The sequence below is a fragment of the Seriola dumerili genome, unplaced genomic scaffold, assembly GCF_002260705.1.
Source record: "Seriola dumerili isolate Sdu_G_001 unplaced genomic scaffold, Sdu_1.0 BDQW01000025.1, whole genome shotgun sequence".
Taxonomy (NCBI): Eukaryota; Metazoa; Chordata; class Actinopteri; order Carangiformes; family Carangidae; genus Seriola; species Seriola dumerili.
In genome coordinates this window covers 11,143,570-11,215,658 of record NW_019174280.1, presented here as the reverse complement: position 1 = coordinate 11,215,658, position 72,089 = coordinate 11,143,570, and the positions used below count along the sequence as shown (strand labels likewise).

The window sequence follows — 72,089 nt, the reverse complement described above, 5'->3', positions numbered from 1 at the left end:
CTGTTTGTATTGGAAGAGCATTTGACCTCACTTCACAAATGTAACCCACTCACTTCAGGCTGTAGTTCTTTGACCCACGCAACAGTACTCCTGAGGAGCCTCTTTCATCATCACCTGGCTTGGGTGAGGGGGAAAGGGAAGTAGGAGGCAGAGAGTCAGAAAGAATAATAAATAAGCACCGTGCGCTGATTGCTCCTGATGCCGCATTAGATTCCTTCTAATGTGTCGTTATGCAGCATCTTTTTTCTTCTTGTAGCCTGAGGACAACGTCTACGCTGACACAGACAGAGCATTTTCTACATACACAGTCCTGTTTATTAATGTCCTGTTTTGACCATCTATCCTCCCTCTCTCGCTCTCTATCTCTCTGTCTGTCTCTCTCTCTCTCTCTCTCACACACACACACACACACACACACACACACACACACACACACACACACACACACACACACACACACACACACACCCACACCCACACACACACCTAAATTGACTGCACACACCATCATGGCCATAAAATCTTGCCGCAATTTCATTGGCTGAGGCAGAACACCCCTTGAACCAATGAGCACACAGGACAGGTCTGTGCACTGGTGGCCTGGTGAAACTACTCAGTGACTGAATCCTCTTGGTCATGTGCATGTACACAACACAGACAGACAGACACAGACACACACACACACACACACACACACACACACACACACACACACACACACACACACACACACACAGAGGGCAGATGAGGGGAAGTGGGACATGTCTGGCATACAGATCAGCCGGAACTGTCTCAAAGAGAAAGAGGGATACATATATTGGGGGGGTGTGACATCACTATTATTACTACTGATTGCTTGACTCTGTGTGTGTGTGTGTGTGTGTGTGTGTGTGTGTGTGTGTGTGTGTGTGTGTGTGTGTGTGCTCTGTCTTCCGTCTGCTCTGTCTCCTCCTATTCTCCTTCTCCTCTCATCATCAACCAACCAGTCATCAATTGACTCCTCAATGTCAGCTACCATTTCTCCCTCCCCTTGCGTCTATCTCTATACTTCTCTCTCCTGTCCTCATTTTGCCTCCAAATTGTTTATTATCAGGGTCCAAATCTTCATTATATGCTACTCCATCATTCTCCTCCCTTTGTTTCTCATAGTCACTAGCTGCTTTTAAGCTTTTTTGTATGATATAATAATTATTTCTGCTTTTCTCTCCCCTTATCCCATTTCCTGCCCTTATCTCATCCACCTCTTATGCCTCCTCTTTCCCGCTCCTCCACACCCTCCTCTTCCTCCCTGCTCTTGCACGTTGCTTCCAGCTGACTGAGTAATAAGTTTCTCTGGGCTGGCGACCAACCTGTATTCCCAGCAAGGGAACACACATTCATGAATCAGCTGTGTGCTCTGTCTGTTTGTAAGATTAGATCTGCAGGGGACACAAAGGTAGCCAAAGAATTGATGGAAAAAGATTGAAGTATAGAAGAAGAGATGTAGGATAAAAGAGGGGAGAAAGAGGTTGGATGTGATAAATGTGGGTATGTATGTGTGTTATTTTGTTATAAGTTAATGATGTAACCTCAGATAAACCTTTCCAAGTTGTGATTGGACGATCAAGAGACCACATGTGCTGCAAAAGATGTGAATGATAGGATAAGAAGAGGTGGGCACCAACTTACCACACACACACACCATTAGGTTACATAACAATTGAATTCAATCATTTTGTCAGTTCACATTCTCCCTTCCTGTCAGTGAACATTAACGTCACAGTTTGACATTCTTTTTATTTTTGCGAAAGAAACACCCGTGCTAAAGGCTATGACTGCAGTTACCCTGACATTACATCACTAACTTGGTGGTTGCATCATGGGAGCGGGCTGGATTGGTGTTTGGACTGACGGGATGAGGGTCACTCGTGTCAGAGAGTGTGAGCAGTGTTTGCATATGTATGTGGAAGACATAACAATTTGGCAAACGTGCTTTTTACATCTCTGTTTTATTCACTTGTTGGTGCCACTCTCTTGTAACGCACCCTTTATAAAAACATATAAAAATATATATATATATATATATGTATATACAGTATATACATTCTATCATTACCTCTTTATATGTGACTTTTTAATTGTTTATTCTCACACAGGATTGAAATTGGGTACCTATGTAAGAGGGATTCACAGGAAACAATACATGCTTGTTTGTTTCCAGCTGTTTGCTCTTTCTCCCAGCTGGCACCAGCCATCAACGTTGGCTAACTGACAGTGTGACGTGTAGCAGATATTCACTAGATGTTTAACAGACATTGGGTTTTTGTCACCATACCTCACAACAAGTTTGTCGGTATATGTCATGAGACATTTGGTAGATGTTGGATTTTGTTTGCTTAAAGGGGCTATTTTTAAGTTTTGTTATTGCTACATAGCCAATGTTAGCATTAACAGCTGTTTACTTATCAGTCAAGAAGAAATGTTGCGAGTTCACTATCAAACGTCATTGCTTTACTCACCAAGAGCTGTCTCCAGTAGTGGAAAGCAACACAAATGCAAACTCTTGTCTATATCACGTCTTATCTTCTACTGAAGTTAGCATGCTAACCGCCTCAACACTTTCCGATTCCGACTCACTGCAGCCTCCAATCTGCTCTGAAGACGTAGCACTGTTCAAAGGGTGTATTACAGCTATTGTCAGTATTCTACATTGGCATTAGTTGTCCTGACAATGAATTTTGGTCACTGCTTACATCCAACCACATATCAACATCTAACAATGTTAGTGGCCAGCTGTGTGCCTGCTGGGCCCACAGATGCTTTACATTAAAAGTATTTAATTAGCAAGAGGTTTTAAAGTAGTCACAGGAAACACAATGTAAATGAAATTTTCTTCTCAAAAATGCATCTAAAAAACAAGACTGATTATTTTCAGCATATTTCATGGTTGTTCAATCATATCAGTCAAACAGCTAATAAAGCATAGAATTTCATTGTAATATCTATTTAACACCTCACAACCACCCATAAAAATCTTCACATTATTTTACAAGGTATCATTAATCCTCCTTATGAGCCAGATGGGGGATGGTTTGCCTCACAGGACGATTCAATGAGTCATAAAGTTGAGACAATCACAGGAAAGTAACTGAGAGACAATTTATTTCACCTTTCTTTGTCCTGGCACTCACTGAGGATAAAAAAATGGAAGAAGTATTTTCAGTAGCGCTCAGCCCAAGTTTGAGTGGTTGGTTTCCAATTCAGAACAACACCTCTGCTCAGATTCTATTTTCTTTTATCTAATCTCTGAGCTGGCAGCAAGTTTCTGGTTGAAAACAGACTTTTGTAACTCTGGCATCCTGTACCTTTCTCTCTGTTATCTACTGCTTCTTATGGAAAGATTAGAAGTGGTGGCACGCACACACACACACACACACACACACATGCGGCATGTTTCAGATTGTGTGGGTGTTCGCCGTAATCTTGCCACTCCGTAACTCTCTCTTAGTTCTGCTTGATATATATCAGCTATTATGTAAAGATGCTGACTGCCTCACCGTGCAAAGAAGCAGCGCTGTGCTGACTGGCTGACTGAAATGTCAAGTGCTGTCAGGAGAAGAGTTTCATCAGATACTGCAGAGCTGCAGTCACAGTCTTGCTGGCTTTATGACTTGTGATATATATCAGACCGAGGTCACATAAGTCTCAGTGTATACTTTGTCCTACGTGGAGCAGCAGATGAGTTCGCTGCACTCAGACAAATACTATAAGGTTCTTAGTTACAGAAAACTGATTAGTTGATGTTTTGTCAAGAACCACTTACTATTTAACACAGACTTGCTCATAACCACGGGGCTATAAGAGAGAGCAGAGTCCAAGAAAACAGGTAAACAGGTTTCACACAGAGAGAGAAGGTGGCCGTCAGCACTTTTTCTCTCCCACTCTGTCAGTCACAAACGTAAAGCAGACAGCTGAAATATCCCAGCTGCTGGAAAAACTCAGCACAATACTTCTGATGGACGGTGAGTGTTTTAAGGACGAGGTTACAGGCAAGCCAGTGGGCTGGTGTTCCTGCAAGGTGTGCTTTTATATTTAAACTGCTGCATGTCACAGAAACACACAACTCATAAATGTATTAGACGCAGTTCCTTGCGGCAAAGAATTTGAAATTGATATCATTTTCATCTGTGTCTGCTAACCAGTAATCAGCTTCTAATTAGTGCAGTCTTGTGCACATGCATGAGATACAAACAAAACAGGGACCCACTATAAAATCATTTCTCCACAGTACCAGTGATGAAAAACTCCACAGGGTGCCTCCAAGTATTTGAGCATTATGACCAAAAAGTCAGTAAATGTCCAGCATATTGCAAATATGACATCATGGGAATGTGAATATGGCAGCACTTCACAGCAGTGGTTTTTGCCATACCAGATTCGCTGTCAAGTGTAAATCCAAGGAAATTTGTGTGGAGAGTGAAAGTACTGACAGCGTCAGCGTTGTAACCCTTGACCAGAAGTGTTCTTACAGTACATGCAGTATATAAACTTACAAAACTACTGAAAAACTACTTTGTGTTTGTCTACATGTCCATGGTTATGTAAGCACTGGCAATCAGTCACAACTTGAGTGTAGAAGGTTGCAACTTAAGTAGCAAAGGTCCTGAGAATTCCCGTCATGCCTCTGACGGAGATTCAAGTGAAATGCTCGAGGGATTTCAGTGTCAGTGAGAATAAAAAGTCCAACTTTGGCCTGATTTTACTGAAAAATGAAACAGTATGTTTTACCTGTGCTGCACTGTCAGAGCGTTGATGCTTGCAACAACACACAGTTACACAAACTCTGTAACTGGAAAGCGCTGTTTAAAATATATAAAACATTCTAGACATACAACAAAAAATGTAAAGCATACACATTTGCAAAATGTATTTTACCGAAAGCACCCTCCTATTATCCTTTGTCAACGTTTTACAATAGCCACCCTCAAAGAATAGCGTGCAGCAGAACTGCTTCCCCCCTGGTGCCTGTGTGTCTACTGTCCAGTCAGTGTACTGCAGGGGTGTGGTGGTGAGCAGGGATGGAGCAGTCTACGGGAGGAAAAGAACAGACACTGGAACAGTTCAGACAATGGCTTTGGCTATGGCTTTGCTATTTTGAGAGGGCCTCCTCCACCTTTAGCCTCGCCCCAAACTTCACCCAGCCTCCTCTACCCAGTTCAGCTCTATCTTATTGGTCTCGTGCAAGCAGGAGGGTAATCTAGATGAGAGGGTGAGTCATAGAGCGTGTTCAGGACTTCTTATGGGTTGAAACAGCTTCCGGGATGCTGTTTCTGTCTCCCCGACCTGCTGCCACGGGAACAATAAGATGAAGAATTGCCAGTGCCAGTTTTCGGTTTTGTGGGTCAAAAGGAAAGACTTAATTTTCTGATGTATGTGCAAACACATCTTAGCCCCAAAAGTAAAATTAACCATCAAAACCATCTTTTTATTGTTTATAAATGTGTGAACTCACCCTTATATGGTGCTGAAATCCACTGTACACACGCAAACTGTAACAGCGCCCTCAGCACAGGAAGCCCAGCCTTCCGATGACAGGAAGCAGCCCTCGCCATGGAGACAGCAGTCTGAGCTGGTGTCCTACAGGTCAAACACAAGCACACAAGCACGCACAAGCACACAGACACACACACATAATCAGATGCCATCTATGGGAGAGGCATTGGGGTAGAAATCTATGAAGCGAAAAAGAATCAGGAAAGAACTGATGCACAATCCCTTCCCTGTTTATACAGACCATAACCTTTAACCACTGGAGAACACACACACACACACACACACACACACACACTTTCACTCATACACACGCTCAAGCCTGTGGTCAACATAGTGCTTTAAATAGACAGGAAGCGCAAAGCCTCTGTCAGTCCATGAGGAGGTGATGACCTGCTCTCTATCCCCTCTTGTCTCATTGTCTTTTGATCATCCCTGTGTTAATCCCCACTTATTTTTATTACATTCTAAACAGACTCAGGTCATGTCATTACTACTCAGTACACACTGCAGCAGCATGAAGAACAGAAAATACAATAGTGGCTGTGTATAGATCGAACAAGGAAGCTCATCAGTGAGTCAGTAGTTCACCTTTCCAAAGTAGTGTTAGAATTAACGAGATGATATGCCGTTATTTCTCAGTGACTGAGGTGAATATGATGCCAGCTAATACCACAATACACTATAGTACTCCATATCATACCATACTATACCGCATTGTACTGTACAACAGCATACTACAGTACTTCATACCATACCAGGCTATTCTATAGCACATACTGTACTATACAGTATCATACCACACTTTTAGCCCACAGGCAGACCAGCTGGATGGCAGCATCATCAAACTGCAGAGTAGCTGCTATCGTACAGTATATAATACCACACCCCACCATACCACACTAGTGTAGAATAACATACCGTACTAATTATGAGGAAGCACTCATACTGTAATTACATGTTTACAAATTTATAATGTAAGAGTATGTTATCTATATACAGTAGATGTTTCAACATTATTAGTTTTGCCAATATTGGGAATTGCGTTAAATATAGGGTTCAAAAAATCCCTTCATAGCGACTATTGTTCATTATCCCGAACGTCTATGAATGTGTACAATGCTCAATACTGAAAATGTAGCTTGTCCTTCCACAGTTGAATAATATAATACTATAATAGTATAAAAGAGAAAACCCTAACTAGTACATGGTTTAATGCAAACATATTGTGATCACTGAGTGTGACTGGTGATGTTAGAAAATGCTAGATACTTTCGTTCTTGTTTTTCTCTGCTGCTGTTGCTGCTGCTGATTTACTGATCACATGCGGGACCATTAAGCCTCCAAATTAGTGTAAATTATGGCATGAATAATAAAGGTGATTGTTCAGTTAGTGTGTTTTGGTTTGCAAAATATCAATATTTCAATCCACATCCAAACGATGTACGGTGTGTGTGGTTGCGTGTGTGCCTGCATATGTATTATAGTAACCTTAGCCTAGTGTTCATTCATCCACATTAAAGGGCGTACACACATCATTTCCTCCGGTGTGTTTATACTCTGGCTCCAAGCTGACCCGAACCTTATACACACTTTCCTCATACTCCCTCCAAACCAAAACCAAAACATTTACCTTGTTCTCCTCCTCCACCCCTCCCCTCTTTGCCTCCCTCTTACGTACTTGTACGTAAACAGCTGTACATCACTGTTGGCAGTGACGTCAGTGCTGTTATTTGTGTTCTGAGTCGTTTGCAATGTGACAACATGTAGCTTAAGAGACAAGTTAATAATCTATTGGATGTCAAGGAGGAAAGGCCATGATTTGGAAAACACGTGCACTGTCACACTCACCTAGACAGTCTTATAAGTATACACTAACTAACAACCAAGCACAGACAATTATTAAGAGATCAAATCAATTCCACATCTTCCCTCACCTTACATGGGAAAACACAAGATCGCAGTAACTGCACAAGCAGTAGGTTCAAAGCATGTCAATGTTTTTGTTATTGTGTAACCCAGCCAATCAGAACGGACCAGTGAGGGGGAGTCTCAGGTTAGTCAGAAGGAATAAGGTCAATTGATTAAAATCCGTGTGTGCAAAACATGTTTAATGCTGTGTCAGTGTTGGTGGATACTGTGGAAAATACCGCACAAAGCCGTTTTAAGGATGATGTGACAGCATCATATTGTTGCATCAGGTCTGGAAGAGGAAATAGCCCCTCATGTTTGTAATGTGAAACAGCATACATATTATTTGATAGAGTACCAACTCTGAGTCAATCCACAATCTTCTAAATAGAAGCAAGTGAGTAATTTGACCTTTTCTTTTCATTCTCTTCCCTTTCTTACTCTTTCCCTTCTTCACACACACATAAACACATCCCACTGTTATGCATACCAGCACAAACAATGAAATTAGATCCAAAACAATCAGACACAGACAGCTTTGTTCATCGTGACCTCCCACAGGAAAGATGTGTACAGACGGACTACACCGCATTAAACCACAGTGAACCGTCACTGCTGATTTGCGGTTGCAAATGGGACTTAACTGGCTGTACTGGCAGATACCTCTGAGTACTGCATATATCAAAGATGTATGCAGAAAAACAAACAATTGTAAGTTTCTCTCCAGCATTAAGTATCAATGACAGAATAAGCAAGGTTGGGGGCAAAAATACCTTATTATTCATCGAGAGTTTAACATTCAAAAACTCTGCGTGATTAGAACTGACCTGGCAACACAGACACACACACACACACACACACACACACACACACACACACAAAAACCCCAAAACTCTGAAAGTCAACTCTGATTGGTGCTCAGATGTGCACCTCCTATTACCCCCCGCTCACTTTGAACAAGAGAAGAAAAAAAAAAAAATTCAGATGAGAAATAACCAAAACTATCGGACCTCACCACACATACTAATTGAGAAAATATGTTTCAGGGCCTTTAGATATTCATTAAACCCAATAATACACAAAACAGTCAATTAACCCTGAGCCTTTAATAACCTTAATATAATGTTATGTAATCAGACTGACATGAGACCATGAATACTGAAAACATAATTTCATCACAGTGTGGCCATTACAGGTGTGGAGAGTTGACCAGGTGACTGAGTGGCAACACCATCCTTATCCAACCAATAGTAGTAAAATGACAAACAGGTACCATTTGCTCTGGCTTTGAAACTATCATGTGACACCTGAGCATGAAGGATGTCATCAATAATTGAGGGGAGAAGAGCCAAATATCACAGTAAAGCCTTGCAGCTCCTCTAAACTGCAGAATAGCTGCTATAAAGAGGCTAATCCAATACAAAGTTTAATTCATATTAGTAATATTATTTAATATAGTTAGTCTGTGCGCCCTGTAGCAACCATTTTGATTGTCACAAAATTAATTGTTGACTAGGTCGATTTTAAAGAAGAACTGTTGAAAAAAGTGCCCAAGACTTCAGTTCTTCACTCTTGTCTCTGTCTCTGCCACTTCCTTTCTTCCTGCCTGCCTTCCTCTTCCCCTCCTCATCTCCCCAGCTCGTCCTGTTGTATCCTGAGCTCAGCATCCCAGTGGGCCAATAAATGGCTGGCCTACGGGTGTTGTGAGGCCCCGCTGTGCATCTACACAGCCATCTTTCTTTCTGTGCCTCTCTTAGAGCATCTCTTTCTCTATTTCTTTATTTAATCCCACAGTTGGTTTCAGTGGCACAACTGACAGCACCCTAGGACAAGTGCTTTGCTTCCCTTTCAAGCACTCCTCAAACAGAGGGTTATGCAATACACACACACACACACATACACACACACTCACTGAGGACCAATGCACACATACACACACATCCAATTAGCTGAGAGGAGAGGAGAGGAGAGGAGAGGAGAGGAGAAGATCAAGTCTGTATTCTGTACAAGCTCTGAATTCGATATGGTCTGCCACACACTGATAAAAAAAAAATATAATAATAAACAACTATGAAGCTAAATTAAACTACAACCATTCAGTTTTTTTCTGGAAACTATTTTAGTACATATTCCACAACCACAGAAAACTCTCAACGTCTGAAATTAATTTTGCAGCCTCATTAGTCCTGATCCCAAGGTTATGAACCTCTGTTGTCCGAAGAAGCCATTAGAACATATCAGTGAGTCATACCATTGCAATAGTTGACATGTTCCTGCATTATGATTAACACGGGCATTATAATTCATTTTTGAGTATATCCTGTCCCACAGCCCACTGTGTACTCACTAAAGCATCAAATATGTATTAATCCGCAGCATAAAATAGTCCACAAAAAAGTCATTATTTAGTAATGTTTGAGTAACTTTTCCCAAAAACTACAGTGCCCAGCTGTTGGGAAATTGATGAGCTTTTTTCTAAAGATAAAACTACATATTTGTGAGCCATTTTTAAAAAAAAAAAAAAAAAAGAAAAAAAATTTTTTGTCTTAAGAAGGAACAAATTGGATTGGGGCTAAGTGTCACATGAGTAGTCAGTAGTGAAATTATTGAGAGATGTAGTAGAATAGGAAACAGGATAATATAGAATAACACAAATTTTATTCGTAAGAGCTGGTTTATGTAAATAAAATGTAAATAAAATACATTTAAAGTTGTTTCGAGTGGCCACACTAGAAGGTGGAGTATAAACCTGCAGAGAGGGGGAAGATGCCATATTTTTTATAAATAGGCGTAACAGATCATTTTACAGACAATCTCTCCAGGGAGACATTCATAGTGCTGCACTTGGTTGTTCACATTAAAAGTGGAAGAAATAGCCTCGCCTTTGCACAACTGGCCAATCACAGCATGTAAAGACGGCGTGAATGTCAGATCATTGGCTAAGGAAAGTTACAGAAATGGTAGGACACAGACACCCACTATCCAATGCTGAAAAGGTGTTGAGGGAGGGGCGTTTCTGACACTATCCGACTAGCTGACATGTATTTCAGAGGGAGTATAAATCCTGCTCCAGTATAAATACTTTATACTAATACATAAACTATATTGAAAACTTCCTGCTTCAGTACTTATCTGCTTTGCCTCTCTTTGTGTCAATGTACACATGAAGTGATATAATTTGCAGTTTGATATGTTTTATAGTAGAATTTATGATTTTACAGGTTATTTAAGTTCATTACAACATTTAACTCAGTTCCATGCACCATCCATCTTTCAAGAGTTATTACCAGTGAATGCTGCTTGATCCACTAGAAATTAACAAAATGCAAACTGAAATAACCCATTAAACACAGAATTTGTTATTCATAGTATAAGAAATTACTATTGTCCTGGGGTTTACCAATTTCCTATGAGTAGAGAGCTGGTGAGACACTTTACGCAAGAGGAAAACCAGCTTTCATCATATCAGAATTCAAGGTCCAGAAAGCAAGCATGGGACATAGGCTCATTGTCCGCCTCCAAAGCAGTCACATTTGTGACGACGTATGACTAATTAGTGAAATTAAGTCAAATGTTTTTATTGCCCCATGGGGGTGTTCAGTTGTAGACTGAGTACAAATGTGTGTGTGTGTGTATTGGCGTGTGTGTCTCAAGGCTAACGCAGCTGAAGAATCCCCGGAAAGTGTCCCTTTCTCTGCACACTGAGTCAGGAAATGCAGCGAGACAAGGAGCTATTGTCATGAAAAGCTTGAACAAGCCGGCAAGGAGTGAGTGTGTGTGTGTGTCTGTGTGTGTAAGGTCAATGCACTTTTAAAATAATACTATTGAACGGTATTCAGGTGGAGGACTCCACAGCCTCCACTGACCTTGGACCAATTTGATTGGTAAATATTAGGTGTGTTAAGAAATTATGTGGCCTACAATTTAAGTTATGGGATGAACACAATATTAGAGGGAAGGGTAAATGAATAAAAGAAAACTGATAGGTAATAATTTACTGCTTGGATAATTAAAAACTTGAGTTATGTTAGGAATTTCCATGTGTTTATGTTCCATTGTTACTTATTTGACAAGGGATCAATGTTGTCAGACAGAGCCCTGGTTCTACTGTCGGTCAAAGACGGGAAACAAATGTAAACAGGCGGCAAGGTCACTGGCGCCTTTTTTGCCATGTGCCAGTAAGGGTCAGTCCCTTTTTGTGTAGTTAGGTGTGTGTTTGATCTTTTCTGGCTGTTTTCCCAGAGGTGGTGTGTCACCAGCTAACCAATAGAATGTCAGGAAAGGGTACAAGCCTCAAAAACAAAAGATGAGTGGGGTGAAGAGACAGATGAACGTTCAGAGGCAGGATGAAAGAAGCAGAGGAAGGGAAGGGAAACAGGGAGATAACACCTACTGTATATGAGATGGGCATAGAGACAGAGAACAGATGTAGGTGGGTGGGATTGATGAAGACAGTGGGTAGCACTTTCACTTTAATCCCCCTATTCAGAACAAAACAATAAAAATAAATAAATACATATATTATTTGAACTTACAGTTAATTAATATGTTTAAAAAAAAACTCTGAATGGATTTTCTCATGTGTGCGTTTGATATTAAATAGGATTACAGTAAGTTATGTGATACTGTGTTATCAATCATTCCTTAACTCTTTATGGATGCTTCATAGATGAAGTTAGAATTGTGGACAATGCATTATTAAACACTTTAAAATGCCATCATATCAGCATTTAACTATATTATAGTGTGATATAAAAATGCATTGTTTATATACTTATAAATGCTAAATAGCAGGGTTAAAGTAAGATGTGACCAAAAGCTGTAGATTTCTACATCTTTATCTTGTGTCAGATATAATCCTCATATAGGGCCATCAAATTTCAGCTTCATATGTGCTTTGTCATTCTGTTGCCATCTGTTTACACACACCATATATACATATAGCTTTCTCAAAGTTTCTTTTTCCATCATTTTTCTAATCTCCTATCATATTTTTATAGGCATATAAACTGAACAGTGGGAGGATTGGGAAAAGGCTCAGGCTTTAAACTACAAAAAGATTGAGAGAATGTTTTTCAGGGTGAAACTGAAAAATAACACATTGGCTGGGAGACAAAGTTTGGTATACTCATATATATAAGCACAGTTTTGTGTATGTGTGAGTTTGTGTGTGTGTGCAGACAAATGCTCACCTGGACAATGGCCTGAGGAATCAGAGGCCAAACTGGGCCATCTGGTCCTACAGCCTGGAAGTGACCAGTCAGCATTAAGTCTTCAACTCTCCCTCGCTCCCTGTCTCTCTCTCCTCCCTGCTTTATGCACACACTCATCCACCCACACACTGACAGACAGGCCTCGGCTCTGTGCAGTCTCAGCGGAGCTCTGATGGCCTTTGTGAGGCAGCCATGCTGGAGGCGACAGGCCCGGTACAATGTTCTACCATGACATGTTGGCTTCGTTATTTCTCCATTCAGGGGAGGACTTGGTGTCATCCTTCCCCCTGTGCGTGGAAAATGAAATCAAGCTTCGTGAGTCTTTTTCCAGTGAGACACCAATGCCATGAGGTATATTTTTAAAGAATCTATTGTACAAAATTTGAATAATATATTCATCGGTATGCAGCAGAGAGGACCTTGTACGGCTGAGTGTCTTTTCTGGTCAAGAAATGTTTTGTGTGTGCTGCCTGCAGTCTTGTGTTTTCCTGGCTGATATGAAAAATGTTGGTTTGACAGGACTTGTAAACCCATCACAAAGTTTGTGAGTAAATTAATAGTTGGTACTAACTAATTTAATTGTCTTAGCTAGTTAAGTGTTAATGATGTGTAAATCTGTTGCTAATGATATCTAACCAAAAGCAATCAACTGCACGTTATATGGCATCACAAGCTAGCATCACTAGTCATCGTGGCTAAGCTAGCTATAAACAGTCAGTAATTGTATGGCTGCCTTCTTCACTGTCCTGTATTTCTATTCATGTAACACATTTCTTTTGCTGCTTAGTAACTGGTTATATAGGCCTAGTTTTCAGTGACTAATTACCAGTTGATCAGCATTTTCAAGTAACTTGCCCAACACTGTTCATACACATTTGAATACATGGAGAAATCTGTGTGTTTTATAGTTAATAGTATTAATGTAATTTAGCATGCAAGGGAAATATCCCACTAAATGCTAGTCTAACCTAACCAATGGTATTTGGTCATAGCTTTGTCATGTTATTGGCATAATGTAATTTTGTGTTGCTTTTTGTGAAATTGAATTTACACCATTATCAAACAGAAGGGCCATTTAGCAAGTTAACATTATCGTTATTTCTGACATTTAGCTAGGTAAGCTAGCTATGCAGCATTTTACACATGGCAGTTAGGTGTAAATAATTAGTGACAACAAATCTCTACATAAGAACTAGTTTGTGTGATGCAATCCATCTTCATTTAGATATGTGTTCATCTCTGGTTATAGAGCTTGTGCAGCTGGCTAACTGTCGCCAGATTTGTGCTTGAAGCATAATGAAGGATTGTTACACGCTTATTTTTGCAAAGATCTAAAAATCTCTTAGTTCATTTAAAAAAAAAAATCTTATTATCTTTATTAACCAGCAACTCTTGTGTCATGCATCTGCTCCCCTTTGGATATTAAGTGACTCCTACTGAAAGGACCTCCAAATATACACACCTGAAAGGTCAGCTGTCTGCTTCCATTCAAAGTCTTTAATTAAGGCTCAAAATCCAGGCCAAGTGGCCACCCAGGGCCATGGTCTTCGCACTGAATAGATCCAGCTATATTTGAAATGCAGAGATAAGAGATGCTGAATATGGAGAGACTGAAAGAGAGTGAATGTTCTTTTATATTTGGCTGACATATGTTTGAACTAACAAAGATGGTACCCAGTTAAGGGTATTTTGTCTGTGACACATTTTCAGGATTCAAAGGGCTTTGAGAAGTCATGTCTTCCACCTCCTCCAGCCTGTCTACATATGAGCCATTCATGAAAAGTTCCAAAAGCATCAAACTATCATACCACACAGAAAAGGTTACTTACAACATAAAAATGCAGGGTGTAAGAAGGCCAAGGTATGGGTTTGTGTAAAAGACAGTCCTCATCATGTCAAATATTGCACATAAGTAATCTAGGGCAAATCGTCCCACACTGAGCACACACACTCACATATTTTCACTCCAGATGAGTGATTACCTGCATGACAGCCTACATATAAGTGACAACATGTTCAGTATTTTGTTCCCTGGTGTCAGATGAGAGCTCTTAGGTAACCAGAGGAGAGGTCGCATCAGGAACGTTGGCCCACAACACTCATGACCTCTTACTCTGCTGCCTACTTGTACCACTGTCCTTCAGCTGGAGAGCTGCGTACATGAACAAACATTGAGCAAACATGTTGATGTTGACATGACAACCTGAACAACTCTGACAAAGGCCTCAGGATTCTTTCTTCAAAATGTCACGTAAATTTGGTCCCAATAGAGAAATCAGCAGGGCATCTAAAGGACAACTGGTTGGGACTCAGAGTTTTGCTTAAGGGTACTTCAGCAGAGATTCTGATTTGAAGGATGTCTCGCAACACATTTATATGCCACAAATATTCAATAACCACCCTTTCTCGCTCATTGCAAATACATACATTTCTATGACCTTGCTCACACATGCATATATGCATACACACATACATTCAATCCCAATGCAACAGCAGTCAATTTACTGTTAGTCAGTGAAGGATTTTCAAGATTTTATCAACTTTTTTTGTATTCCTTCTTTTCTGGACTCTTCTAGTATTTCAGACTGAGCTTTGTATCTACGAACACCCTTGTGTAAACATCTAATATTTCCATGCTGACCTGGTTTCTCTATATTGTTTACTCTGCTGGGGTTTGACCCAAGCTTTTGTGTCCTCTTGTGTCTGCATTAGATACACGCTGCTATGCAAACGTACACATCCTCTGCACTGGAAATTAGCAAACAGTGCTGCAGATGGACAGCCTGTGCTCAATGCAGAGACTATGAGAAGGTCATTCTTCCTCAGCAGTTCATTAGTTTTGATGACAAAGGTGGATGTGATAGCATGCCTAAACTGCACCACAGCTCAGTTTAATCTCTTCAGAGCTTCCTGCACTTGTTCCTGTATTATGGTACTGAGAGAATGAGCTACTAACTAGCTCTTCCTAAATGGGTGTGGAGGATTCCCAACGGCAAAATACTAGAAAGATAATGAGCGGGGAACCACTTCAAGATAGAGGAACTATTTATTCAAGCATGAATCATTGCTGCCTTAGGATTCTATGGCCATATTTAGACAATAGGCAACACATTTTTAAATCTGCAACTGCCTGGATCAGTAATGTTCTTTTGATCTCCTGCTAATCTTTCAAATGTTTTTGTGAAGCCCAAATCTGCCGTAATCGTTCCTTTTAAATTGTAATGTGGATTTTCAGGTACAATCCTGCACCTTCCACCTACTTCACTCCTCACCCGTCATCCTGTCTATAATAAAACATTTTCTTATCTCAATGTCACTTTGCCATCAGGAGTAAAAGGGTGGTTTGGCACCATTTCAAATGCGATATCACACTTGCAACAAAAACCTTTTGAGCAATTCAAACTATTTTTGCACTGTGCTCCATTTTACACCAAATAATATCATCATACCTTTGCTCTTTACTGTTTGGCACAGAATATACAGGATCGACTGTCTCCCTTTTTAATTGTTTGTTGTGTGGAAGTAAAAAGAGCCAAAGTCCTGACCTACTACTTTTTTAGCTGTTCAAGGGGCTTCCCATGAGTCTTTGGCATACATGCACTGTCAAACTTGCCAGTGTAGTTACTGAATGCTGAAAAATAGTCCTGGTAGTACCTAAGCTAAAAATAACAAAGTGGTCTAATTTCATTAGGTCAGTTGGAAAAAGCCCACTGTGTCCTGTGATGTAGTTTCACAATATGGGTGACTACACTGTGAAGGTCTGCCCCAAGGTAAAAAGGGAGTTTGGTTTCTATTACAGTATTGGTATACAAATACACAGTCCAGATGGCGTGAAGCGTAATGCTGTAATTGATATATAATCAGGATAAACGCATCATTCACTCAGTTCGTCAGGAAGAATAGATCTAGGACACCATGTTCTGGCAACTACAGCTAGGCAATGTTGTCCAGTACCAATTTAGCCTGTAAGTCAAAATGTTAAATTAGGATGACAAAAACTTATCACTAACAAAATTAGCTCACGACTCCAAAGCAAAGTGAAATGAATAAAATAAGTGTGCAACTTCACTAGATAAGCTTATTACTGGAATTGAAGACAACACACAAAAAACAGCACTTATTTCAAGTCATATTGAGTTGCAGTTGGTGATGGCTTGTAGCCAGGGTCCGAAAATCACTCACAGCGAACGCCAAAAGCGGTTAGATTCTCAGTTTGGCGAGTAAATATCGGAAGGCTATCCACCACACTGCCAGGTAAAAGTTTGCACCAACATATTCGTGTAATAAAACACTATCCTGAGAGTCTCTACTGCATTTTGATTTATGAGTGCTCTGCTCCTGTCCTACTTTGTCAGAGTTTGACAGCCCCCACACACACACACACACACACACACACACACACACACACACACACACACACACACTTTGGCTCGTAAAAATATGCTTGGCCAGTGAATTTTTTTCATCTTCCAGCCACCTTGGCCGGTGAGTTGCAAAGTGAATTTTAGACCCTGCTTGTAGCTGAAGCAAGTCGGTATCTCTGTCTTACCATGCAATAAAATATTTTCATTTTTAAATAATTCTAGTTTTGAAAAATGATTATGTGTGATGCATAAGGTGGTACAGTAATGCCAATAATAGCATCTTTCACCTCATTGTTTTGGTTTAAAACCTTGAAACATCACCATTTGCGTTCAGTCTAACCACTCTTATCAGCATCGTTCCCAGTCACAGCAGCTTCAGTTGACAAGCTGTAACAAACCTCAACAACAAACACTATACACTACCTGCGCAGTTAGCTACTAGCTCTTGCTCACAGTATAACATTGAGCAGCTAAAGAGCCAGGTATTTCTCTGAGGTGCAGGTGGAAACCAAGACAGAGTTAAAAGAGTGAATACTTGACTTACTCACCAGGTGGCTAGAATCACAATGCCAAATGAATGCTAATGTGGCTCTGTATTAGCAACTGACACATTCACCTTTATAAGGTGATAGTATGTCTGTGTTTTGTTTTTAACGGTTGGTCCTGCCAAGTGGATGAATAAGAAGCTAATGCAGGAAATATCCATCCACAGGGGTGCATGTACAACTGCAACTTCTTTTAAAGGTGTGTCAATCATATATTATACTATACTACATATACTATATCAATACTTTGAACTGTATTGCATAAGGTCCTTATAGCCCCAAATTTGGGATCTAATGTTGCACATTAATTCATGATTTAATCACATATCATTAAAAAGTTGCATCGCCAGATGTATTTAGTTGATCCCACATATGTCTACTTTATTTTTTTTTAATTATATTTAAATGTTTGCCCAAAGCAAAGCCATTGATTAAATAAAACATGTCCCTGTTGCTGTATAACAAGAGAAACAAAATATTGTGTTGACTTTTCCTTAAGGTTTCTGCAGGAAACACTATGTGACTGAATCACATAGTGTTTCCCTCAGACTGCAATCAATGCAACTTCTCTAATCAAATGAAAGGCAAAGCACATTCCTTTCTTATAAAAAATGGTAATTTAAGAAGTGTTGGATGTTGTACCTGAATAATTACTACTCATCTTCTCACCCATGTTCTTGTTATGTTTTTTTGTTGTTTTTTTTAGGTACTGTGTGTGGCTCCAGCTTTTTGCTGTCATTTCAGACACTGCACCTAGTAGAGACCACAAACATTTGGCCCTCTGTAGCCAAGTAACTCTCTCTCTCACCCTCCAAACACACTCAGTAGAGATGGGGTTTTCTTGGCTGAGTTTGCTTAACCTGCTTGAACTGCAGCATTTTCTCAGGGCTCAGCTTCATCTCAGGGCTTATCTACCGCAAAACCCAGGCTGCACGCTGTGGAAAATTCCCTGAACCCAAACGTGACAGAAGGCCTTGAGAGACAGGGTAAAAAAAAAAGTGAAGTCAGAGAGGGAAAAGGCAAGTGGTGAGAAAGCACAAGCTTACCGTGTGTGACACATGACATTCAAAGAGAAAGAGAGGAGGATAAGAGGAGAAGAAAAAAAAAAAAAAAGAAGACAAATGCCACAGACGGGAGATAAGACTGGAAACCATTGATTGCTGGTTTTGTCCTTAGTGTTTCATAGAATACTTTTTTTTTAATGACTCAATGAACAAGGTCACAGCCTGTGATATGAACTGATTTCAGATGTCATTGCAAGTCAAGCAATAACTGTCAAGCCAAGAACGTAAACAAAGCTATCAATCTGCAGAATCTGGGGCACAAGGAAACAATGATTCCATGTCAAGTCAGGATTGGACCTTGTTCGTGCGTCTGTTTTTCTCTCTTCCTCTTATCTGTCTCTATATATTGCTCTCATACTTACACTTTAACCCCTTTAAAAACAGACAGTCAAATGTTCCTGTTCGTGTTTATAATTAAAACATATAAAAGGATAATATTTCACAGTCTTACTGCACTGGGTTTTAGCCAATAGAAGAGAGAAAAGGACCGTTGGCTATGACTGTTCTCTCCAAATACATATCAATGAGAACACCCTCTGCAGCAGGCCTATCACATCCCTGCAGCCAGCATGAAAACACATCTTTATACATTCCAGCTTCCTAATGGATACAAAAAGAAAGGATGCTCTATTTTAATTCCTCCATGTGCCCGATAAGTGAGGTGAAAGTTAAATGCTTGGTTTGGCTGAAGCCACCGGCAGTGTCCTCAGAGTCACGTACAGCAGGGTGAGACCTGCTTCAATGAGCCTTTTCCTTCTCAATGAAACATCCACAAAAGGGGGAGAGAGGGGGAGATGAAAGATAAGTCAAGAAAAAGGGCGGAAACGGAGGAAAATGAAATAATTGCTGACTTACTTTGTTCCCACTCTGTTTCAAAGATTATGATTTGGTGTGCGTGTGTGTGTGCGTGTTGGTGCCACACAACACGTCTCTTCAGACCTCCTAACCTGACTTTTGGGTGGTATCCATTTCATCACACGCTAAGTTGGAGGAAGGCACAGGAGTGCGCGTGTGTGTGTGTGTGTATGCAATCACGCAGCTTGACGCAGCACAATACCCATTCCCTAGCCAAAACATAGAGGGTGGGACGCACACACTGGCTCTGTGGTAAATGTCGCCTAAAGTACAGCTCAACGGGGGACGTGATTTTACACACTCACTGAACGGATAGGGCACTTCCCACGTGTACCCTCCTTTCCCCAAACTGGCACGAAGGCCCAGATGAGGCAGAGTGCACATGCTCATCTGCATGCATGATCCACCGCCCACATCAGTCTCATCTCGCACTGCATTAAGTCATGATCAGATGTTTAGCACGGAGAGGAGACATGTTTAATAGGGGAGCAAAGAGTGGAGGGGGTTAGTCTGCAGAAAACTGCAAGAAAAGCAGGGTCAGGAGAAGATGAAGCAAGCTGCTGAGGATGACTAACGTGGAATCATTTAATTTTAAAAAGGTTTAGATTATTTCAGCATTCAACAACTGCTGGGTGCCAAGTCACTTAAGTTTACTTTTTAATAAATTTACTTTTGAAAGAGTTGTAGCTTTGGGATGTGCATCAGTTTGTGAACGGCAGTGTCGGTTCGTCCATCGGCCCGTCGGTCAGTCCTCCACTTTGGTCCAGGCTGAAATATCTCAAGAAATATTATATGATTTGCCATGAAGTCCAGACATTCATGGGTGCCAGAGGATGAACCCTGCTGAGATTGACAATCCCCATCACTTTTCCCTTTAGTGCCACCAGTGGGTAAAAAACTTCACTTATCCAGTGAAATATCTCAACAACTACTGGATGAATTAACTCAAAACGCTGCACAGACAGATGTGGTTCGAGGCCAATGAGTCCTGATGAATTTGATGGACCTCACTTGTCACACTAGTGCCACATGTTGAAATTTGCGGTTATCTGTGAAATGCACAGCTGTTGACGGATTGTCGTTCCAATTCGGTGCATTAATCATCCATAAATTGGAATGACGGATCCCTTAAGTTTTTATCCAGCTCATCATGTCAAAATGTAAAATTTGTCTAACACTTTGCTTTACAACCAAAAAAACCTGCAAAAAGGCTCAGCTGTACTGTACTGCACAAGTTAGCGTGCTGCAAAACAGCAGCATGTTATCTTTAATCAATGTGAGCATCTTCATTCCATCACTGTGTTTTCATGGCAGGTGTTTCAGACGGTCATACAGTTCAATCGGCTTTCTCTCACTCCCATTTCTCTCTTCAAACATGTCGTCCAACCACCAAGACGGGACAGTTTGACATTTAGTCACCTTTCTTACGTCAGCAGGTCAGACATTTAAAAAACAAAAACAACAAAAAAAAACCTCAATGTAAAACAGTTACTTTTGAGTACATACTGTAAAGTTTGTGTGATGTAAAAAAAAAAATAAAAAATCTATATCTATAACAGATTAAGGCGTAAAGGATCATGACACATGAATAGTACAAAGTGTATTGATAAACATGTGAAACGTTGACTTCTTCACTTTCAAAGTGAACAGTGATCTGTCAGCAGACCTCTTTTCTTCTCACAGAATTTGACATCTATCTTTTACGTACTGACATTGTGTCAGTACAACATCAGGAGTTACTGCATTCCGCAGACGAGAGTGACATAACCCAGACTTCAAGAGTAAACAAAAACACATGGGTGATTCATGTAGGGTATTTTAATTTGGGGCAACACATGTATGTGTTACAAAACACTTATTACATGTTTTGTTCTGATGAAACTCAGCTACAATTATTTTGTTCTTGGGTTAGGTTAGCCTGCGACACACATCATAACTCTCTTTTTGTTAACCTGCTTCACAAGAAACCTTTTGACTTTTCTATTAATATTATAACCGTTTTACTTTCTTTCAGAATGACTGTCACTTCCTGAACTGCCATGTAGGACACAAACCTGCTGTATAAACTTTGAAAGGATGTTGGATTAAGTTTCTGTTCTTTAAAGTCATAAATCGTGCTTTGGACTTCTTCAGTTGAAATGGGCAGGATATAAGCTTTCACTTGATCCGGTTTAACCTTGTCTGGTTTGTACTTTTTCTCATTTTGAAACCAAAAACTACTCCAAGCATTTCATCTGCTCAGAAATAGAGGATTGTGGTACAAAATATTCAGCAAAGAACAAATGATAGAGGTGCAATTTTCTAATGTTTTACCCAGTAATATATTTGCTCCTCACTAAACATTCCTTTTGGATCTCTGCTAATCGTCTGTATTGTTGCAATGTGACTTTCTCTGACTTTTGTATTCTACAAATGTGACCTAATTACAAGCTTCAACAATCCGTGAGAGCGTGAGAGGAAATCTGTTCCTGAAATTCCTAAGAGTTGCTGACATAGTCTGATGAATGTCATGATTAACTGCAAAAACATCCCTGTACCTGCCTCAGAGAGAAAATGTTCCTCCAATCAATACCTGCCTCTGTTGCCAGCTTCCTCCCTTTCCTTAGTGTTTGATCGTGATACTCTTCACCTCTGTGAAGAAGTGGTAGGAATCCTTCCCCCCTTCCCTCCCCACACCAGAGTTCTTCATCCCTCCGAAGGGCAGGTTCAAATCTCTCACCAGCCAGCAGTTGGTCCAAACTAAACCCGCCTGTAATCGCTTGGCCACCCGGTGAATCTTCCCCACGTCTCTGGACCACACGGTGGCCGCAAGACCGTAACGCACGCCGTTACCTTTGGCAACGGCTTCATCCTCTGTGTCGAAGGGGCTGACGCAGGTGACGGGGCCGAAGATCTCCTCCTGCATGACACGAGAGCTGTCAGATATGCCCGAGATGACGGTGGCCGGCATGAAGTAGCCGGAGCTGTTTAGCTCAGGCAGGTCCAGCTGCTCAACCCCCTCACCACAGTGGACGATGCCACCTTCAGATTTGGCGAGTGCTACGAAGCTTCGAACCTGGGAATCAAGACAAAGAGGGATCAACTTAGAGGATATGAGTATTGAAAACATGTCTTTTCAAACGGAAAACTGTTCTTTCACAGCACCTCACACATTACACGTATATAACCACCTTTTCCAGGTGCTCTTTGCTGATGAGAGCTCCGTTGTTGTTGCTGGGGTCAGAAGGCACACCGGTCTTCCACTTCCTAGTTGCAGCCACAAACCTTTCCAGGAACTCAGAGTAGATACTCCTCTCTACATAAATCCTACTGGTGCACAAACAGATTTCTCCCTGAAAGCAGAAAACACGGAGAGAAGATGTTCATGCTGATGGATCACGACATTGTTTCCGTGTATTTGACTCATGATAAGATGGGCTTTGATCTCCCCCGTGTGGACAAATGGTGCCACTGCAGCCTCATCACATACAGACATAAGAGTTCATACGGATAATAGCCTTCATTTTACTGACATTAGTAATTAGAATAAAAACAATATTTATTCATGTAGCACTCTCATAAAACAATTTTGCTTAAAAAGTGCTTATTTAAGTTTGAGAAAACAGATAAAGACTTTGGACAGATTTGAATATGCGCTGCTGTCCTTTTGTTTCTTTGTTTCCTGTGTGTTGAAAGTCATTAATCATGTCACAAACATGACACATACAGAATAAGCGCAAAACTTAAATAAAGTGTAGAGAACTAGCTTTTGACAAATCCACTCTCAGGACAGAGACTCAAGATGAGGAAATCAAGCGGGACCTATTAGGACCCACCCAGTTAGACTCTTAATGGAAAAGTTTGACATTTTGTGAAATACGTTTATTGGTTTTCTAACAGAGTTAGATGAGAGAAATGATTCCACTTTTTGTCTGTATGATAAATATGAAGCTACCACCAGCAGCCGGTTAGCTTAGCTTAGAAAACTTCAGGCGATTTTACCTGAAGTACCTGTTAACTGACTGAGCAAACTTCAACTGGCAACTACATCTGGGCAAAAATTCACCTGAAGACCATGAGATTGATGCAGCTGAAAGATCTGTTACTAAATGGAGTTATTATTTTGTCACTCTTAGTTGAAAAAAATTTCAGTCAAATTAAACCGAACCACTTTTTTTTTTTAATTATAGCAACATTAAAGGTAATTATAAGCTAAAGGCAGAGGAATAAGCCACATAGTAATGTAACACTAAGAAACACTCTTTTCTCACCTGATTGGAGAAGCTGGAGCGAACCGTGGTCTCGATGCACTGGTCCAGGTCTGCATCAGCAAAAATAATGGCAGGGTTTTTACCTCCCAGTTCCAGTGAGAGCTTCTTACAGTAGGGGGCGCTCCGTTCTGTGATGCGCTGGGCAGTTGCTGTGGAGCCAGTGAAGGAGACCAATGGGATGTCAGGATGGCCAACGAGGGCGTCACCTGCTCTCGGACCAGTGCCAAACACGATGTTGACAACTCCTGGAGGAACACCTGCAGAGGCAGACAGAGACGGCCATTAATGTATCCATCACTCATTTATTATTGTTCATTTTTCATAAAGGTATAGAAAGTACAAGTAAAAGTTTTTTGATAGAAATACTTTAAAGTGAGTTTTGACAGTGTGCAGAAATTATATGTGAAGATCTTCACATTATGTTTACGTGCAGTAATGAATGAGAGAATCGCTCTAACTTCTGCATATGTGCATCCATTGCTATTGCATTGTGGGTGCTGTGGTCCTACCAGCCTGCTGCATCAACTTGCACATCATCCAAGCTGTCACGGAGGTCATCTCGCTGGGTTTGGCCACCACCGTGTTTCCCGTAGCGATTGCTGGCGCTATCTTCCATGTCAGCAGGTACAGGGGGAGATTCCAGGGGCTGATCAGACCGGCTGCACACACCACAACACAATTTAAAAACACAAAAAACACAAATGTAACATTTGCAGGTCGTAATGTAAACACACTGAGTGCTCACCCACTCCCACAGGACAGCGGATGGTGTAGTTGAGGCAGCCCATGTGGTCCATCTGGCTGCAGTCGGTGGTGTGGTGGAGCACCGATGACGCAAAGAAGCGGAAGTTGTACGCCGATCGGGGAATGTCCACAGTCCGTGCAAATGTTACTGTTTTACCTGTAATTTACACCAAGGAGGTTTAAGTGATGAACAGCAGGGGATAACACAGCACTTGTTTACACATTACTGGAAAGAAAAACACCAACATAACAGATAAACTATGCACCAATGGTGTTTGTTGAAACACTGAGCAAACACTTTTTGTTATTCTATAACTATCATCGGGTCTGAATGTGCCTTTCAACCACACTTTGCGTCCATGACAAAATATCCCCAAAAATCAAATGTCCCCAAAGTACAGAATAACTCCCACTGTTGCTCATGACCTCTTGACCTTCAATCTTGTGTCACCAAAAGGCCTACTACATTATTTGGTTTTACAATATAGACGCAACATGATATCAGCTGCAAGGGTTCGGGCATCCAGTCGTGCTTAAGATAAGTAACCACCTTGTTTATACTGAAAACAGACCAGTTTTGACCCACTTACTTAATCCCACATGACTGATTAATCTGACTGACTCTTGGTTTGATCCAAGAAGTGTATCATGTGTATCACGTGTATTATAAAACACCTTGGTCTCTGGACTCAGCTTGGGCAAACTCCTCCAGGTGGGCTTCGATCAGGTCGGCCAGCTTGTTGAGGATCTGCGCTCGCTGCTGTGGGCTGCGGGCGGACCAGTCGGGGAAGGCCTCTTTAGCTGCTGCCACCGCTGCATCCACCTGCAGGAAGTCATGCACAGGGAGATAAGCATGCTGTTCTGTGGGACTTTCAGATTGTGTTAAAGGATGGAGTGTGTTACACCACACTGCGCAAGCAGTTCACAATTTGGGGGTCACATACACCAAAGGGCCTCAAGATAAACTTTAGGATTAAAGGGCAGAGAAAGAAAAATGCTGCTTTCTTGTGATATAGACCTACTGGATACTTTCACCTCTTAGGACCTCCTCTGTGTGTGTGTGTGTGTGTGTGTGTGTGTGCATCACATTGGCTGAAAACTTTGATTTCACTTAGTACTACAGTAATGCTGATTATTACATGTTTACTCTCTATAATCTTACCACTGTTGAGTACAAAATATGAACGTTTATGGAGTGTGTTTAATATGTTTAATCATTACTAGACTGTTGACTCTGCAAAGAGCAAAGGTGCTTCCCTCTGAAACTGTGTTTCTAATCTGAACTAACCTTCACCTACCTTATATTCAACAAGAATATGTAGCACATAGAAATGAATTGCCATGCTAATTTCCTTTTTACCATTGCAAGTACTACTTCACCCAAGGGCTTGCAATAAAATGCCATCCAACACAATGTGATTATAAATCTTTATGTTTATGGTGGTTATTTAAAGGAGTGGACAAAAAATTAGAAACACAACATGAAAAATATTAACTCAAAAACAGCTTCACAAGGGAGTCCAGTCATGCTAGATTTAAAATGATCTCAGATTACAACATATGCCAAACACAGGACAAATAACTACAAATATTGTATAATTTCAGCAAGGGACAGTAGCCTAGCCTATAAGTTCTATGCACTCCTGAGGAAGCACCAAATGCATAGTGCATAATGTAAATAAAGTAAAAATATCAATTTCTGAGGATGTCCCACCTCCTCTTTGCCGCTGTCAGGTACTTTGCAGTAGACCTCTCCGGTGGACGGTTCGGAGGAGTCGATGTGGTTCCGGCAGGGGACGAATTTCCCTCCGATGTAGTTCTCCAGAACCAGGTACGAGCGCTGCCCCGAGGCTTTCGCCATGACTGTCAGCTAATCTGCTTCCAAACACACACAACTAACCGAGAGTAAGGTGACAGCAGGCTGGAGCAGACAGCGTCTCAAACCGCATGAATCCAACTGCAAAGAGAGGGGAACCTGGACACAGAATCTGGCCTTGCACTGATCCTCCCACTGCACATTTCACAATAAAAGACACTGCTTCTCCCAGAGCACAACACTGGTCAGTCATGTTACCACTATCACAGCTGTCAGTGCATTGTGAAAATCAGAACTGAAGGGGGGGGGGGGTTAAGGTACAGGTATGACCACTTGTTTTGAAAGCTATGATCCATAAAATAAAGTGGTTTAAGAATTTCAAAAGTATTTTTTTAGTCATTTTTGGCAGGATTTCTTTTTTCATTGTGCCCAGTACTGCCAGGTGTAACTTGCATGTTGGCATAAAAACTAAGCTTCATATTAATTGTTGACACTGAGTATCCTGGTTATGGTTTGCTCATGTTAAAAGTTTATCCTGCTTTCAGAAACTTGACCTCATACTGTAAACTGCCTATACTGTAAACACCTTGCAGGTTTCTGAACCATCTCATGGCTGAGATGGGACACAATCAGAAATCTGGGTACTGTTATAATGTATACAAGGATGTGAAACCCATATTTTTCACGTCTCATGTAAACGGCATATCCCGAATCATCAAAAAACAGGATAAGTGTCAAAAGCAGGATACTAATGGACGTGGAAATACACTTCATGGAGACAGAAGTAGAAGAGAGGTGCTCAGGAAAGAAATGTCTAAATCTACAGTTCCGTGAAAACTGGGCAAACACCATCGCCTGATGATCATGTGATGTAATCAAAGCTCCATAGCAGCTACTAAATGGACCTTGAGGTGAGATTTCAACCAAAGGTATCAGGCCTTTTCAGTGGCAGCAGGCCTCTCTCCCTAAATGCTTTTTTCCTATTTAAATGTTAAAGATTAAACCTTGTAATGGCCCCAAGGGGGGCTGGAGCCTATATCCCACCAATGGACATCACAGGGCTCACTTTTATATATTTTATGTTATGCAATCCTGTTAGCGCAAAGACATGCAAGGCCACAGTGGAAGGGCAAGGCAAGTGCTCACCTTTCTGTATCGTGAGAACTCAACAGTAAGTTACACACAGTTCTCCATGAGACATACTGAAAGGTTTATGGTCCTGAAGCATTTTTTTTTTTTTTTTTGTGTGTGTACACAAGGGTGACAACTGTGTGTCAGTTTTAGAAAGTACTGATTCAGAAAGTACGGCTTCTGACTATGAAGCCACAGCATTACTCAACCATTTACAGAGAAAGTGATTCATCATTCATTATGGTACAGGCTGCCAGACTTACAGTATCAACAGTTGTTATTTTCATCTTCCTCTTGGCTCTGCTGGATCCGTTTAAGGCCTCTCAGAGGTCTGTAGACGAAAAGAGTTTCAGGCTTTGCTTTTCAAATGTATTTCAAGGTGACAGTGACAGACACAGACACAGACTCAGAGTTGTACATGTCTGTGGAAGTGTCCAACTGTGTTGTGAAGGACCGGAGTGTGTGCTGAACTGTCATGTCTACTGAACACTGCCATCCTGTGGCAGCTGTGTGACCTACACACATCTGTCTGTATGGTGGAAATTCTTCATCATGAGAAATGGAAGATATCGTCAATGATTTCTGAGACCTTCGCCTCTGCACCACATACACTTTTTTGCGGTGTTTGTGACTGATAGCAGTTTAGGCAGCATGTTGTACAAGTGAGTCATATTAAGATGAATATTAATAAGCAGCATCGTATCAGAGATAACGGAACCACAAGATAAGTCAGGGCTTGAATTGCTTGGTGCATCAAGTCACGAACCCTGTCAAATCACGTAACACAGAAAAACAACACCGTAACTATAGAACTAAGTTAAATCAAGATGAGACAGTTTAAAAAAAAGATTAACAGACTAACCAAGTCTGTACATATTGCAGGATTAATGTATTTATATTTGTATGTATATGCATTTACCTATTTTTTTTTTTTTCATTCCCTGCATAATAAACCTATGGCCAACTTTCATGCACACACACTTTTCTGTGTTTGCATACAGGTACTAAAGAAGTTGCTCACTGTTAATCAGACACTTCATCTCACAGCACCTTTGTCAAACATTTTTATAGCTGACAGCCACCAAAGTGTTATCTGAGAAAAGGCCGCATCCAGGAAACTCTCACAATCGCAAACACATTATCTGTCATGGTACACATCTGTATCTGACTTTATGTATTTTTACCCCTCTTTACTACTTTGTTCATTTAATGTCTGTGCTGTCCAATAAAGGCTTACAGCGTCTATCCTGAGATCCATTTACTTTCGCTGTACATTAAACCCCAATCTCCTCTGATCTTTCCCATCTTTCTCACACAACTTTAACTAAGAAAAAATTTCCTTGGTTTTTGTGGTGCTTTCCACTCCAGTGGGAGCAACCCCAGCTGTGTCACTGTCAAACTTGACGGGAAAACGATCACGTCTTGATTCTCGCGCTTCCTACGTACTTTCAGATGCGTATTTTCAACATTGAAAGCCCCAGTTTAAACCCGTCACCAAGCTTTTAAAAGGATTTTCAGAGTGGACACTTCAAACTACTGAAATCAAAAGTCAAAACCACAGATTACTGATGTCATGTTCATTTTGCATCATCTTTTTTCACACATGGAGAAACAGAAATACAGCTCCATCGACAACCTCCCACCTCCATTCAGCTGAGTCTTTCTTTTGTAAGAAATTAAAATAAAAAAAAGCCCTTCTAAAAGCATTTTGCTGCTTTACTGAACATCTCCTTTGCAGAAGCATTTCAAGTAATTATCTCTATAAATGAGAATTCTGTCTCTTTCTCCAAATGGAAGTGGAAATTTAAGTTTCCCTTTTTTGTTCTCAAACTACTCTATCTTAATTAGAGTACACATTTAAATGTCTTTGTAGACCATGTCCCGTTAGCTATGTAATTTGAGATGCAGACATATTAATGGTAAAAAAATAAAAGTAAAAATAAACATTTTGCCCTCAACTCCCACATGACATAACGCCACATTCTTTCATTTCTGTCTAAATTTAAAATTAGTTACTTCAGGTCAGCAGTTTTGATTAGAAGAGCCTTATTATGGATAAAAGTTGTGATGTAAACAGGATGCAGAATCCTCATTCCTCATATTAGGTTTTACATACAGTAAGGGAGAAATGTGGACTTGTTCTTTCACTCTTTAAATACAGCAGAAAGCAAATGTCATCTTAATACCACAGCTGATCTACATCAGGTTTCAAAATCTTTAAGTCAGAATTCATGACCAGCCATAGCTCCTTCGAGGAGAGAACAGTGAAATGAACCACTGTGGAAATCTCAGCGTGGTAGCATCGTCTTCCAGAGTCTGATTGTATTATTGACTTGGCTTGATCAAACAAGAGATTTGAGAGCAATAAGGTTTTACTGACAGGTGAATGGTTTGAAGTGAATTTGAAGCGGGGGGTAGCTGGGTGCTCAGCATCACTGTGTCAGGATATCAGGCATCTCGCCAAATGGTCGGTATCTGTGCAGTCAGTGTTGCCGGGAGCGGTCAGGTGAAGCAGCTACTGCATTGGATGGAGTGATGGATGGATAGTTGTGATGCTCTGGGTCCATGAGTGACATCTCTTTGAGGAATTGCACTTTGTCTCTGGCTGCATGCAGTCTCCAGAGCAAGCCCTGACCGGCTCTGTGTTGATGGAAATGGGTCTTCATTCTTTGATCTGCGGTGAGGAGAAATAAAAAGAAACTTACGAAGGACACTTTATCTAAGAAAGGAAAAAACAAATCTACAGTTGGTGTCATCTAGTGTCAGTTCTTCCACAGGGTTGAACAGGCCTAAATGCTTGAGTAGAAGAGAAATGTACAGTATACAGAACAGGATAGTAGTTTAGAACATCAACTCATTTTTTTATGCAGTAACACACAATCTATATGTTGTTTTGACTCGGGCCTAATGTTAGTTGCACTTTACCTCAGTGACAACACCAGCAGCAATGGTGGAGCCTACGTATCGCAGCATGAAGCGGCCCAGTTCCTTGTAGTCCTTGTACAGCTCTAATGACACCGGCCTCTGGGTCTGGATCTCCACAATGGCGTTCATACCCTTACTCAAACACCTTTACAGGAAAAACAACGGATTCTGTCTTATGTATTGTATTTAATAGAGTAAGTAATACGAGTAATATGAAGCATTTCTTGGAAAATTACAATCAGCTGTTCTATATGGTTTGATGGCGGTGATGCCGCTCTGGTGTCATGTTTTGAAGCAAGACAGCTTCACTGAGAAAGCTACAGCACTTTACACATGATGATATAAAGCACTGTAAAGCAGCACGTCAGCAATTTAAAGTTGTTTTAGGTAAATTTATTCTACGCTTCACAGTTCCCAGCCACAGCTTCAGTGCTTTGGGAATTGATGTATGTATTTATAAACTCACTTTGGTTTCTTCTTGAGGACTTCACCGCTGCTCTTGTGTAGAACGCTAACCAGTTTCCTAATGGTGGCCGGCTCACTGACTGTCTGGTAATGCAACAATATCTACACCGAGCACACACAGAAACAGTATCACAGTTAATAAACATTTACATACAACAAAACAGAAAGTAGAGTACACGCAGTTATCATGAAAAGGTCTCAGTAGTACGAGTGTCAGAGTCTGTTTGCCTGCACTTACTGGGAAGCCTTGTGTGATGGGGACCTCGATGTTGAAGAGGAGGATTCGGGCTCTGAATCGAGTACAGACTCGAATAGGCTCCTTAGGATCACAGAACACACAGCCCACACTGGAAGGAAGCAGGTATCAGAAAATGTAACACATAAATAAAATCTAGGCATAATGAAAACACCGGATCACATCATCAGCAAGGGGTATTGAGAGCACAACAGGTTTTACTGCATTTACTGATGTCTTGTAAAGGTGTATGCCTTTATTTATAATTGGACTAGCATCCATACAATCCTGTGCAACAACTGACTAAGACCAAAGCTGAACCACAGTGGAAGGTTGTTTTTTCCTTTAATTAATACACTGTCATTTGTCATATGTCACTTGTTTACTTGATCTTGATGATGTCCATGCCGGTGACTGTCAGGCTGACATGGTCTCCTGCTGCAGCCCAGTCCAGAGCCTCGTCGTGTAGAGTAATTCCTGTAGTGCAAACAGAGTGTAAGTAAACTAGTTTCCACTGGATGGCAGTGTTTACCACTCACTCAGTAGTCATCCATTACTCAAATGCAGGTGTGTTTTAATCTGACAGTGACAGGACAAGAGACTTTTATTTTAGCATAGCTTAGTCCTAGGTTAGCGTCCTCCGTGGAGACACATTATAATGCTGTTTGCCCTTAGTTACTTTAAACTAAAAATTTTTTTTTAACAAATTCAAATGTTTTATGATTTTGTGCAGTGTGTGTTGTCTTTTTTGCTTGAAGTACCAAAGTCAGCCACAATAGCACAATGGCAGCAAAGACACACCAGTGCGTACCTTTGACAGTGCAGGTTTCATTAGGAGGCATAGCCAGTATTCTGTCCCCAGTCTGAATGTAACCTGCCTCGATCTTCCCTGTTACACAGAAGCCTGAACCCTGGTCTGAGAGGAGAGAACACAACATCAGCAACCTCTTTAATTTAAAAAAGAGAAATGAAATAGGACAGGAACAAAATCTTGCACAGTATGAAAGTATAAATCGCTGACTTTACCTTTGAACACATCTGAGACACACAGTCTGAAAGGTTTGTCTACAGATCTCTGAGGAGATTTGAGGGCATCTTTAGAGGAGAAGAAAAACACAGAAGACAAAAAAAGAGGAAAGGCTAGTGAATATCGTGAGAGGTCTGGTGACCGGGGTGATGAATCATTTTCACTGGTACTGGATGAATAACACTATATAGTCATCTTACTGGACATGAGTCCAGATGATCAGCACTTTAATAGAAGTGACGGTGCTCTATAGAGTGTAAGTAAAACTATGAAGAAACTGTAATTAATTTCTTCTTTGTTATCCAAGTCATTTTGTGCTACAGTAAGTCATTTAGAAGAGTTGTTTCATTGAAAATCTGTGTTTTGAGTAGCAAACTGTATTTGAAAAGGTAAATAACTGATACTCAAAAGATCTGCGTGAGTTGGAATAATTATTGGCAGATTTTCTTTGCACATGCACAAAAACCTATGAGTGACTCTTGTGTTGTTTCTTCACACATTTGCAAGAAACCCATGATGAAAAATGGCAGAAATGCAGTCAAAAGGGAGTAAACGCTTCGGGCAGGATGATGCATGCCAGTGTACATTACCAATCTGCTCCAGCAGGCTGGGACCAGAGTACCAGGAGGTGAGCTGTGAAACTGAACTCCTGGTGGCGAGGTTTTCTCCTGACAGGCCGCTGGTGGGGATGTAGAAAACATCAGACTCCTGCAGAAACAGATAAACACCAGTTTCAAATTCCTAAAGTCGGAAATACTTCCTCTTAGCCAAAATAAGTCAGACTTTTGGAGCCCTCTGTATAAAACAACAGCTAATACACTGACACTGATGAAGGGTTTAATATTGTAAGACGTCAAGATGTCGAGCGAGTTAGTGCCAACTCACCTTGAATCCCGCCTGCTTGAGGAAATGGCCAAGTTTGGAGATGATTTCTTGGAAACGCTCTTGTTGCCAGTTTACCTGATTTATACACGCACATAGAGGAAAAAGAAAAAGTACACAGAGCGAAAGTTTCCCCTTCAGCACGGCTTTGAAAAGGAAATGTGTCAGCGATATGCCAGTTATTGTAGGAAACAAACAACACAAAAATACAAATCACACGCACATAGTTCCCTAAGGTTGCCTTCTCTCCTGACAGAAACACTGTGTGGTGCTGATTAATGAACTCTGATTAAAAACAATACAAATTCTCGATGACTCGATTTTAACCCCCATGTTCTTAATGCTCTGCACTTTCAGCTTCTACAACTTTCATTAAAAATTATCAGATTTTTAAAAAGTACCAAACTACTTTCAGATGATTTTTAATTACATGTCCCCGTGGAGCCAGGATTCATGTGTATTTGTGAAAATGAAACACCACTTTGCCACTTTATGAGAATAATATTGTTTGTATCTGATACACCACAATATTTGTGGTCAACAGCGCTAGCAAAAGAAAGTCATCCCAACTGTGTGTCACTAATGTGCGGTGGATCTGACCTGGTCCATCTTGTTGACGGCCACAGCGAGCTGAGTGACGCCCAGCGAACGCACCAGCAGGGCATGCTCTCTGGTCTGACCCCCGGCCTCGAAGCCCGCCTCAAACTCTCCTCTGCTGGCATCCACCACAAGCACGGCCACATCGGCCTGGAGACAGAACCCAGAGGAAAGATAAGACCCACATGCATCCATTTGTGTTGATGCAGATGTGAGTATCATAACCACTATCATAACCACTAACCCTACTCAGTAGGTAATTTCATAACTGAATCCTGATGTTTGAACATACACGTGCAAAATGAGACACCTGTTAAAAAGAGCAGTGTTAAGAGCAGTGTCTATAATGTTAGAAAGCATGAAATAACTAAAAAAGACAAATTGTGCACAAGACATACAATACATATAATTTACTGTTCATATTTCAATAAAATTGTAAATATTTATTGGAAATCATGCATCAAATTTGCTTGTTTGCTTTATGTATTAGAAAGAAAAAATACAGTCAAATATATCAAACATGCAGCAATATAGAAATATTGTAATTCAGCTCTTTTTAATTTAATGAAAAAATGCTGTACTGGCTAATTTCTGGCTGACAAACATCCTCTTAACCTTCAGAGTACGTGTCTGACTGACACCTTAATTTGCTTACAACAGAAACCCCTTAGTCACTACATGAAGAGGCTGAACGTGAAGACAGTCATATGGTAAAAAGAGAAATTACATTAGAGCCCCAAAAAAAAGGGACAGACAAACACACCCATGCCGGCAAATACACCTCCTGACACCAACACCCAAACCACGAAAGTTATTTGAAATCACACTAACGGGTGTGGCAAGCTAAGGGTATAGTGAGGAACGGAAAGGATTTTAATCAGAGGTGAGATTTGCAAAGTTAGAGAAAAGCTTAATGTCACATCAAGGAGCAGTTAAGATCTTATGGTGGTTAAGCCACAAATGCAGCTTACTGATATATTCAGAGCTACTGGAAGAATCTTAATATTTTGAGTAAAAATCAATATTCTCTGTTCAGTTCCTTGACAGACTATTCTATATTAACAATATGTAAATGTTGCATTATTAAATTACATAAACTGTGATAGAGGATTCTATCCATTTCACCTTCTCTAATACTATATTATAATTTATGATTCACCTCTTATGTAAATTGCACTTTGCTATATTTCAACTTTATGTTTAACTATATTTAACTTAATATTACTATAGTTTGATAGATGTTTTTTCTCCTATGTATCTATATGCTGCTCGGCCTATTTCTTGTGTTGCTGCAACAATTTAATCATATGAGTGGTTAAAAAAAAAAAAAGTATTAATTAATTAATAAAAAAGGAAATACTGAGTCTTCTAAATCACTCAAAAATCATTTGTGACTTAAACCAAAATGAGCAAGGCAAGTACCATTACTGCACTTTCAAACACTCATGTGGCCCATGTCCATCACTTAGTTTAATGTTTGTGAATAGCACATGTTGCTTGAAGACTTTTACATGGTCTACCTGTGCAGCTCCTGTGATCATGTTGGGGATGAAGTCTTTGTGTCCAGGCGCATCCATTAAGGTCACCACCTTAGAGTTCGTCTCAAACTTGGTCATGCCTACATCCATTGTCACACCTCTGTAGAAAACACAAATAATTAATTTTTTTTTTTTTTTTTTTTTTCCAACTATATGACCCAGTTGATAAAAATCATCAATAGCGTGTGCGGTAAAAGTAAAACTAAGTGGAGAAATACTGTAAATAGAACAATCTCGTGTACGGAGTAGTTGGACCAGGAAAAGGATGTGGATTTAGAGCCCCGGTCAATTTCAGTTCAAGAGCAACGTCTTCTAGTGGGCGAGGCTCTCAGACTGTCGCTGTATTACGCACACTTCAGAAGTTACTGATAAGTAAATACGGATTCCCACCCGAATCACTTTCTGTTTCTGGCATATTTCGCTTCCGTTTCAGTCTGGTGACAACAACAGAGAGGGGGCAAATGCAGACATGATTTCAACAATAACCTATTTTCTGTGTCAAAAAGCAAAACACATTCCAGCTAATGCAGGAAAGTTTTAGTCATTCCAATGAGAAAGCATTTTTGTCCAGATCACATCCTGGACAAGATTATGTTATATCGACGCCCCATCACTAGTACTGGGACACCAGCAATTGGACAAAACTTTTGACTCAGGCTTGTTTGTTATCAACCAGAAGCAGACGGACGGAGGAGACAGATTCGTAAGCATCTGCACTTCACAAGTGTCCTTGTCTATCTGCAACCACACCTGACCTGCGCAGACAGAATTTTTGTCCATGCGTATTTTCGTAGCTTCACGTTCAAAATGTACCTGTCTCTCTCCTCGCCAGTTTCATCCAGCACCCAAGCGTAGGCGAAGGAGGCCTTGCCCGCCTTCTTTGACTCCTGCTCGTACTTGTGCATGGTACGTTTGTTGACGTTGCCCAGCAGATAAAGCAGGTGGCCCATCAGCGTACTTTTACCTGCATCCACATGACCTGCAGAGAAGGAGGGAATAATGTAATAATGTCAAACGTTTAAGGATGCAAAAAGAAAGGAAGCGACAGAGAAACAGGACTTGGAGGAGGGGTGGGACGACACCAGGGAGAGATGGGGACAGACTGGCACAGACAGGAAGACTGTAGCAAGAGTGATAAGACAGGTAGAGAAAGAGAGAACATAAGACATGGAGAAGGGAAGCCACAGAAGCAGAATTGCACAAGTGGAAGGAGGTAGACAGAAATGGGAACAAGGATTAAGTGTGAGAGGGGGAAGGGAGACGGGCCATGGTAAAACGAAAGGTTTCACAGACTGTGGGAAACTAGAATCATCTGCACTTCTGAAACTACCTAGTCACTTATTCTAACTGAGAACGAGCAAAATATGATCAAGCAACTGCGCTAGTCTGCAGTTCAACTCACTCGCTGCTATTAAGCTTAGACATATTCACACCAAACATGGAAACCAAAAGGGGGAGATTAAACATCACATTTAAATATTAGATAGTAAATGGTTTAACTAGTGTAAGGAGCATACAGTGTGCATTCACAAAATGAAGGATATGGGGGGGGGGGGGCTGATTTCCTTCTTTTTCTTTTTTCACCTCACACCAGCCATGTTGCAATGTGTGGACCTCATGCACACTGTTTGAAATGTAAGTAAATTTTGGAAGGAGAGCTGCTGAAGAAATGTTTCTGCAGGGGATGATGCAAGAAGCACTTCATTTAAAAAAAATGGAACTCAAAAAACACATATTTAGTTGCTATATTTCTAAATATTTAAAATCCCAAAAAAATAAAAACTTAAGTTGCTTAACAAAGCAAACAGCACTTCCTCTGCGAATCTAACTGTAACTTGTGTGCACTGTAGGAAACAAGTATGTATGTAATTGTGCCAATCGCTTTATGTGCTATATCCCGAATTAAAGTTCTATGTTACAAGTGTTTTTTGTGGTGGTTTATGAGTGGTGTTGTTGTCATGTTGTTTCTTCCTACCTATAACTACCAGATTTAACAGAGGTTTGCCCCCCTGTCTCTTCTCTAGCTCAGCCTTGATATTGAGTGCTTGACGGGACTTGCGGCCTGGGGTGGGAACTGGGGAGGGCTCGTCTCCATTCGAGCCTTTAGACGGGGTCTCAGGACGTTTGGAGGTGGCCTCTGTGGCGGGCGTCACGTTTGCGTTTTCAGGACTGCCGCCACGGCGAACCGAAGCAGTGACGCTGCCGTTCTCCGCTGTGCTGAGGAGAGAATGTGGGCGAGTTTTTAAAATCACAGATGAAACCCAACTCTTTGTCTTCTCTGCAACAAATGAGAATTATGCCAGCATACAGCTTCCAAAATCAATCACAGCAAAAGTGCAGAGGTGTTTTAGATACCTGGGAACATCAAAGCCCATGGTCTGCTTCTTGCCAGAGACAGTCATTCGAGCCACTTTGGGTACCACCTCAGACTCCAGTTTATTGTGTGACGCATCTCGGCTTTTAGCTAGGAAGAGAGGAACAAAATGCACACTTGCTTAAAAATAATGGAAGTCATGACTCACTGTGGCCTCTGACAAGAGGATATAACATTTTTTCCTATTTAAAAAGAGCTATAAATGTTTTATATGTATTGGTAAACAGTCTCTTCTATCTTTCATAGCCAGGAGAAGACTGAAAGGTCTCTCCCACTCTGTACACAAGTGTATTTTTCACATATTTGTCAAGACCAGGATTCCTGTATAAAGATCATGTTGATGTAAAAGTTCACACTTTCAATAATCAGTTTAGAGTTGACAGTGGACTGAGTCTAAAGAAGAGATTTGAGCTTTTCCTTTTAAAATGACTAAGTCTAGCACATTTGTTGTGAAACTGCCTACATCTGCTAGATAGTAATAGAAAACACATGGAAATAACATGAAACACAGAAAACAGCTTATTCAATAGCATTCAGTGTGGTGTTAGGACATCCAGAGGATATTACTACAATGTACTGCTTATGACTATTTTTCTGGTCATAGTTGCCACTTACCGGCATATAACATAGATATTCTGAAGTCTGAGCATGTGATGCAATCAGTTGCACTCTCATATTCTGCAGCAGTGAGACTTGTTGATATCATTGCTTTGTCATCCCCGTCCCAAATGGCCACCGGTCCCAGTCATATCAACCTGTGACTGATTCATTTAGATCAGGTTGCACAGCCAACCCAACTGCACACCGTGTGCATGTGTGTGGCAGTGTCATCCTGGTTCAGAAAGGGTTAATTTCAGAAGTAGCCGTTGCCTCCCGTCTCCACGTAAATAGAGCAGCGTGACAAAGCATTTCGCGGAATGAATCTTTTGAAAAAGTGTCACATCAGCAAAGTGCGGAGCTGGAGGTGAATGTGTGTATCATCACGCTCAATCGATTAAAATACATATAATACATGTATATACATGACAATATATATATTAACACGACAGGACACGCACAACACTAAAATACCCCATAATGGATGTGACAACTTTAAAGGCTGATGTTGGTCAGAGAATGTAATTTCCATCAGTTTTCCTTTTATATTTTTAGTTTGTGTGATAACAGATAAACAAACGCCCACACACTCCTCATTGATAAAATTTCAACACTTCAACCTTCATCAAGCAAGAAAAACACTGCTCCCTTTCTGCATACATATATATAATATCTATAGCTTTAGCATGCATTTTAAACATTATACTAATCATTTCTGTGTGCCTCTGTGAGCTTCATGCAGTTTATTCATCATAAAAAAAATACCCTGAGGGAAAATGAGAGGAAAGGAGGTGTCATTCAACAGCATTATTAATGGACTTTCTCTAACCAAGTATTCTCTGGATGACTGTCTCTGCATTACAGAAAAAGTCCCTCTCATTCTGAAACAGTGATATATGAACTAGGCAGTTCACTGCACTCTGAAGAGCCTTTTTTTCTTTATAAAGTAATGGCATTTGTACGCTGTTTATTTCCACAGTGTGATCAACATGTGTCCAAAAGGTCGAAAAGGGGACAACCAGTGTAGAGCATCATCAAAGCTATACTTTTTTTTTTCTTTTTTTAAAAAGGGTTATAGTTTATGAAAACTGCTAGCTGCACTTTAGAAAAGATCTGAAAACTACCTGTTCTTGTAATAGATGGACCTCAAAACAGTTACAGATCTCTAACACTATCACTGAAAATCTGCATCAATATGTGTCATCTGATGCTGCCCTGTCCTGCAGAAGGCAGCAACATGAGAGAGAAAAAGCACTCTGGGGAATTTGGGTTCTTCCTGCAGCTGGAGTCTTTTTTTGCACCTACTACAGTGACATGTAGGTTTCTACCACCTGTGTCAAACAGCCGACACCAGCCTACAGCTTGCAGTCCACTTACTTGGAACATTAGCTGTGAGATTAATGCTCTATTTAGATTAAATTATATAATAGGGCAATGAGGAACAGCAAAATCTTTATTTTTAACCTGGGGTGAAACAGACAGGTGCGCCCAACCACACTCCCCCAAGGTCTTAAGCAATAAACAACCCCCTTTTTAACTACTGAACATGTTGCTCTGTCAAAACACTGTAATACCTTTGCAAACAACCGACTTGCCAGGTAATTTTTTTTGGGCTAGCCTAGGGGCAGCACTAACAGTGGGGCGGCCTGAGAATAGCTTCACAGCACAGGTTGTTCTGAGGCTCGGAGCAGTATCTCTTTACACTGTTTAGACTGGCAGGTAAACAGTTGGCCCCCTTCCATCCAGGACTTCTTTTGATAGGGGACCCTTACAGTGACTAGGAGTGAGTGACTCATCTGTACACCTTGGCCTGAGGGCCCAACTGAGCACAGGATAAGAGGAGTCCGCCCAGGATATGCAAATATCACTCCCGCCCCCCCTCCCCCCTTGTCCAAATACATGCAAGTGTCTTCTAATGTCTCTATCCCTGTCTGACAGTGTCAAGAGCACATGCTCTGAATATTCAGGAAAGCACAACACTCTCTCAAATCAATGGTTAATAAACTGATTGAACACTCTATGAACAGCTGGTCATCACAACTAAAATTGAGAATTCTGGAGAGGAAATTTAGATTTTGAGGCTCCCCACCACTTGAGGCCGCTAAAGGCTGTGAAAGACAAGAATTGTGTGTGACTTAACTCAAATCATTATGGTCCTACCTTGGGGGAAAACGAGGGGAAAAACATGTATTGTGACTGAGTCTAGGCCGATATGACTGTGTCAAAGTTAGCTCTCTCTCAGATTAGTTTCGTCTTGCTCTGGCTGCCACAAAGGATCTTCAGGTACAGTGTAGAAAACAATGTGCCACTAATAGTGCAAATAGAACAAATATTTAAATTCCAGCTTTTAGTCCAGGCTGCTGCACAGGAGATTTTCACCAGAGGGGACACAGTAAAATCTCCTGTCATGGTATATGTTAAGCTACATTCTAGCACTCCCTCGCACATTATAGCTTGATTTTGCTCTAACTTAATGGATATACCTGTGAACCAAAATAGAAGTTAGACTTCATTCACATTTGAAAACTCGATGAAGACATGAATGAAAAACAACTATAAAGGAAATGAGAGTGCTGGTTGAAGGAAAAGCCCTCAGTAGAGACCTACCTGACCACTTTCAAGATGAGTTGCACTCAGACACACAAACACACAGTGTCAGTACCACTCCTCAACATTTCATAAGCTATATCTCCTCATCCTCTACAACTACCTACTCAGCAGTCAACTTGAGTCATACCAACTACCTGAGAACTCTCACCTACTGTTGTGTCTGTAAACACAGCAGTATATCAAAACAGAACTATAGTGAGATTAATGTCTAGTCCTCAGCACAATAACCAGTCATGTCGAGGCACGTTTGGATTTATATTGTTCACTAAAATAATTAAACAAACATGTCGTCCTATTTAAAGTGATACTCTGTGGCGCACCCACTTTCCCATTCAGTGCTTGCTTCGAGTCCAGCAGTGCCTGTTTTGAGTGACAGACATGACTACACATCCAGCGTTTCCAAAGAGGCAAGAAACAGGGTATAAAAGGCCAAAGATTCTGCCATATTCATTCTTAAAGATTAACTAACATCTTACTGCATTTCCCATAAGGCATTGGTGATCATACTGGAAGGTTGTAGCTGTAATGATGGAGGAAACCGTGGAAGGAGCTAAACACCTGCAAATTTTCATGGATAGCACGGCTGCAAGATTATTCATATTCAAATCTTAATTTTGAGTCACACCTCTGTGTAATTTCATTCCCACGACAATGACTCGAAAATATCAGAAAACCCCCGCAGCCCGGAGGAGCTTACCCTTTGGAGTTTAGAGGAGGACAATGGACAGCGTCATCCTCCTTCATTTTCTGGACAAGGCTTCAATATTTTGTGTACAGTCCTGTGATAAATATTAAGTTTATAAAGGAGTTGGATATTAACTTGCACCCTTAGTGTTGTGCTGTGCGTTAGGATGATATTGTCTGTCTTAATGTAGACCATGTAGCTAATGCAAAAAATCTGTAATAAATAGTTTCCCTGCAAATCTTGGGGGGAAAATGTAGTAAAAAGTTATTATATACAGAGCTGTGCAGCCCTACACCAAGTAAGGATTCAGAAAGTGACCATGACCTGAATTTAGTAAATAACCTACTACTACTACATGTTCAGTTTTTACTACGTTGGGGAAAGTGAATGAGTGAACTAGAAAGTGATTTGGAGCACAGACATGAAAAGGCCAAGCAAAGCATGACACTTGAATCTGAATGATTTGTTTGTCAATTTGCACAAAAGCATTACTGCTGTCACAGGTCAAGCTACAACAGCCCAACAAGTGAACAATAAATTAACCAGAATGATCTCGAAAAGCCAATGTGCATGCCTGCTGCAAGCTTCTTATAATATGAAGCTTTTTCCATTCAGATAAAGACCTGTGTCTCTCTTAGCCTTTCTTCCTCTAAACACACTTCAACATCAACAAAGCATACTGAAGCCATCTATGTCCATATGCACTTGTTTTCTTTTGACCACTTGCTATGAATAAAATGGTATTTTCCAGCGTTGGCACTCCATCACAACAAAACAATGTTTGTGCAACAAGTACGCCTTGCAGAAATGCAGAGCCTGTAAAGACACAAAATGATTTGATCTATCAAAGCCTCTGACAAAGCTGTGAAAGCTGAGAGACATGATCAGATTTTCCTACGTAGGTGGTGTAAAAGAGACACAGAGTAAGATGATCGGCTGCTGTGTCGAGTCGATGTGTGCTTGGGGTGACATTTTCTCCAAGAGTGCAGCTTCCTGCTCAAACCCACACACTGGCTCGCCTTTAGAGAAAAGGACAAAACAGTTCATGGACAAACCCACTTGTTAATAAGGTACGTGATTGTTTGTAGATTTTCCTCAGTGCAAAATCTAAAATTACTGCAAATCATGCACTCTCTAAGCAGACTGTAGCATCACTAATATACCTAATTGTTTCTTAACATCATTATCCTCCCAGTATTACACTGAGAAACCTGTTTGACTTCTAATGTTTGACTTGTCATTATTTCCACTTTGTGCCCTTTATTGTCAATCATTTCCCTCAGGCTCATCAGTCTATGTTTGACACCCTGGGGGTCCACTTCACTCACCTTTCTGCACCTGTATAAAGCTTACACACATCTAACCTAAACCTTTCCTCTTAACTCAAAAAGTGTGACCGACACATAAGGCAGAGCAAGAAAATGACTCAACCATATGAAAATATTGCTTTTAGCTCTTTTCCTTTTCTCATGCCTCATAACAACAGTACGAACAAGTGACCTGGCAAAAAGAGTAGGACCACCAGTTTCTATGGTTTGCACGACCACATGTGTACAACAGGGCACCTTACAGTTGTTGCTGTTAGTGCAAGATGTTATCAGCCATGCCTTGAAGCGGTCCTTGTTCATTCTTATCCGTTCAAACCAATACTAATGACTCACACTAAAAATGTGAGATGACTTAAAAAACTTTGGCCTTGCCTAAAAAGTGCAAACACTGCACCAGATACATTATGCAGTTTTCTTTCTTAAATAGTTCTCTCAGATAATAGTCACGCCCTGTACTCAACCCCTAAATGGTTTTACATTGATGACAAGTACTTCATCCTTAAGTATAGACGTTTTCTTAACAAACAGGTGTCGTACATATTCGGTGACCCTATATATTAGATTGTAACAAGTAAGGAAAAAAGTACTGATTTAACTGTAGAATCCATTAAACACAAAACTATGTTTTTTTAGACACCGACAGACAAACGCACACCCACCAGGAGGACACGCCCAGACATAGGCGCACTCAAGAGTACATAAATTCAGTCATCTTTATTTCAAAATGAACAAATTAACCTCTGGCAATGTGTGATGACACACCCAGTGTAAATCAAACCCATCTGTACATCGTAATATTAAAAGCTCATAAAAGCAAGGAAAGAAAAACCTTTACCTCAGGTGTGAAGGCATTCATTTTGAATTAATCAGTACTTTCTTTATTCACAGTGCTTGCACTCATATTAGACTAATTTTGTCAATATCAAATAATAAAAACTGTTCACTCTTGTCTGTGTGTGTGTGTGCATCTATGTGTGTGTGTGTGTGTGTGTGTGTGTGTGTGTTCTCGCTCTCTCATGGGAAAATCTCCAGGTGTCCTCTAAAGCAAAAAGTCAACCCCATGATCTCAAACACAGGCAGCAGTAAACCAGTACAATGGTTAACTGATCCATATTCCAATAGCTGCAGCACACCTGCAACCAAATCAACCTCTTTTTCTCTTTTGAGGGTTCATGCAGCTCAAAGCTAGAAAAAAAAGAGGCCATGCCAGAAGAGACACTTTAATTTTCCCTGGCTAAGATTACACTACTTTACTGTCATACAAAAATTAAAAGCCAATGGCCATCTAAGCATACAAAAATAAGACTCAAAATTTAAAATATATACAGAAAATGAGGACAAATCTTTCTAAAAGTTCCTAAAATCCTTTGAAACATTAGCTGCAATTGATTTCAAGCTGCCAGAGTGGTTCTGAGTAGTTCGGTCTTTGTCCTGTTTGACTAAAACATTATTTTTGTGTCTATAGTAGCAACATAAGATTTGTCTCTTTGCCTCGGTAAGAAATGCATAATTACCTTGATAATACTGTTTCAAGCAGATATTTTTTAGTAGTGTTCAGCAGCGAGCATGTCATTGTGTTGATCTGTTGGTCCCAAAGTTTCCTCACTCCACATGACCGATTGTGGGACACAGTACTTAGAAAGACACATTAGGGCTGATGACCCTAAGAGCTGCATCTCTTTTGACTTCAGTTCAGTTGGTGGAGTAGAGGCCACCACAAAGATCTGAGGTTCTCATCCCAAGTGAGTCAATTTAGCACCAACCTGGACGTGGCTGAATTTAGTGGGTTTTTTTATTTACTCGTCTACCTGGTGAAAGCTTTTCGCTGATTAGCACGGACGATGTCATCGGGTGATGGCGTGTCAAAGCGGAATGGTACAATTGGTGAAAGTGGGGTAAGCTGTTCTTTGGAGTTGTCCTGCGATTTACAGAGGAAGGTCTGGTATCCACTTCCTGACCTCTGACTTCTTATTTTTCCCTTCAATACATTTCTCGTCATCTTCTGTTGTCTGCGGCTTTGAGTCAACAAAGTAACGGCAAATACTGAAGGTGTTGCAAAAACTGACGAATCCTGTGCCGAGGATCCTGAAGCTGGACAAGAGAGTGAAGGGAGGTCGTTGTTGAAGTGACGAGGGCCCGCTCCATGTGACTGGGCCATGAGTACACTCAAATCAATAGTCTGGCCCAGATTAGGTTGCCTGGAGTTTTGGTGGTTCGATTTGTGGTCGAGCTTACATTTGATGCCACATTCTGAAGTATTTTCTGCCAACACACCCGCCCTCTCTGGTTTTGCTGGTGACAGCAGTGAAGTGAGGGAGAACTGTAACCCATATGAGGTGGTTGAGGTTTTGCCTTTGTGTTCAGAAGCCAAATGTGACAAAGAGAGCAGCTCAGAAAGGCCAGGTGGTTGTTTCAGTGCATTTGCAGTAGATTCAGTGTTGACGGGTTGAGGGGAAGCTAAGGAACTGCTGGTTTGATGCTGCAAGGCTTGCTGTGACAGTGAGACAGTCCCACCCTGGCATGTAGCGGTAATATTGGGTGGTTTAGAAAGGGTAAGTGTATCTGTCAGTCGCTCAGTGCTCTGTGATTGAGACTGAATATGCGAGCTCCTGTTTTGGTGCTGTGAAGCTAGCTCAGACAATGAGAAAGTTTGTGCTGGTGCAGCCATACCCTGACACTTTACAGAAATTCCACTACTATGGGGAGTAGGGAAATAGTTACTGATAGCTGGGCTGTGGTTTGAGTGTTCCTGGATTAAATCAGCCAATGATGGGCTTCCCTTAGGATCAGCCATTGTGGTTTTGCCTCCTGTTCCAACTCCCACTAAGAGCGGATTGCTCTGGAGGACAGAAGTGAGATTCCCGAACCCAGGGGGAGCAGCCACAGAAGAGCCTGCAGTTGTTAGTTTAGGGCAATTTAGTGACAGACTACTGAGTGAAACTGAGAGAAGTGAGGGAGCTGAGCTGTGAGATGCTGAGGACATATTTAAAGATGCCAACGTTCCCAATGAAAGACTATTTGGATTAGACGTAGTGGACGGAGGTGAATTAGGTCCTATGGCGAGAGCACTTAATGGGGGAACACCCAAACCTCGCCCTCTATCAACTACTGCTGTCCCGTTACTCTTCTGCTCATGTTCAGACATGAGCTGTGCTAGACTGCTAACACCTGAACCAACACTTTGACGGATAACATTTAGATTTTCAGAGCTGCTAACCGCAAGGTCAGCCTTATGTTGAGATAAGTGGTCATGCAAATTTGGGGTACGTGGTTGTGAATGTTTGCACCCATCGGGCTGGGGGTTATGTGCCTTGGATGTAATGTCTGTGTGAAAAGCAAACAAGCAGGCTCCTTACCTTACGAAAGCCAATTGCAGGTGTCGAAGAGGAGAGACAAGAGGCCAGATGAATCATACCATAAATGTGAGGGGGGAAAAACAGAAAGAAGGCACTTTGTTAAACATTTGCATGACTTAAATGTGTCATCCCACACATTTGTGTGAAATGAACAGTTGCTGTTTTGTTTTCATGTACACAATACTTATTAATAATATTTGATCATTTGGTCAAGTATTTTTTGAAGAACTCACAGGTATTCAGTCAAAAATATCATGATCCAGTATTAGATGTCACCAAATTCTATTTCAGTGACTTATCAATCTATTGTGCAACAGTCCGCTTCTTGTGTTTCTCTGAATCCTCTTTAATATCAATACCTTCGTTGCCTCATCACAAAGCATTCTGTGGGCAATACTTGTTATCTTTCATTCCTCAAAGCAATGATAGCTTCCTAGTTTGTATTTGCAGTCCTCTTGACTGGCAAGCTTCCAGATCTTAATCTTATTTCATCAGATCTATCTAGCCACATCACAAGAAAAATACACTTATCATGACTATCTGTGAAATATCTTAATAATTTTGAGTGTTGGTTAAAAACATTCTTTATTATATAACTACTGTAAACCAAATTTTGATCTGCTCCAGGCGTACCTTTGTCAGCCACGGGCTCTCGTTTGGTTCTTTGTGGAAGTGGCGCTTTCTCTTGGCTAACTCCTGCTACCGAAGCTGTCTCCTCATTGGTACTTCTTTTAACAGGGGCTGTTTTAGTGTCTTCAGACAGGACTGCATCCAGTGCCCTCTGTGGGTCAAATCCATATTTTATGGCTGCCTGGCTGAGGACTGAATCTGGCACTGCATCTCCCAGCACTGTCCGCATATGATCCAGACAAGAATACAGCTTGGCTACAAAGTACAATTCACAGGTTAGTCACAGGCATTGTATTTGTGATCCAGAAACAGATTAAATATTGAACAATACATAGGGTAAAAATAAAACAACTAATTCAACAGGATCTTACTGTCTTTCAATTTTCATACACAAAAATCAAAGATAAAAGTCAGATGATCTCTGACATTTGTCACTAATATCACGTTGCCTGAACTTAAAAAGATTACCTTGATCAAGAGGGTCAAGGTTGTGACTGATGGTAGGGGACATAGGAACATCTTCATCTTCATATTCTTCCTCTTCTAAAGGCTCTTCTTTTGGTGGCTGCCTCTCTTGACGCGAGTAGATGAACTGATTCGCTGAATAAACCAAAAACATCTCTATTTAAACTTTATATTCAACTAATGCTGTATGATGTACATTTGATCTCATCAAATCATCTTTACAAATTAAAATTCACTTAAAATGCTCACATTCTTTTCATTAATGTATTGCAAGATGACATTGTTTTCTTTGACTGATGGAAAAAATTTAATTCTGGTGTATTAATATTGGCTGTTTATCTACGAACATACATACTTGTTGATGTATACATTGCATGTTGCCACAGTCTGCAGTTAGGGTGGCATTAGTTCACCATTATTCACAGATACCAACCTGTTGCTGGTGATATACAGCAGTAGTCATCATCCACAGACTGCCCATACATGTCATCATCTTCAAAGTCTAGAAAAAAATATACCAGAGCATCAAATGTGTCCTTTCCTGTGCTTGACACAAACATTCACATGAACGAAATGCAGCTGTACTAAAGAGAAAGAGCCCTTTGTGACAGCTGTCACTTTGCCTTGTCAGCAACTTCACAGAACGCATAACAAACAATAAATTGGGAACGAAGTGATTCTCTATAGTTATTTGACTGTAGAATTTGACAAATCTGGACAGGGGGGTGTATCTATACCACAGCCAGCAATGAATTACAAGCTTGTAACATTCCTACCAAAACACTGGAAAGTTAGCGAGCTAGCTAAGTAGCTGTCGTTAACTTTAGTAAACAAGAACATTAGCTACAATATTAACTCGCTTTAGAAATATCACATCGAGTTTAAAAAGTATAACATTAGCCTAATAGCTTGAATATGTAACTAGATACTAGTATTATATTGCCACTTATCTTGTGCCAGGTGCCAAGTGACACGACACCAACATTATCCTGCCAGCTAAACTAGCTACCTGTTAGCTGCTAGAGCTACAATCAATAACATGGATTGTAGCTTAGCGGCTAACGAGTTTAGCGGTTCGAGGCCTTGCCATGACGTTAAAACCGTGACCAACACTTAGTAATAGTTATCTACCTTCATCGTAGTTATAACCTCGGACGTTTCTGTGCCGAGACATTTTGTTTAAGTGTCGTCTCTCGGCCCCAGCGATAATGTTTTTCGGCTCACAGACTGTTGTGACATGTGTCTCACCGCCCGGCTGCCATTACTGCTACTGCTACTGCTGCTGCTGCTTCTGCTGCTGCGTGAAGTTACGGCAGCAGGCAGGACAGATTTAATTCTGCAGCCTCAGATACATTAAATCAGAGGTATTTTTTAACTCTTAAATTTTGTGACATTTGTGTCTTTGGCTTGATGGCCAAAAGTCTAGTCATTAAAATAAAATTTAAAAAGTTGCTTTCAAGGCAAGTTTTTGGGTTTTTTTCATTGACGTAACTTCCTGTTGCAGTTCCACCAACGCGGCCTGGGATCAGATCTCCCAAACAAGCAGCACATTTTGCACGCTGTCTGCAACAGAGAGAAAGTGACTCCTTGGTGGCGTTTGCATGCCTGATAATTATCAGCACTAATAGACACATGCACAGTTTATCGGAATGACTAGGAGGGAAATAAAAAGGTAACGATAATATTCCGTATAATTCAATCATTAATCACCAGGGCCATATCAGGAAGAAAGTTGTGTGAACAGAAGGAACAGTAAAGGGTTAATACCTTAATCTGTCATTAGTCCTGTTCTTGAAAACCCAGTGAGCCTCGTGATGATGATGAAGGCTGAGATGATAATGATGATGGCAAATAGCCTGCTTACACACAAACACTGTTCTGTTGTAGTTAAAATTCATATTAGTGAACATGTGTTGTTAATGTGAGAGAGGATGCACAATACCACAGAAGAGCAGTGGCAAAGTGATGAACAGCTTTTTTTTGTTCTCAGCACGTTTGAGAAAATAATTGTCATGAGGTCATAAGCAGTGCATGAAATACACATACCAGCTTTCAAACCCACCTATAGTCTAGGGGTGTGAATGTCTAAGCCACTTTTTGTCAAAGGTTATGCCCTATGGTTAGAGCCTAGCCCATCTGAGCCCACACTCAACACCTCACACAAACACACGCACCCAATGAGTGACATCATTTTTTCCTACTATCTTTGTACCACTAGAAACCTATAGCCTATCTACCACAAAGGGGAAAGAAATACAATGTGTGTGCTTGTGCATTTGCAAGCATGTGCACTTGTTTTTCTGCAAATAAGTCTTTGCAAATACATGCACTTTATACTCACAAATATGTGTGCAGGTGGATGCAATCGTGGTTTCTAATACATTGTGTTGTCCTGATCTCATCTATAGTAGCCCATGTGCCAGTGAAAGAGAAGAAGATCAAAATGTCAGACAATAATCTGATACCAGTGATGCAGGTGAAGTACACTTGCACATCTGCATGGTGAAATGAAATATGAGGTTTGGCGTGTCTCCCCAGCCTAAAAATAGAGCAAAATAAAGAAAGACGTCTGCTTAGGTAATTGTAAAGAACTTTTCACAATGAATGGCTCATATTGCAACCGGCAGTTTGACAAAGAGCAGACTGACAGAGGTTAGTAAGAACAGGAGTTGGAACATTCATATCAGGAGGGGATGTTTAGTCAAGGAGTTTATTATTTACTGTGCCCAAAGTTTTACCTTTGGTTAAGACTGTGTGTGTATGTGTCTGCGCGTGCATGTGTGTCTAAGTGGGTGGAGGTTTCCCCTCTAAAATTCCACTTCCTGCGTTTTGAAGTCTTGGTTGCACATCTACATGTCAAAATAAACAACTGCACATGCACACATGGAACACACACATACAAATAAACACACACAAACATGCTCTTTTTACAGGGTCACACAGGTGACACAGAGGGAACTCTTCCTTTCCATCACTGAAATGTTTCTAGGACATTTTAAAACCAAAGGTAGCAAACAGCACCTGATCTGTAATGGAAATGGAACATATTGCCTAAGTAAGAAGTAGAAACAGTCTCAACAAATACCTTATATAACATAACCTACATAACCATATGTATTTAAAAAAAACACAAACCTGCAAAACCCAACAATAACTTTACTCAAACCAAGTCTTTAGCACATAAAATAAATATTTTTTTCCCCCTTTTTTATGCTTTGATTGTTGTTTTCATTTGTTAAGTCTCTCTTCTTTCTTTGTGCAGTCAAATTTAGAGATGAATTAAATACTTGCTGTGTGCTGCACGGAGGCTGAGGTGCAATTTTTCACACCTCTACACAGGAGCTGAACATTTGTTTCCTTTGAATGTCTTTAAAGCACTCTCTGGTCAAATCTGTGCTGCCGATGTGGCCACAGAGTTCATGGAAAGCCCAATCAGTGAATCAGTGATGAGCAAGAAGGGTTTCTGAGAGAATTAATGTTGGACTGATTAGATGGATTAAACAGATGGATGGACAGATTGCTAGAAGAATGGGCGGATCAGTGGATGGCTGCTTTGTTTAAATGATGTATAAATTATATTACTGAATGATTAATAAACTTCATGGTTTGTATCCACCATACTTTTTTTTGTAACAGAACAATATTCAGTTCTGGATGTCACAAAATGCTTGTTTGCAATTGGATGGTAGTCGTATCTATGGAGTCAAGTGAAAGGCAAAGGACTGTAAATCTGTCAACAACAGCATGTAAATCTGAAAACACATTAATCCTGGTGTAATTGTAGAAGACAAAGCCTTTGTACAAGTGGGTGAGGGGTGAAGTCCATCCCAAAAAAGTTGGCAATGGGTATGAGGTAATGCTTTACATAATTTGCCAAAGGCACAGGGCATCATGGGAAGAGGAACTCACCCCTGGAGAAAATGTAAAACCCGCACTCTTGGCAGTCTTAGGTGGTCCAAACAACTATAGTCAATGAAGAAACACATGTGAGGTCCTTAAAGTGGCATGTTGTGAAGTTCAAAGTAATAAAAGACAAAATTCTGAAACTAAATCAATAGTAATAGTTATTTGTTCAAGTTAATTTTACATCTGATTTACAATTTCCATGTCAAGGATTTATTTATAATAATAAAAACAAGATCCTGAAAAATGATTGCTGGTTTTCTGTAAAGTAATGTACTGTAGAACAATAAAAATACAGAAATCAAATACATGTTTTACACAATACCAGATATTTGCCATTGCTCAACATGTGGTTTTATTTGACCACATAACCATACAGGATCACATTCACTACCTGTTTGATGTGGGATCAGCCTTTTCCAAACGCAGGCCTTTACATACACATTGACACAGACACACACACAGACAATTAACAATACACATTTGGCCTTCCCAGCTCTGGATTTGAAAGCCTGGTGGGATGATATCTCAAGCCCAGGGGCCATCATTAAAAATCATTCAAATGAACCAACCTGTGCACACAAAGCTTTGCAAAGGGGGCAGCCATCACAATACCTGCCCTTAACCTGTCCAATCGCGCCCATGCAAATGTCCTCAGCTAAGAGTCAATGGGTCTCAGGCTTCCTGCTCATCCTAGTATAAGGATATTTGCATACCCTGACTCCCTTCCTTCAATTTGGTTTCAGATAACAAGATGTAGTTTTTAATATTACCCTCGAGGGAAAAGACACACATAGGGCTTGTGTAGAAAACAGCCAAAGACCCATACAGAAATACAGTATATATATGAAGAATGATTTGTTTTACTTTATTTTTATCACTACATACTTTTAATCCTGTTGTTAACACGAATTAAAACTGACTTTAGTGATTAATTTTGGTGCTATATCTCTTTCACTGACCTACCTTTTTCTCTTTTTGGTCATCTTGTATTGCAATCTAGCTGCTATATAATTAAAGTTTGATTTGAAAAGATTAGAAGGACCACCTCTTCCAAGCAAAAATGGCTGGAACAATGCTTGTGTACACAGGTGTGTATAGGATTTGAATCCTACAGGTGATTGCAACCAGGCAACCATGCAATACATTATATTTACAGGGCCTGCAGTTGGATGTAGTGGCATTTAAGTTAACAGCAACATTTTTTCATGTTTCAAAATGTGCAGCCTCAGTGTGAATAATAATACAAAGAAAAAATATCTTTCAAGTATTTCTTTTAACCCATGCCCACTCCTGGAAGTCTCTATTATTCTTTCTAAGAGCTTCACTTGAGTGAGCACTCTGTCCACGCTGTTGCATCAAATAGTGAAATTTGCACTCCATGACCATGTGTGTGTGTGTGTGTGTGTGTGTGTGTGTGTGTGTGTGTGACCCTTTATAAGGCCACGATTATGATGACTGCCCTGGGACAATAGGCTGGTCTGGGGCGATGATAATTACAAGTGACCAGGACAATACGGTCGCGTATGGAGGAACTAATACAATGAGAAGACACATTTATACAAATAAAGTATTAACCCCGCTCCTCCCTGCAATGAATGGTTCAGTGAGTACAGTCTAGGCACAGGGAGGATGGAGAACTCAACCAAAACAAAATAATCATAATACATGGTAGCCAGTTGCCATAATATACAATATGCAGAAGTTATGCAATACAACTCAGACAGGAGAATTATGTTATTAATTATGTTATTACTAATCTGTAAAAGAGGGTTGCTAAAAAAAACAGGTTCATCTTGTTCCTGATTTTTATGTCTTATTCTGAATAAATTGAAAGACATTATCAGCAAGCTGCCATTTAAGAAACTCAAAATGAAACTTGAGGAACAACTCGGATTTATTGCACATATTATCTCAGCTTGCCCTTTGAGTTATGTGTCATAAATCCACACAAAAAGTAGAAGTGTCACTGCATTTCTGCATTTAACGTTCTTTGTCTAGACGAGCACAAAGGCTCATTTTATCGCCAAACGATAAGACATGGTCTTGCGTGTTTTATCACTGAGAAACATCTGTATCTGTAACACCAGCAGGCACTCTACAAACAGGTAGCCGAGCACAGAAAGCGTTTCAGCATCGCTTTCCTCGCATGCCAACAACCCATTCCGCAATTGTTTACTTCGTCCAGATGCATTGGTTTCCTTCTCCTTTTCCGCAGAGGAGAAGTAACTCATGAAAATTGTTGACAAAAAGTGTTTAGCGCGGACAACCAGGCAAAACGCGCGTTTAACAAGTCTAAGCTGTGGTGTCCTGGTGCCTTCAAGAACACCTCGTAAATTGTTAGAACAATCTATTTGCACACACTAGCTCTCTACACTGTTGTCCTTGAAGCAACTAAGATTATCCAACAAACTCTGAATTGACACTTTTTTTTTATTTGTAGCATATTATTCTGTCACATTTTAATCATGGTATTTGTAAATTGTAATTTTATGGTGTAGCTCTTGCTTAGAAGTCTTAACCCGATTAGACCTGGATAGTACATGTTCACTCTCAACAAAAGAGCATAAGTTAATATTTTTTCTGGAAATACAATAAAGATATCAAAGAAAGATTTTATCGCTTTCTTGGATATGAACCAAGACTCTGGCTTTTCCCGTGTTTGTTCAAATCTTAATAGCAAAATGTCGTATTGTCTTGAAATAGGCCGACTCTGAGTTGGGCATGCGCAATCGGCCGCACGCGCTCAGGAGCGCCAAATTTACCGGGATACGAGGGGAGGGAGGAGCAGTAGTGGCAGCAGTAGTTTAAATTAATGTCAACCTTCCTGCTCGCCGGCAGAACAAACTCAGTGCAGATAGCGAAAGTACGTGCTCAGCGCAACCTGCGAGCCGCTCTACACACTTTAGCATGGCTCGGCGGCCGAGAAACAGGTAAGCTCAAACAGCTCTTTAACTTTCTAACTTTCTTATTTTTTTCATGTGCGTCTTATATGCAATTGCTGTTTTCATCTTGTTTCTCTTCTCATTACTACTGGATACGGCGTGAGGTTGAGGAGTTACGGGTGCATCTTACTGACAGAATTTATGTTTTTTTTCATGATATATTTGTGTTTTTCTGCTCTTTTTGTGTTTGTGAACCGTTTTGTTTTCTCGGCCGTTGAAACTGAGTAGTGGTGTGGGTGTCTCGCTCGCGCGCTCATGACAGGTGGTGGTCATCTGGCATGTGCGCTCCTCGCGCTGCTGTCAGTGGTGAGAGAGAGAAAGGAGCCTCTTTCTATCTCTGTCACTGCCCCTCTCACACACGCGCGCGCGCATTAATAACGTTAGGCGGGTGGACAGGCGCGTGTCACGCTGTGCGCTAGACTGTGCGTGGATATTGGTTTTAATAGGAGCCTATAATAAACACAATGCAACATGACGCCTGTTTATATCTGCTTAAACGCACTCAGTGTGTTTTGCAACAAGCAATTTCATATACTAAATTTAGTTTATGATGGTTTTGAAAATATTTATATTTCATCAGACTTTGGTTTTCCTGGTGACCATCACTCCAGTCAGCCACACAGACAGATGTTTTCATATTCAAATTTGTTCAACTTTCAGATTGGATATATATATCTGGCATAAAGGTGATTTTTAAACCCGCCTTGATAAAATGTGCATACACCCTGAATGCTGCCGCAGCATCTCAGAAAGCGAAGGGCGCCCACTGTTATTTTGGAAACTGCGCTTTCATAGGGTCCTCTATGTGCACTTTCCCCCGAGGCGAGGCTGCGTTTTTTTGTATTTCCCTTGTTTTGATACACCATTCGCCTCAAATTGAATCTTTACCCGCTCACCAACGTACCGTTTTACAACTACACTTTCTTGAAGGGCATCGATCGCCACATCCTTCCCCTGAAAAGCATCTGGTTAGACTACTTAAATTAAGCATGCGTGTCAAGTGCGGGTTGTTGGTTTATTCTCATGGTCTGACGCAGATAACCTGAGAAAAATGTGACGAAAGTTGACACAAAACCACCCGACTGATTGAAACAAGAGCAGTGGTCAACATTAAACTCCTCCACGGTGCACTTTTCAGTTGATTCATCACTATTAATATGAGTCATCGTCCTTTGTTTGCTTGTGTGTGCACACAATATTGACTGTTTCTTATTGATAAATACTTTTTATTTTGTTCTGAAATACATTAGGGTTGTTTGCTGGTTAAAATGGGAAATTCTTACCTAAATTATTATTTCAAGTTTTTTAAACCTAAAATGTGTCTAATATCACAGTTTTTTTGTCTGATTTTCCCTATGGCCATTGCTGTTAATCAGGTAGTCACACATCTGAGTAATCTGACAAAAAATAAGGAAGATTGTCCACAGTAAATATCCTCTTGTACAAGCACACACACACCTGTGTTCACAGGTTCCTGTTCACCTGTTGCACTGTATGACGCCAGAGTACCCTACCTAGCTTCCACATTTTCCATGGTCTACATTCTGATTGGTTAAAAAATAACCTGTCTGTGTGTGTGCATGCATGGCTGTGCTCCACAATGCCACTACAGGTCTGAACACGCCAGTCATGAAATTATGATCGCATGTGCCAATCCCAGTATCTGTGGAAACTAAAAACATTGGAACCTGTTCATCCATACCCCCTCCCTCCTACTGCTCTCTCTCTCGCTCTCTCTCTCTCTCTCTCTCTCTCAAAAATAACCTGTCTGTGTGTGTGCATGCATGGCTGTGCTCCACAATGCCACTACAGGTCTGAACACGCCAGTCATGAAATTATGATCGCATGTGCCAATCCCAGTATCTGTGGAAACTAAAAACATTGGAACCTGTTCATCCATACCCCCTCCCTCCTACTGCTCTCTCTCTCGCTCTCTCTCTCTCTCTCTCTCTCTCTCCTCTTGTGGGTGTCTTGGCTAAAAGCCTGCACCCAGACCTTCAAGAATGACTGGTTCTGTCTGTGTTGACACCTGATGAGTTAAAGAGTGGGCTGAGTTCTTTATGCACTCTGTAAAGAGATGATTAGGGAGCAGTTTGAAAATAGACAAGCACTTATTGTGCTATTATTTACTTTTCTATTACCTTACACTATTCTTTTTCACACAGCCACCACCTCTTTTTTTAAAATGCTCTCTCTTTCTCTCTCTCTCTCTCTCTCTGCAGTGTTTACAGTAGTGAGGAGGATGAGGAGGAGACCGAGATGTATGAACACGATTATGATGGATCACTGGCCAAAACAGGGAAACGCCACCTCGGCAAAACACGCTGGACACGAGAAGAGGTAGAAACACAGACACCTGCCCAAACAATACAAAATTTGCTGTTAATTACGAAATATTTCACACTTCACATGTTAGATAGAAATTGAAGAAATTGCCTCAAGAGAGATAATTTCCCAGGAACCTGGGAAAAATTTTTTTATAGTCTGGTCTTACCACATTCACAGACTAATGTGCTCATTTTAAAGGGCTGTGGATGATGTTAATTGCTGTGACTAAGTGCAACACGAATTCTCTTTTTTTCAGGATGAGAAGTTGAAGAAACTTGTTGAACTTCATGGATCAGAAGACTGGAAACTCATTGCAAGCTTATTAACTGTAAGTAGTAGGTCTGTGGGTACACACATGCATGTACATACTGTATACACAATGACACACAGGCACACAGAGACAGAGAAATAAGCATAACAATATCTAGCAATGCACGCTTGTGGCAAAGTGATGACAATTCAAGAGATTTTTGTTTAATTTCTTGATGAGTGCAACGTTTTTTTTACTACTACTAACTTAGATCTACTGATTTATATGGATGTAATCTCCCATAGTATGAGGATGATAACTAATGCCCTTGCTCTCTGACCCACCAGAATCGTACAGATGTGCAGTGTCAGCACAGATGGCAGAAGGTGCTGAATCCAGAACTCATCAAAGGGCCCTGGACTAAAGAGGAGGACCAGAGGGTAAGAAAATACTCTTTTAGAAACCCACAGTACTTTGTGGGTTACACATGAAACAGTGAATATCCTACTGTGGCAGAAATCTTGATTAAATTCTTTATAGCATTATAATATCTACATGAAGATGCTTCTCTGCAGAGAGCAGTCAGTGGTGACCTTTAACACTAGAGGGGTTTGTTACATTAGGTGGATACTACTCACAGGAAACAGGCAATCAAGTGTCATTCAGGGTGAAAAAAAAAACTATTACTTTATGTTCCTGATTGTGTGATTAAAGCAACTATTCTGTAGCAACTGCTACGCTGCTGTTGCACATTTTTAGTTTCCTAAAAAGTTGCCATTACTCAACAAGAAACGTGTTTAGTCTCTTACAACCTGTGAAGTGTTTATTGAACTCGTCCAAAGGAGTTATATTTCCACCCAGATGCCACTGTAATGATTAGCAGAGGGGCTAACGTTCCACTGGAAACTCCCTCAGTGCTCACCAGCAGGTGTTCTCAATCACCTCTTCAAAGTTGAAAGATAAAGAAAGAGGGAAGGAGGGAGGAGAGGAAAGAAGGAGAGGGGAAGGGTTCAGTGATACAGTGTAACAGTGTCTGAGATTTTTATGGATAACTAACAAGATTTTATTTTCTTTTTCTCTCTTATTTTGTCATATGCTATCTATTTTACCCCCCTATACTTTTTACTTCTTTACTTTGTTATTTTTCTTTCTCTGTACCCCTCTACTTCTCCCTCTCCTCCCTGTTATTGCGCCTTCCTTCCTCTTTCCTCATCCCCCTCCACTACCATTCACTTCTCTTCCCTTTCAACGCTCTTCCTTCCCCCCTCTTGCCTTTCCTCTTTCACTCCCGCACACACACAAACATGTCCACCCCAGGTGATTGAGCTGGTCCAGAAGTATGGAGCCAAGCGCTGGTCGGTGATTGCCAAGCACCTGAAGGGGCGAATTGGCAAGCAGTGCCGCGAGCGCTGGCACAACCACCTGAACCCAGAGGTAAAGAAGACATCGTGGACTGAGGAGGAGGACCGAATTATCTACCAGGCACACGAGAAGCTGGGCAATCGCTGGGCCGAAATCGCGAAGCTGCTCCCTGGCAGGTGAGGCAGAGATTGAAGAAAAGAGAAAGGTGGAAAAAAAGAGAGAAGCTAGATGAATCACTGAACCCTTGTTGGTTGGCTGCGCAATGTTGTGGTTGAGAGGATGAAATGGAGGGGGCACTGAAGGAGGAATGAAAAGAGAAGAAGCACACAGAACATTAAAGAAGATGGATGGGTGAATACATTTCCCTAGGATTACATAGGATAGGATTACAGAATAATTGGGATGGGAAAAAAAGTTGAAATATACAGTGTCAGCACAGGATGTTTTTTTGTTTTTTTTTTTTAGAGAAAGGCCTACAATGAAATGACAGAGACAAAGAGAATGAGAGAAAAAAGATACTGTAGTATGGACATGATTGTAATTGCTCTGTACTGAGAACCTTATCAATTTTGAGTGTGTGTGTGTGTGTGTGTGTGTGTGTGTGTGTGTGTGTGTGTGTGTGTGTGTGTGTGTTTGACTGAGACTTTATCTGTGTTGGTCTGTGTGTTTGCCTGTATTGATAACACTATCAAGTACCAATAGAGGTTCAGTAGAAGTCTTCACATTTGCATAGTTGTGGGTGTGCGGATGTGTTTTATAATAAATAACCTGTAAGCTAATAAGTGTCATTCATGACATGCAGGACTGACAACGCTATAAAGAACCACTGGAACTCCACCATGAGGCGAAAGGTGGAACAAGAGGGCTACCTGCAGAACACGTCAAAGAACAGCAATTCCTCACTCTCCATCGGCCATGGCTACGTCAAGACCACCAATCACATCATGGGTTTCCCCAACCACTCGCCCAATCAAGCGCAGCTGCCTCACTTGTCGCCAAGCTACACTTACATCTCCAACACGCACAGAGTGAGTGGGCTTTAAACTAAAACTTGGGATGTGGGCAGCAGAAACTCGATGGTCCTGATTGTGACTGTGTACCTCCGGGAGATTCATTCATTTGATGTAGACATGTTTCTCATTGGGTTAACAGGTGCCCTTCCCCATGGCCTTGCATTTGAACATCCTGAACATTCCCCAGCATGGAACCGCTGCTATACAGGTAAAAAAAAAAGCAAGGAAACGCAATATGATTTATCACCATAGTGAGGCAACAGGAGATTTCACTAAAATCACCTGCCTTCTGCTCTTGTTCTCTCAGAGACACTATAATGAGGAGGACCCCGAGAAGGAGCAGAGGGTGAAAGAGATCGAACTGCTGCTCATGTCAACAGAAAATGAGCTGAGAGGCCAGCCATCACTACCAGTGAGTCATTTGTGTGTGTGTGTGTGTGTCTGTGTGTCTGTGTGTGTATGTGTGCAAGTTTGGGTGTGGGTGAGCGTTGAAATTTGAAAGTGTGACAGCTCAATTTATGTGCATGTGCATTTGACCCTGGCTTTAAGGACAGTGGTTGGGTCTGTGTGTTTTTGTGAATAAGGAGGAGGAAACATCTGGGGGGTCTGTTTCTGCAAAAGTGATGAAACAGGACCTTATAACCATTTTTGTGTGCATGACCCCTTGTGCAACCCTCTACTTAACACATCTGTCGCCCTTTACATTAAAGTTCCCTTTCTCCTTCTCTTTTTCTCATTCGTTCAATTTGTACATCTCTTCCCTTATTGTCAGGCTTGCATTTTCTCTCTTGTGCTTGTTTGACACTTTTTACACTCTTATATTTTCAGATAATTATTGCTTGACACTTATTTCTAGCCCCTTAATCTTTACGTTCTTTTCTCCCCCCAGATGAGTTTGCCCTATCCGAGCTGGGTCAGCCAGAGCTCTTTGTCCAACAGCTCAGAGGGTGTGGCTATGTCGTTACCTCATCACCTGGCAGCCGCCCCTGCCCTGCCTCTCGACCAGAGCTGCCTGCCAGAGGAGAGCGCCTCTGCAACACGTGCCCACAGCAACAACAGCAGCAACAATAATAACAACAACAACAGCAACAGTCATCACAGTAGCCCAACGTTCTCAAATACTATTCCAGAGTTCATGGAATCCGTCATTGATTCAGTAAGTATCTGCAATGTGTATTAAGACTTTTTTTTTTTTTTTTTTGTTAATTTTTATGTGCTATGGCCAACTGTGTCCAGATGGAAAAGATAGCTTAGCAATTAGCAACATAGATCACAGTAGTGGGCCTTGACCCCTTTTTTCCCACCCTTTTCCCAGAGCCTCTCCTCAGTGGGTGAGGCCCCTACCAGTGGGTTCTTGGATAAGAGCATTCTCAAAACAGACAGGGTCTTGCCCAATCAGGGCTCAAGAAATGCTCACGGAGCATGGGCTGGTTTCATCTGCTCAACTCCCAAGAAATCACCAGTCAGAAATCTACCCTTTTCACCCTCGCAGGTAGTTAAAGCAGCTGCATGTGATCAGAATCCATCCAATCACCAAACTGCCATCTGATGACATCAAAAAACAATCATCCAGAATTAGTGTTTCTGCTGTTGTTTTCCATCTTTTTTTTTTATTTTACTTCAATTATTCCACCTTTTGAAGTCCTAGTCCTCTATCCTCATTTCCTCTCCATCTCTGTAGTTTCAGCTGAGTGTGCTCCTGTGATTTGCCAGATTGTTACTGCCTAAAACTCAACCTGTCAAACCTCTTTAATTGATTGGCTTCCCTCCTTTTGTTTCACAGTTTCTCAACCAGTCAATGAGCCCAGAACACTCCGACAGCGACAGCTTACCAATGAACTCACCTGTGGACTCCAAGCCTCTGATCGACCACTCTGTCAGGCCTCTGAAAGAGAATGAAATGTGAGTGGCTCTGTCTCCAATCTATTTTATTATGCAGATTTGCTGTTGGTGACGCTTTACGAACAGCGGTTTCTCTCTTCTCTCAGGTTCAGAACTCCAAACATTTGTCGTTCAATCCTGGAGTCATCACCACACACACCCACACCTTTTAGGTCAGCTCTGGCCCTGCAGGAAGCCAAGTACGGACCCCTCAAACTACTGGTAAGAAAGACACTAAAAATAATCTTTTTAACCACTGTTTTTCTTGTTATAGTACGCTTGAGACTCACTGGGGGATTTGTGTCTTTTCCAGAATACCCCTTTGGAGCAGCAGATGGTCAACTCCATCAAGCAGGAGCCGATGGAGTGTGCCATTGAGCCGCCTCCACTGAAGAAAATAAAACAAGAGGTACTTTCCACTAAACATAACCACTTACACATATGCAAAAACCATGCAGACAAATGTGAGACTAACATAAGAAGTTTTAGTTTTTATTTGTGGAGAAAGCAAAGGCAAGAATGAAAAGTGGAATGTACTTTCTGTTTGCAGTTGTGGTAGAAAATGTGGGTAAATGATTCGGGTTTTTTTCAGTTTTGCAACACATTGTTGATCTACTTTAGGAATAACTGGAAGTAGCTGTAGTCAAGGAAGCCAGTTTTGCATGACTCATGATAATTATGTACATTACGTGACTATGATGTGTTTTGGGTCTTAGGTGGAGTCCCCATGTGAGAGGAGCCCGTGCATGCAGTGGGAACCACAAGACCTTCACGCACAGCTCTTCTCTCCCAGTGGTCCTGCACAAGAAGTACCGGTAAGTTTACATTTGACCTTTAACACCACATTGCATACTCACAATATCCTCAAACCTTAATCTTCACCTAAAATAACACTTACCCTTAAAATATATGGAATACATGCCTCCCACTGCTTCCTCTGCTATTGTACTTTGAGTACTGATGAAGTGTAATATTGGTTGGGTACATCAGCTCGACTTGTGTATAACATGTTTTTTTACATTTTCATTCAGGACCTACTTACCAGCTCATTATTGAGTGAAGACGGACACAAAGTCTACCACCTCCCTCGCAGAGGCATGAGCAGCCCACTACAGGTGTGTATATGTTTGCATATGTGTATGTATTGATTTAGATTTATGAAATTGCAGCTATTGCATTTTAAATATAAAAACTCATCGTCCTCTTTCATCTTTCTCAAAAAATAGCTCAGTACCTGGGAGCAGGCGACCTGTGGGAAAACAGAGGAGCACGTTTTGGCCTCAGAGCAGAGCCACAAGTACATCAACACTTACCCTACGAGGACACTGGTCATGTAGACAGAGACACATGTTGATCTGGAAACATCGACATTCCTGCGCTGGACGCAGCGCGGCAGGTTTCATATTTGTTGTGGTACAACAGTTGGGAGAGGCTCTATGCCACTGGTGTTTTTACACTCACACTTGTTGGATTTCAACCAACCAAAGACTATAACTTTTTTGTTTTTTATATCTTTTACATAGAATATGCTTCGGGTTTTTATAAATGTTCGTCCTATTACTTTTTGTCTTGTGTTATTATCAGTGTTGTATTATAAATGGGATATGGTTGCTATATAATTTGCGTTGGGCTGTATTATTAATTACGAATTTTGATATTAATATAAAGAACAAGTTGATTAATTTATTTCTTTTATTTTTATTATGACTTTGTTGATGTTTTTTTTTTGTTTTTTTTTTTACAATTGGCCAATGGAGCAGTGTTGTAAGTTAAGTATTTAAGCCCTATTAGCATTATCATATATCTAAAGGCATATTAATGAATTCAAAACTGACCTCTGAAACTTTTCTGTTGCTTTTTTTAATAGAATATATTGGGTCTACTGAGAATTTCAAGTGTTTGGTCTGTGCCACCTCATATAAACACTTAAATACTACTAATTACTAAACAAGAACAGCTACGTCTGTTCTTACATCATTATTCAACTATGACCTATAATGTTTTTCACACCAGAAGGGGCCAGCCTTCTTAGTATTACCTGATCACCACATTGGCACCTTCATTTCAACTTTCAATTTATATCCGACCTTCAAAGTATCATGTACGAGGAAACATTCCATGAACAAACAATTATATTTGTTAAAATCTAAGTATATAGATACACACACATACACATACACATATATAATATAATTATACAATTAAAAACCTTGAATAACCTTGTATGTTTGAAACCATGAGCTTTCACCCAGTAAGCGTGAGACCAACCTGCACTTGAATTTTATATTCTCCATAAAAAAGCGAGAGTGCTAAACACTGATATTTTATATTATGCTACAAACAAAAGCCCAGTTGAAACTTTTGTATGGTTGTTGTTTCTTAACATTTCTTTGAATAGTTTGTATTGTTTTATAATGCATCTTCAATCATTTTGTTGTTATACTAAAACTGCAGTAGCCCATGTCAAACACTTAGCAGACAATCTTTTTTTTTTTATACATTTTAATGCCTTGTTTTTATACTAGCTTTTAAATGATTTTATAAAAGCATTTATACATGCCAAGTTTTGATGTTTTTTTTTATACTTTTCTATACTGCCTAGAAAATAAAGTGTGTTGTTTTATTACAGCCTTGTGTTCAGTGTCATTTTGGGATTATTATTTTAACAATATCTTAAAGAATATAACAATATCTTGAGTAGACGGTGCAATAGAAATTCAAAAGTTGTTCCCTTTTAAGGCAATAAACAACATTTCCATATATTTAAGATGTAAATATGCTTTTATTAGTCATAACTTCAGTCCAAATAACCTGTAGTGGTTACAAGTGTAAATAGCACTGTGAAGCCACACTATTGTCTGGAGCAATTCTTCTATTTGAAGTGAATGAACTGTTTGCTCTCTGGTGTTGGCAGAAGTGTAACCTATCTGTAGTATTCAAATTTTTGAGACGACTGTAGTATTCCAAGATACCCCCCCCCCCCCCCCAACCTGCAGATACAAAGGTTTGTGTGTATTGTGCAGAGCATATCATAAAACTTTCCCTCCATCTGCCAATTACTAAGTGTGCATAACTTTATCAGCCAGTGAAGGTAATAAGCAAATGTCCCCAACCGTTCTCTTTTTTTTCAGTGGATAAGGGGGACTACATGTTCCTGAAATATCCTGGTGAAGGAACAACTCCGTTCAACGTTCAACTCCTTTACGCAGAGCTTGAGTCTTAATTCAGACTGTGAGCACAAGTGAAAGTGAGTAGTGCACAGTTACTGTATAAAACACTTGCTCCTCATTGTTCTCCACAAACACATGCACACATGTATGAGCTCCACATTCAGTCTCTTGAGGAGACTTGTTTTCCTGTGAGACCATGAAAGCTAAGGGGCCCAGACTCAGACCAGGAGCTATATTTACAACCCCCTCCCTCCTGCAACCTGCACCCCCACCTCACATTGATCCACCACAGTGCCCTCAAACATAGATTCCCATCTCAAGTATGGGTCTCAGAGGGACACATAAACAGAAATGACATTCATCACGACAGACACAGCGACACAGCTATCAGGAACTGTGACATCTGAGGTGAGGCCAAACAGAAATAGTTTCCTCAGGGGTGTGTGTCTGCCTGCTGCACCTTTAAGTGACACATACAGCATATAATCATATTCATATATCTGAAGTTTTGGTTTTAGCTATAGTAACAATAATGGTGTAAACAGACGGCAAAGAGATGAGTGTGAATGAGTGAAATTCCCTGTCAGTAACTGTAGTGTGTGTGGTTGTGTGTGTGTGTGGTTGTTTGTGTGTGTGTGTGTGTATGCGTGCATGCGTGCATGTCTGTGTGTGTTTGTGTGTGTGTGTGTGTGTGTGTGTGTGTGTGGTTGTCTTGTGGAAAGAGGCCAGAGCAAGAAGCAGACTTTCACATTGGGAATTTCACCATCTTCTACAACACCCAAAAGAAAAAAAGAAAAAAGAAAAGAAAGACTCAAAACCCCAAACCCCACGAGATTCACAGACACCTGCTTCCACTGAGTGAGAAGGCAGCTGCCTGTGTGTGAGTGAGAGTGTGTGGACGGGTGGTGGTTTATTGGCAAAAACAATATAGACGGATGAATATTGTAAGACATTAACATCCTGTAGTGATAAAAAGGATGGATCAATGTCAGGGCATTTTAGGATTCAAACTTAGACTATTAGGGAGAAAACAGTTGGTCATCATAGATCTTGACACCGCTGACCATTCGACACATGGCTGTAGAAAAAGGCATCACTGACTCCAGTGTTTGCTCATTGTTATCAAGTGACAAATTGAATATATGAGGAATGTGATTATGTTATCATTAACAGTGCAGCGCGGCAATCATTGAAGAGAGGCAACAGGAGAGTGTGATACTGCACAATATCATCAATACACTGGCTTACAGTGTATTCACGCAGATACTGGATATCATCAGTGTTTTTCATGCTCGGTTCATTTTCGTTCAAAAGAGACTTATTGTCTCCAAGTGGCAAACATATTTTATTTCCATTAAAGTTCATGTAAAATAGCATAGGACAACTAAGGATTCATAGTACTGTAAAGTAAAAGGCTAAAACTGCTGCTTTAGCTGTGCTAAAGTTAAACAGGTACAGCAGGACTGTTGTGTTTTATAAAATCATGTAGCCACTATAACCAAGTTTAAATGCCTCCTATTTATATTCGCTTTAACAGAAAAAATGATGAATTGTAATATTAGATGTCACTGAGAAAGATCCAAATATGGGCTCCATAGCGTTCCCTTTACAGATGGTGAGATGTTTCCAGTTGCATCCTCCTCCACTTGGACTCCAGTTTTGCTTTTGGTCCAGGGTGCCATGGCAACAAGGATATAAAGACGTTGCTGTGTAGTAAGATAAGTCAAGAAAGACCTGGATGAAGGGTGACTGGTAAACAACTTTGTATGCAAACAAGCGCTTCAGATTTTATTTTCACATTCAGACTTAATTGGATTCCATTTTGACCCAAACTGCACAATCTAAAGGGTAAACATTTGTAAAAGAGATTTCTTATAATTGTTTTCAAATAATAATAGTAGATTTTTAGTGAAATACCCAGCTCTAAATGTCACTCTCACTACTGCATTTTTTATTCCATCCTCCTTTCCCTTTTCAAATCAAACATGTCTGTCGCAAGCAGATTGGCTCATAAATTCAGTTTGACATGTCACAATAGATTTATAGCCGGATGTTGCAGAAGTGGCGGGCTGCTGAAAACGCGCGTGCATACTCACAAAACACACACACTCCGTGCACTCACATGGTGGCCAGCGTGCCCTGGGCCTTCATAGATTACTCTCGCCCGATTTCCTCATTCCCTGGGTGCTGTTGTGGTCTGGAGATACTCAGGCAAGAGCAGCCGCTCCCTGCTGGCAGCGGTCAGGTAGGAGGGCTGGGCTGGGCTGTCCGGGCCTGATAACTACCCTACCCATCCATGAGGAGAGGAGCTGGGGGCAAAAGAAGAAGACAAGTGATGAAGAGACAGGGAGAGAGAGTCGTCTGGTTTCTTTCTGTATCTTATTCCACACCAACAAAAGTGAACCAGACACGACGCTCTGTGTTTGAGAGTAGAAATATTAACCGTGGTTAAGGTGTAAAAAGGGGCTTTAGTGTAAAAACTAATGTTGCAAATAATACTTTGTTTTTAAAGGATTATTTTGGGACACTTTGGGAAATACAACTATTCACTTTTTTTGCCGAGAATCAGATGAGATTGAAACCATTCTCGTGTCTGCGTGAAGTATGGAGCTAGAGCTGGGTGGTAGCTAGCTTAGCTTAGCAGGAAGATTTCAAGCAGGAAGAAAGAGCTAGCCTGCTTCTATCCAAAGTTACAAAAAATTGACTGGTATCACCTCTACAGCTCATTAATTAACACATCATATCTCATTTGATTAATTTGTAAGAGGTACATGGTAGCAAAATGAAGCTTCTGGCCTAACATACACTTGGGCCTTTGCCCCGAGTCTGGAACCATAACCTTCCACATCTGGGCTGATACTGACTGTTATCCTCCAATTTTGTCTCACAGCCAGGAAGATTTTTCTGTGCATCAGAATCGGTCCAGATGTGGAAGTCCATGCTGTATGTGGGCCAGACTTGGGTCGAGGAACTAGGTGTATAAAAGAAACACAATATGTGGCCCAAGCATTTGTCAGAATAATGTTGCTACCTAAGGAACAACAGGTGGGCGCATTACTTACAACCACATATTGTCATTTTTACAGTTTTGTACAAATCAAACATGTTAACTAATGAGTTTTAGAGGGATTTTAGGGATTTCAAGAGAGATTTTTTTTTTATTGACCCCCAGCATTAGCTCTAGGCTTAACGAACACATGTTGTGTTATCAATCTCCTCACCTAACTCTTGGCAAGAAACCAAATAAGTGCATTTCCCAAAATGTCAAACTATTTTTTTAAGGTGAACGTTGATCAACATGAAAACAACTCAAAGTTTTAAAAGTTAAGAGCATGGGCAATTAGTCATATACAGCATGTAGTAAATACAATATGAATTTAATCTTGATTGCAAGGTTCATTCAAATAAGTGCTTGCTGTGAAAAAAGTGTTATAAATGAAACATATGGGACAAGCCTGCCCTCAGTGCCCGCAGTCAGACACACAGATGGGATGGTGTAACCTATATGTGACCAAACACCACAAAGTCAGGCCTGTTCAGTCTTATAAGTGACACATTTATACACTATTCAGTAGTAGATCATTCAAACAAACTATTTCTTCCCCTATAATATAACATACATCACAGTTTTAATCCCCGGGTATGGAAAGTCCACTGTAGTACAACAATAATGATGAATGCTGCTGTAAGATGTAAGTTGTGTGTATATATGTGGAAGTGTGCGTGTTGTTTATCTGGGGTCCATCCAGAGTGAGAACAAAAGGGTTTTCCACAGTTTTTGCTGGTTTCTGTTGTCCGTTTGCAGATAGAGGTAAAGGGGCAGGACCCCTGCCCAAAACGTCCAAGTTTGTCTGCAGCCACGTGAGGACCATAACACACGGACAGTACACAATATGACCCACGTGCACTCATTGCTTCACAATCACAAAACGCACATACATGCACATACTCACAAACAACCAGAACACACAGATTGAGCAGATAGACCCCATGAGGAAAGAGAGACTGAGGGTGGAGAGATAAGAGGGTAAGAGAGGTGAACACATCGAGAGAGAAAGAGAGAGAGTGAGAGAGAGAGAGAGCTATAGAGAGCTACAGAGAGAGAGAGATGGGGACTGTTGGAGCTGCTGCTGAGGTGATTAGACTAGTCTCTAACAGTTACTGTCTTCCCAGATTTGGCTGCAATACGTTTGGCCGTTGTTTTGTTGTTTTTCAGGACCAAAAAATGTATAGACCAATGTGCCTGCTGCAGATAGCCCAAAACAATAACTGTAAACATTTTGAAAGTGGGTCAGTACTGCCAAAGTAGTGCCAAAGGGGTCAAAGATCAAAAACCAAACGTTTGGCCATTTGATAAATAACTGACAAAGAGGGGAATAAACAACAACAGAAAAAAATAAGGGAGGAGATCTGCAGAGAAGAAAACAACAAAAAAAAAATTGTTGGGTTCTTTGTTTACTTACAAAATATTAGACTCATACTTATCCAAGGTCCAAGGTGATGATGTATTCATGAAGAACAACCCTGACATACTTCTACCATTTGTTCCCTTGACAGATTTCCAAAATAATCTTTGCATTTGGTTTCGGTTGAATAATGAAATTAAGACCTGTTGCATACAAGGTCTGTTAATGTGCACACATTTAGTAAAAAATCAAGACAATAATCTGAACAAAATTACCACAATTTTTTTAATGATTTCTGAACCACACACATTTAATATCAGCACAAAGCTACATGCAGCTTCAAAATGAGGGTGTAAGCAATTATTAATTGAATTATCATTTAATCCGCTATATATATATATATTTTTTTTTTGATCTATCGTTTAACCATTTGTTATAAAACAAATAGATAATGGTGAAAAATGATTATATTCAAATCAGTCCAAAACTCAAATTCAGTCCAAAACTTAAAGGGATTCAGTTTACTATAAAATCAGCAGCAGTTCCTCAGCCCAATGTTTGAACTTTGTGCTTTAAAAATTACTTTTGTACTTTTATTTTTGATTAATTGATTATCAGTATAGTTAGCAGATTAATTTTCAACTAATCAATTAATCAAATAATCAATGCTAATTCCAAATGTATATTTGACGCTGCTTTTTGCTGCGGAACAAAAGTTGAAATAATGTGTGTGTATAAATGATGTATGAATGAATATTTATTTGTGTAAATAAAGCATAAATGTTGTAGCTAAAATGTTGATTTAAGAGTTATATTCTGTAATATTTTATTATGGGCTTTATATAATTGAGCTGGATTACACAGAATCTCTTGTTACCTTAAGAAGCATCTTTAGTGCACAAAGTAAAGCTGTACTTTCAAAAACTGTTTACATGCACATTTCCAAAGACATTGATTTATTTGAATTGTTTATGTCCCAGAATTGCAAAGGCGTGTTGCCTGTCTCATGAGTCGTCTGACACCTGTTTGATTTGTGTTAGTCCTAGTTAGATTGCAAAACCTTTATTCACATAAATGTTATAATGTGGACTGGAGAAGAATGTGCTTACACCTTATGTTGTTAACAAGGACCTCAGAAAAGCAGTTTGCTACAGCACAAAGTCCCAGGTATGAAGGGTTGTACGTATATGAGTGATTTCATACCACACATAGACAAGTATGACAGAGACACAATTCCTAACAACATGATGGCTTGAAGTACGAATAGAAAACAAGAAAAAAAAAAGAAGAAAAGATTCATCGAGGCTGAAAATAAATCTAATTCATTGAAGCAGGTGTCACGAGTTAAACGGGATCTTTATAAATAACCACAAACACACATACACACAGAAATGGACATGCACATGCAGACATCCCCCACAGCCTTCTGGTGCTGAGTGTGTGGTCAGGTTTGTCACCCAGTTTCCTGACTTGCTGAAGCTAAGGCCTTTTCCCATGCAGCACCCCTAAACACACACCACACCACACCACACACACACACACACACACACACACACACACACACACACACATATACACACACACACTGCAGACACTTCAAGCTAGACCTCATTTTGTCTACTTTCACACTGGCTGTGTTTAGGTTCTCTTCATTACGCGCATGAAAACAGAAAGATAAAGAAAGAGAGGAGGAGAGGGGAGAAGAAATTTAAAAGTAGTTTTATGCTACTATGAATCCAAAACATGTCTGGGAATTTCTGATGTGTGTTTGTTCCTGTATGTGTGTCAGTGTGGGTGTGTGTGTGTGCGTGTGTGTGTGCACTAGTGTTTGTGTCTATTTAGATTCAGAATTGAGGGTGGGGGGTGGGGATGTAGGCTCATGTGGCTAACTTTTTGTCTTGAGAACTTGTGCTTATATACAGTCACAAGTACCCACCCACCCAGCCACAAACACACACACACACACACACACACACACGTTTACACAGTAGAAAATGACATGTTTTCCCGCTCAGGCTTGGTCCAGCTTCCCTATTCACCTGGGTAAATAGAGCAGAAGGAAGGGCCTTTCAGTGAAGCCCACCACACACACCCACACACCCACACACACACACACCCACACACCCACACACACCCACACAGACACACACACACACACACACACACACACACACACACACACACACACACACATTCACCATAACCCCACCCCTCCTGCCACCGCCTCATAACACCAACATTACAACACAAATGCTCACATTTCAATTCTTCCTCAATCTAACCTCCAATAACACACACACTTATTAGTCTCCTAAAACACCCCTCTCCTCTTCTTGTTTCCTCTCCTCTCATTTGTCCACTCCATTGTGGTCGCTAAGTGATCCTGACAAGTCGATTCACATGGCATGATCACGCCTGACCGCCCCGATTTAGGGCACTTGTCACCAGGGTCCCCCAGCCGTCGATAAATCTGCCCTCCATCCACTCTCCAAAACACACTCACACACCCCCTTCAGATACACCCCCTACTGCCCTTGAACTCATTTGGAGGGTGGGTGTGGTTGGAGGTAATGGGAAAGTTGTGTGCATGTGCATGTGTGTGTGAGTGGGTATAATTACACCAATGAGATAACAATACTCAGACCTCAGGCTTTTTTGTGGTCTGCAGTCCAAAACACAGACAGGCTGAAAAGGCAAACACACACACACACACACACACATAAACACGGATAGGCGCACACACTTGCTCTTTGTATGTATGACACCTGTTATGAAATAAACGGGTGAATAGAGCTATGACTGTCACATTCTGACATCATCCTTGTTCCAAGTAAGACAGCTGAGGCAGGCAAATGTTCCTCTGCTGAAGAGACATATGGGAGGAAAGTGCGTGATGTGGGAAACAAACAAAAAAGAAAAACAGTACAGCTGGCAGTGAATGCATCATACAGCTTTATAGGACAGTAATGCTGTGTACAGTGTGCAGTGAAACGGTCAATATGGATACACAAACATAAAACACATAACTTTTATGTATATTTATGTAATACATATTACTTAATACAAACTATGGTGTGGAGTACTCTATATATATACATATATATAGAGAGTTGCAGTTTTCAGTATTAAAGAATTTATCAGTCAATTTGCACCAATGCTCTGTAATAGTAATAATAGCAGCAATTGTTCAGTGGGATGCAGAATTTGTTCGTCTCACAGCATCCAGGTTCCTCAGCCTGCTGGTTGTGGCCTTGGTGCTTCGCAGCCTCCTGCCTGAAGGGGGGGGGGGGGCAGTCCGTTGGCAGAGTGGCACTCATGACGCAGGAGGCCCTATACTTGCACCTGCTGTTGTAAGTGCCACTGATGGTGGGTAGGCTGTTGCTAGTGATCCTCTGTGCTGTCTTTACCTTTACCCACTGCAGTGCCTGTGTATGTGCAGCAGAGCAGTTGCTGTACCACAGCGGTGATGCAGGAAGTGAGGGTGCTCTCCACCACACACCTGTAGAAGGAAATGAGCACTGAGGTGCCAAGGCAAGCGCACTTCAGACTCTTTAAGAAGCAGAGGTATTGGTGGGGTCTTGGTCACTGGTTGAGTTGCTGCTCCACATGAGGTTATCAGAGACAGTGGCTTCCCCGATGTGGAGGGGAGGGGGAGTCTTCATTCAAGTCCACAATCATCTCCTTTGTTTTTTATT

General features: G+C 40.7%; 3 protein-coding genes across 5 annotated transcripts; 1 reads left to right on the top strand and 2 right to left on the bottom strand.

Moving 5' to 3' along the window:
- Nucleotides 1-21,284: 21,284 nt before the first annotated feature.
- Nucleotides 21,285-26,505, bottom strand: aldh8a1 (aldehyde dehydrogenase 8 family member A1). The gene is made up of 7 exons (XM_022769406.1): nt 26,190-26,505; nt 25,151-25,298; nt 24,477-24,632; nt 24,241-24,390; nt 23,732-23,988; nt 22,652-22,813; nt 21,285-22,536 (listed from the first exon to the last, which is right to left on the bottom strand). Exons 1-7 carry the CDS (start codon nt 26,334-26,336, stop codon nt 22,084-22,086), a joined length of 1,473 nt encoding a protein of 490 aa, XP_022625127.1. The 5' UTR covers nt 26,337-26,505; the 3' UTR covers nt 21,285-22,083.
- Nucleotides 26,506-28,984: 2,479 nt separating this feature from the next.
- On the bottom strand, nt 28,985-48,437 carry hbs1l (HBS1 like translational GTPase). 2 transcript variants are annotated; one of them, XM_022765623.1, is made up of 18 exons: nt 48,268-48,436; nt 47,570-47,638; nt 47,140-47,271; nt 46,675-46,926; nt 37,447-37,555; nt 37,067-37,308; nt 35,905-36,070; nt 35,074-35,191; nt 33,557-33,703; nt 32,960-33,034; nt 32,665-32,782; nt 32,074-32,142; nt 31,859-31,963; nt 31,434-31,524; nt 31,051-31,159; nt 30,814-30,914; nt 30,348-30,492; nt 28,985-30,096 (listed from the first exon to the last, which is right to left on the bottom strand). In XM_022765623.1, exons 1-18 carry the CDS (start codon nt 48,308-48,310, stop codon nt 30,085-30,087), a joined length of 2,103 nt encoding a protein of 700 aa, XP_022621344.1. In that variant the 5' UTR covers nt 48,311-48,436; the 3' UTR covers nt 28,985-30,084. The 2 variants fall into 2 exon arrangements, with proteins under 2 accessions (XP_022621344.1, XP_022621354.1); XM_022765633.1 differs by lacking the exons at nt 28,985-30,096; nt 30,348-30,492; nt 30,814-30,914; ... (9 more) ...; nt 37,067-37,308; nt 37,447-37,555 and adding an exon at nt 43,404-46,036 and having other exon boundaries at nt 48,268-48,437.
- A 5,451-nt stretch (nt 48,438-53,888) lies between these two features.
- Nucleotides 53,889-63,446, top strand: myb (MYB proto-oncogene, transcription factor). 2 transcript variants are annotated; one of them, XM_022768342.1, is made up of 16 exons: nt 53,889-53,972; nt 56,207-56,324; nt 56,569-56,640; nt 56,910-57,002; nt 57,880-58,100; nt 58,727-58,952; nt 59,077-59,145; nt 59,245-59,349; nt 59,827-60,093; nt 60,274-60,429; nt 60,721-60,839; nt 60,926-61,040; nt 61,132-61,227; nt 61,535-61,633; nt 61,850-61,933; nt 62,045-63,446. In XM_022768342.1, exons 1-16 carry the CDS (start codon nt 53,950-53,952, stop codon nt 62,153-62,155), a joined length of 1,974 nt encoding a protein of 657 aa, XP_022624063.1. In that variant the 5' UTR covers nt 53,889-53,949; the 3' UTR covers nt 62,156-63,446. The 2 variants fall into 2 exon arrangements, with proteins under 2 accessions (XP_022624063.1, XP_022624055.1); XM_022768334.1 differs by lacking the exon at nt 60,274-60,429.
- The last annotated feature ends 8,643 nt before the right edge of the window (nt 63,447-72,089 follow it).

Bases quoted from the DNA above. Each gene is read 5' to 3' on its own strand.
- hbs1l (XM_022765623.1), bottom strand. From the start codon at position 48,310: ATGTCTCGGCACAGAAACGTCCGAGGTTATAACTACGATGAAG. The intron at 36,071-37,066 runs GTAGGAAGAAAC...CCTTCTCTGCAG, and splicing joins GTTAAATCTGGTAGTTATAG to GTCATGTGGATGCAGGTAAA. The intron at 35,192-35,904 runs GTACATTTTGAA...TGTTTTCTACAG, and splicing joins ACTGGCGAGGAGAGAGACAG to AGGTGTGACAATGGATGTAG.
- aldh8a1 (XM_022769406.1), bottom strand. From the start codon at position 26,336: ATGGCGAAAGCCTCGGGGCAGCGCTCGTACCTGGTTCTGGAGAACTAC. The intron at 25,299-26,189 runs GTGGGACATCCT...GACTTCCTGCAG, and splicing joins CTGACAGCGGCAAAGAGGAG to GTGGATGCAGCGGTGGCAGC. The intron at 22,814-23,731 runs GTGAGAAAAGAG...TTCTGCTTTCAG, and splicing joins GCTCCAGCTTCTCCAATCAG to GGAGAAATCTGTTTGTGCAC.
- myb (XM_022768342.1), top strand. From the start codon at position 53,950: ATGGCTCGGCGGCCGAGAAACAG. The intron at 58,953-59,076 runs GTGAGTGGGCTT...TTGGGTTAACAG, and splicing joins ACATCTCCAACACGCACAGA to GTGCCCTTCCCCATGGCCTT. The intron at 59,350-59,826 runs GTGAGTCATTTG...TTCTCCCCCCAG, and splicing joins GAGGCCAGCCATCACTACCA to ATGAGTTTGCCCTATCCGAG.